At 37.3% G+C, this 71,855-nt stretch overlaps 4 protein-coding genes and 1 long non-coding RNA gene across 17 annotated transcripts; 3 read left to right on the top strand and 2 right to left on the bottom strand.

The window, feature by feature from the left end:
• The first annotated feature begins 22,935 nt into the window (after nt 1-22,935).
• Nucleotides 22,936-26,514, top strand: LOC107764206 (large ribosomal subunit protein uL30z). 4 transcript variants are annotated; one of them, XM_016582746.2, is made up of 6 exons: nt 22,936-23,067; nt 23,505-23,702; nt 24,959-25,059; nt 25,141-25,278; nt 25,968-26,070; nt 26,146-26,514. In XM_016582746.2, exons 2-6 carry the CDS (start codon nt 23,520-23,522, stop codon nt 26,359-26,361), a joined length of 741 nt encoding a protein of 246 aa, XP_016438232.1. In that variant the 5' UTR covers nt 22,936-23,067; nt 23,505-23,519; the 3' UTR covers nt 26,362-26,514. The 4 variants fall into 4 exon arrangements, with proteins under 4 accessions (XP_016438232.1, XP_016438234.1, XP_016438236.1 ...); XM_016582748.2 differs by having other exon boundaries at nt 22,941-23,067; nt 23,509-23,702; XM_016582750.2 differs by having other exon boundaries at nt 22,970-23,121; nt 23,509-23,702.
• Nucleotides 26,515-30,908: 4,394 nt separating this feature from the next.
• Nucleotides 30,909-33,838, bottom strand: LOC107764207 (aquaporin NIP6-1-like). 2 transcript variants are annotated; one of them, XM_016582751.2, is made up of 6 exons: nt 33,628-33,838; nt 33,137-33,363; nt 32,820-33,044; nt 32,544-32,738; nt 31,972-32,033; nt 30,909-31,314 (listed from the first exon to the last, which is right to left on the bottom strand). In XM_016582751.2, exons 1-6 carry the CDS (start codon nt 33,653-33,655, stop codon nt 31,110-31,112), a joined length of 942 nt encoding a protein of 313 aa, XP_016438237.1. In that variant the 5' UTR covers nt 33,656-33,838; the 3' UTR covers nt 30,909-31,109. The 2 variants fall into 2 exon arrangements, with proteins under 2 accessions (XP_016438237.1, XP_016438238.1); XM_016582752.2 differs by having other exon boundaries at nt 33,621-33,835.
• Nucleotides 33,839-38,135: 4,297 nt separating this feature from the next.
• On the top strand, nt 38,136-51,310 carry LOC107818442 (factor of DNA methylation 1-like). 3 transcript variants are annotated; one of them, XM_075251517.1, is made up of 8 exons: nt 38,136-38,318; nt 38,896-38,975; nt 45,757-46,654; nt 47,064-47,245; nt 47,490-47,579; nt 47,804-48,091; nt 48,230-48,448; nt 50,804-51,310. In XM_075251517.1, the coding sequence occupies exons 3-8, from the start codon at nt 45,757-45,759 to the stop codon at nt 51,032-51,034; spliced, it is 1,908 nt and encodes a 635-aa protein (XP_075107618.1). In that variant the 5' UTR covers nt 38,136-38,318; nt 38,896-38,975; the 3' UTR covers nt 51,035-51,310. The 3 variants fall into 3 exon arrangements, with proteins under 3 accessions (XP_075107618.1, XP_075107617.1, XP_016499946.2); XM_075251516.1 differs by lacking the exon at nt 38,896-38,975; XM_016644460.2 differs by lacking the exons at nt 38,136-38,318; nt 38,896-38,975 and adding an exon at nt 45,259-45,409.
• A 2,966-nt stretch (nt 51,311-54,276) lies between these two features.
• On the bottom strand, nt 54,277-55,762 carry LOC107818443 (putative CCR4-associated factor 1 homolog 6). Its single transcript, XM_016644462.2, has 2 exons — nt 55,447-55,762; nt 54,277-55,358 (listed from the first exon to the last, which is right to left on the bottom strand). Exon 2 carries the CDS (start codon nt 55,243-55,245, stop codon nt 54,418-54,420), a length of 828 nt encoding a protein of 275 aa, XP_016499948.1. The 5' UTR covers nt 55,246-55,358; nt 55,447-55,762; the 3' UTR covers nt 54,277-54,417.
• Nucleotides 55,763-60,313: 4,551 nt separating this feature from the next.
• Nucleotides 60,314-64,585, top strand: LOC107818444 (uncharacterized). Of its 7 annotated transcripts, none has more exons than XR_001655414.2 (4): nt 60,314-60,744; nt 60,836-61,398; nt 62,401-62,468; nt 63,050-64,585. It is a non-coding gene; the product is annotated as an uncharacterized LOC107818444 (long non-coding RNA). The 7 variants fall into 7 exon arrangements; XR_001655415.2 differs by having other exon boundaries at nt 60,836-62,468; nt 63,050-63,153; nt 64,018-64,585; XR_001655411.2 differs by having other exon boundaries at nt 60,836-62,468; nt 63,050-63,153; nt 63,351-64,585.
• Nucleotides 64,586-71,855: the final 7,270 nt, after the last annotated feature.

The raw sequence follows: 71,855 nt of genomic DNA, 5'->3' as shown, positions 1-71,855 counted from the left end.
GCATGGAATTTTCCGCGATCGCATAGAGTTAATTCTGGGCAACCTTATTTTGTTCTTCGCGATCACGTGCCTTTGGCCGCCATCGCATAGAAGAAAAGCGTGGGCAGAATGTTTAAGTTCTGAAAATGAGTCCCATTTTCCATTTTTAATGATTTGGAGCTCGGATTGAGGCGATTTTTGGGAGATTTCAGAGAAAACATCGGGGTAAGTATTCTTAACTCAATCTTGGTCAGATTACACGAATCCATCATTGTTTTTATCAGTAAATTGGTGATTTAAGTTGAAATTTTTTGAAAACCCTCTTGGATAGATTTGAGGATTTGAGGGTCGAATTGTTATTGGAATTTAGTCATTTTGGTATGGTTAGGCTCGTAGTTGAATGGGCGTTCATATTTCGTAACTTTCATCGGATTCCAAGATGTGGGCCCCACGGGCAATTTTTGAGTTAGTTTCGAATTTTATTTAAAAATATAGTATTTTCTTATAGAATTAATTCTACAATTTTTGTTGACTGTATCGAATTTATTATGACTAGATACGAGTCAATCGGAGTCGAAAAATCGAGAAAAAGGCCTACTACTTGGTTAAATTGGAGCAAGTCAAGGTAAGTGACTTGTCTAACCTTGTGTGGGGAAAATTTTTCCTAGGATTGGTATTGAAGTGATAAATTGAAATGTGTTTAAAATCGTGTACACGAGGTGACGAGTGTGTACACGGGCTAAATATGAAAGATTATGTCGTTAAATTGTGTAGATCGATGTTGCATATTAATTAAATAATTTTACCTTGTTATATTCTTCATCATTGATTTAAATGTTTATACTTTAAATTTGCTTGACCTTTTCCTGCTAATTATTTTACCTGTTTAATTGAAACTTGGTTTCTTTTATTTTGTACATTATTTGAAGGGTGATTTTCTTTAAATTAAATATTACTAATATGAATTATTTGACATTTTAAATTTGGTATTAAAGCAACGTATTAGAATTTTGAAATATTATTTTGTTGAGTTATTTATTCCCGAATATTTTGTGAGATTTTCGTACTCATTGTGATGGAGCCGTGAGCTCTTTATTGTGGAAAAATATTATTGTTGAATTATTTTGACATGAGCTGTGTGCTCTTTATTATGTAAAAATATTATTGTTGAATTATTTTGACATGAGCCGTGAGCTCTTATTATGAAAAAATATTATTGTTGATTTATTTTGACAAATTGAAATATTTGGGCACTTGAGGTGCAAATTGTGATATATTGTGATATTGATACGCGTGCGGTGAGATAAGGGTGGATTGATATACGTGGCTAGTAGGGGAAACTATTAGAAGTCATGTGGTGTGATAAGGATGGCTAAAACGCGGGATGCTATTTCGAGAAAAATATTTTCTTTAAAATAAATTGTGAAGGCTTCTGTGGTGGTATAAGGAAATGAGATATTGTGAATTTATTTATGATTTGGGACTACGAGGCGGTACCTCGGGAGTGCCCTTGTGGATATTGATTTATGACCGCAGTTGCCTTTGATTATTGTTGTGATTTTCTTCTTAAAGTTGAAAAGAATTCTATTTTGCTTCCACGAGGTATTAATTGCCATTATTTGGTGTAATTAAATGGTGACATACTACTTGATTCATTTTCATTGTCATTTTATCTTATTATATTGTTAAACATTTTACCATGTTATTATTTATTTTCCAGTAGGGCCTGACCTGATCTCGTCACTACTCTACCGAGGTTAGGCTTGCACTTACTGGGTACCGCTGTGGTGTACTCATACTACACTTCTGCACATCTTTTTGTGTAGATCCAGGTACATCTTATCAGACCAGACATCAGTAAACTAGCTGTACGAGGAGACTTCGAGGTATATCTGCCAGCGTCCGCAGACTCCGGAGTCCCCTTCTACCTTACTATGTTGTCTTCCTTATTTGCTTTAGACTTTGATGTATAGAGACATAGAGAATAAATTCTTAGAAGCTTGTAACTTATTTCTACCAGGTTTTGGGAGTTGAAATTGTTTGAATTGTAGTTTACTTATTTCATATATCTATTATTATTCCGCATTGATAGGCTTACCTAGTCTTAGAGACTAGGTGCCATCACGACCTCCTACGGAGGGAATTTGGGGTCGTGAGAATGGAACTGTTAGGAAAATATTCACTTCTTTGATTCCTTATCGTGCTCACTGTTGACTTCAAAGCTCTAAACCATTATCTTTCTATTCTCTCACAGATGGAGAGGACACGCATAACTGGATCCGATGATCAGACACCCGCGCCTCCTGTTGGAGCCGCAAGAGGCCGGGGTCAGGGCAGAGGCCAAGGAAGACCACTCGGTGCAGCCAAAGCACCTGCACGAGCTACTGCACCAGAGCCACCAGTAGCTCCAGTTGAAGAGCAGGCACCTGAGACGCCTGTTACTACTCTTGCACTTCAGGAGACTCTTGCCCAGTTTTTGAGCATGTTTGGCACTCTAGCTCAGGCAGGGTTAATTCCACTTGCTCCTGCCACATCTCATGCCGGGGGAGGAGCACAGACTCCTGCCGCCCGTACTCCAGATCCACGGGCCCAAGTTGACTATGCCCCAGAGGTTATACCAGTGCAGCCAATTGTCCCAGTTCGGCCTGAGATTAGGACATCAGTTTCAGAGGGGGAGCAGCTCAGGCTCGAGAGGTACAAGAAGTACCACCCTCCCACTTTCAGCAGTTTAGCTTCAAAGGATGCTTAGGGTTTTCTGGAGGACATGTTGTGTGCGTGAGTTCTCGACTTCAAGAGTAGCGGGAATGATCATTTGCCACTCATAGAATTTGCTTACAACAACAGCTTCCATGCTAGTATTCAGATGGCACCATTTAAGGCATTATATGGTAGGAGATGTAGATCTCCCATTGGGTGGTTTGATATTGGGGAAGCTGAGTTGATACGACCAGACCTCGTGCATCAAGCTATAGAAAAGGCTAAAATCATTAAGGAGCAGTTGAAAACTGCTCAGATTCGTTAAAAGTCCTATTCAGATGTTCATCGCAGAGACTTAGAGTTCAAAGAAGATGATTAGGTATTCTTGAAGGTTTCTCCCATGAAGGGTATAATGCGGTTCAGAAGGAAAGGGAAATTGAGTCTGATGTATGTCGGGCCGTAAAACATCATTCAGAGGATTGGTTAGGTGGCGTACAAGCTTGAGCTACCACTCGAGATGTCATTAGTGCACCCGGTATTCCATGTGTCTATGTTGAAGAAGGTAGTTGGAGATCCGTCTTGAGACCATTGAGGTTAATAAAGAACTGTCATATGAAGAAATTCCAGTTGCCATTCTTGATAGGCAAGTCCGAAAGTTGAGAAATAAAGAAATTGCATCTGTGAAAGTGCTATGGCAAAACCATCAGGTTGAAGAAGCTACTTGGGAAGCCGAGGAAGAAATGAAGAAAAAGTATCCTTATATATTTGAATATCCATGTATTTATAAAGTTGTGTTCTATGAAAACTCTAAGGGTTACCTTCTATGAACTATGTATCTTTTGTACAGTTGATGTTAAGGGTGCTCTGTTTCTGGTAATATATTGCTCATGAGGCCACATCAGGTCTTGTTAAAGTTTTATATTGCGTCATTGGATTGTATGTATGTTTTGAGGATGTGTTTCTGGGGCTCTCTGACAGGTGGATAGGCGTAGTTACAAAGGAAACTCTGGCGAACTTTTTGAAAATTTAGGGAGTTAGTCGAATTTGGGGCTACTGGTGTGGGGTATGAAAAACTTAGTTGCATAAGGTGCTAATAGTGGACCATGATCCTCATTCGAGGACGAATGATCTTAAGTGAGGGAGGATGTAAGGCCCTGTAAAAGTTTTTCCTAAAATCCGGATTCTATGATGCTGAAGTAGGCGTAGAGGTTAATAATAGTATAATTCGGACTTTTTGGATTGAACAGTGCGCTGAGAAGTTGAAGGAAAATGTTTTCAGAAGTCGGCATTTCTGTGGTCTGTTCTGCGACTACAGAACCACTCTGCAGACCACAGAATAGCCGCAGAGTGGAGCAGTCTTTTGGGCCATTTTTAATGTCATATTTGCGGCCCATTATGCGACCGCATAACCATTTCACGGGCCGTACTCTTATCACATATCCCGCTTTGGGATTTTTCGGAGGGAGGTTCTGCGATGCACTGTGCGACCGCAGAATCGTTCTGCGGTGTATTATGCTATCGCAGAACAGGTCTGCGTGCCGCATAGTGACCACAGTCCTGGTCAGTTCCTTTCCTATTTTGGAACCCAAGTTTCACAGTCATTTCGCGGACCGCATAATCATTATGCGATCGCATATGCGATCGCATATGCGACTGCAGAACCTGTTCCAGAGCTTCTTTTTTGGGATTTTTCAACCCGACCCTATTCCGTTAAAACACATCCCCTAGACCATTTTGAGCTTATTTTTGATACCTTTAGAGTGAGAGAGAGAGAGTCCTAGAGGGAGAAAGTAATCTTCATCAAGTTACTCTTCAATTCTTGCATAAACCTTGAAGATTATCAAGAGAAGCACCCTAGGTTTTCATCCTAAAGGTAAGAATTTATGCCCTAGCTATTAATTTCGAAAATCTTCTAAAAAGGGGGATAATTAGAAAGACAATTCTTGGGTGTGGGGGTTATTGTCTTGCATGCATGTATCCTTGAAGTATGTGGGAAGGTTGTGAGCTAAAAATGGTAGAGAATGGGTTGGAAAATGATGGAATGTTTCACAAAAGGGCCTTAAAAATATTAATGCCCACCTAGTATTTGATAATGTGCTCAAATAAGCTAGAATCATGATAATCTTCCTAATTTTAGTCCAACTTGTTATATTTCTAAAATATATCGAAGTTACTAAGAATTTTAAAACGTTGTAAATTTTAAGGAAGCTCAATTGAGGTATGTTGGCTAAACCCCCTTCTTCTTAGAATCGAATCCCACGGTGTTCATGTAATTGGAGTAAGTCTTTGATCATTGTTGAATTGGATATTCCTAATGTGGTTGTGTTGAAGGATGTATGTTCAATACTTATTCTAAATGTTTCATCATGTCATCTTGTCATTTGAGGAAGTGTTCAAAATGTGGAATATGTGTTAGAAATGTTAAGACTTCATGTCAATATCGAAATAAAGATTGTTATGCCAAATTGTATGAAAAGGCGTCTATGTGCCTAAGATTTCCCAAATTGCTCATATGTGAATTTAATGACTTGAATGGGAAGCCCTATTGTTGTTGACAATGATAATGATATTTGAAAGTGGAAAAGGGAACGGGAACAATGAAATACGGCCAAGTGCCAAGAATGACTTTGTAATCGTAATCACTAGTTCCAGTGAATCGAAAGAATATGAACGAAGTATGATGTGAGATGATTGACTGAAAAGGGTAATGTCTTGGGTGAGACGGCCTAGCCGATCGGGCCGTGAGCGGACGCCATGCCGCACACATGGTGGTGATTGTGCTAAAAATGATAATTGAAATTGTGGTTATGGTTGATGTCTCAAATAGGACGACCTAGCCGATCGGGTCGAGATCGGACTCCGTGTAAGAATACGAAGGTATTGTGAATTGTGGAATATCGGCACTAAAGATCACCCAACCTAATAACATGAAAATTGACTTGAAAACTTATGTGATCCTTATTTGATGTTTTAGTATTGTTTGAAGCCCTTAATGAACTCATGACTGTTTTCCCCTTGTATTATTATTCATTCTATTGAGATGGTGTTTAGCTTTACATACTAGTACTATTCGACAGTACTAACGTCCCTTTTGCCGGCGTGCTGCATCTTTAAATGGATGCAGGTGGTTCCATAGCAGGCAGTATTGATCAGCGATAGCAGTACACCTTTCTCCTAGCAGACCTGGTGAGCCCCACCTCATTCTGGGGTCATGTATCTTTTGTACATTTTGTTATCACGTTTTGAGGTATAGACAGGGCCTTGTTGCTGGCACTATTATAACTCTCTTTTGTATCTCTTAGAGGCTCCGTAGACACTATGTGGGTTGTACATGGGTGCTAGAAAAGTCAAACAGATTATGTTATGTTTTGATCTCTTGTTCCACTTTAGACTATAAAAAGGTGTGTATTTTGAGATATTAAAGATGAAGAAACTAATAGAAAGGTTTTAGTATTATATGTATATGATCTTCCTACTTTTAATTTAATAAAATCAATACTTCTCTTGATCATGGTGAGTTGGGTAGAAAGTGTCTAACAAACTTTCTCGACTGGGTTCACTCGGTTGAGTGCCGGTCGCGCTCCCCGACAGGATATTACTGTCCTTCTTCATACTCCAAATTTTTTACCACCGTTCTTCAAGATTTCTTAGTAAATTGCAAGCTTTTACATATTTTCTACCCAAACCAGCGCACTTGATTTTCTCAACAAAGCTTTTACCTTTTATCTCTCAACCTTTCTTTATATTTTTCAAACTTTTTCCATATAATAATGGCGAAAACTTCCAAAATCGTTCCCCAAAAAGTTGCTTCTTCTTCTTCGCAGCCGACCACCGAAGTCAAGGAGACCACTCCCGATGTGGTCGTCCTCTAAAGAACCATTCCGAGCATGGCTATCGATGAACAAACTCTCGAGCCTCCCTTGAAAATGTTCATCCCCCGAGGGGTGTTCGAGCGCGGATGATTTTAAGGTCGAAAAGCCATCGTCGGTGCAAGGCCGATGTGAGGCGGTATCTAGGTATATTTGCTCCATCACCGAAGAAGTCCCTCCTGCGGTTCGAAAGGACTGCAGCTTGGCAGATAAGGATATAGTAATCACCGAGCCCGAGAAAGCCATTACTACCCATGTGGAGGGGTATCCGAGTATTTATACTTATCTCTTCACACTGGGCCCGGTGGATCCGGTCATTCTAAACTTCTGTAGGAGATATGAAGAATGCCTCGGTCAGATCCACTCGTCGTTATGGAGGATCGTATTCCTCCTTCGATATTTTATGAACAAAATTGACTCCTGTCAGTTCACCATCGATCATTTACTCCGCATGTACTGTCCCCGAATCTTTTGAGGGGGATTGATAAAGCTCGTACGCCGGGCTAGAAAATCCCCATTCTCAAGCATCGATGAGGACCGGGACCGGGGCTGGCATGGACGCTTCATCCGGGTGAGGACCTTAGACTTAATCCCTGACGAATTTAGGTCATTCCCCGAGAAGTAGAATGTATCACGTAAGCACAACTTTCATTTAAATGTCGATTTTACGTTCATCTCCTTTTTCCTTACCAGTCTTTGCGATGGTGCAGTTGTTGCTCGAGTCCCAGATGCCATTCCTCAGCTCAAGGAGTGGATCAATGATTTTTGTTCGCAGATGCCTTATTCGGAGTGCTCATGGCGCGAGCTCTCGAATGGCCATTGGGAAGCTCATTCTTACTATAAGATCTCGGACCCGGATAAGTAACATTATGTTCCCCTTTTAGCATCACATTCTCATTTCCTTTCTGTTCTTTTCACAGGCTTGCCTAAGACCATTGAGCATAGGCCTCCAGTAGGGGATGAGGACTTGTCCGCTGATCCCTCTACCTCGGGACAGCTCGGGGCTGCTGCAAAAGAGAAGAAGAAAAGAAAGGCTCTGAGTTCGCCGAGCTCGGAGAAGTATAAGCCAAGGAGAAGGTTAGCCCGCAAGCCAGAGGAGAGTTCTGGCTCTTGAGCATCCAACTCGGACTAGCTTTATCGGCTCAGGGATGAGTCCAGGGAGGATGATATTCTTGTGGCCCATAAACCGATATCCCCCGAAGAGCGGGTGGCTGTTGAACGGGAGATTCATGAGGCCGATCTCCCTTAGATTAGGGAGTCGATGAGGAAATCGGGGCCCAGACTTCCCGGGATGTCGGCCATGCCCCGAATGAGGCACCCGATGTAATAGATATTTTAGGGTCGCCTTCTTATACCGAGTTCGAATGGTGAAGGATCGATCCAACTAAGGGGCTCAAGGGCGGACGATCCCCTTCGTTCTTTTTTTGAGGGTGTAGACTCGGCCGCTTTGGAAGATTTCACTGGGTTAGGTGACCTGGAGGTGCCGAGGAAGCAGCCGTCTTCAAAAACCGGTGGGCTGAATTCGAGCCCAAAGTTGATTAACCAGTTCCCCGCCCCGAGCATGGATCCTAGCCGTAAGAGGTCAATAATTATCACCGCCCTGGAGGATGCCCGGGTTCTTTCTGCCCCCGTTGGAGTAGCGAACTACCTCCGGTGCCTGATAACCAAAGAAGACCAGGCGAAAATGAGTGAGGTGGATGTGCCATGCTTGTTCAACGAAGCACAGCAGGCACTGAATCGGGTAAGGCATTGTTACTTTCTTCCGTCTTTTGACTTAGTTTTTGATATTTCTCATGTTTTCTCTCTTTTATTGTTTCTGCATGCTTTGGTACTCCATCAAGAAAGTTTCTTCCGGTACCGGGCTGAGGTTAACCAGCTCGAGGCTGAGGCCAGGGAGCTTACCGAGAAGAGCGACACATATAAGCTTTTCAGCAAGCAACACGAGGGTGTCGTCAAGAGTCTTCCGGCATAGTTGGATGCGGCTCAGAAGGAGCATGCCGACTTGATGGAACAGGTAAAAATTTTTGAAGTTAGCAATGACGACTTAGCCATGGTGACTAACGACCAAACCTTGCAGGTCTAGCAGAAGATTGATCGGATCGACCAGCTCCGAGCTGAAATGGACGATGTTCAGGCCTTAGACGATGTCTGGAAGGGTAAAATAGACCAACTGGCTTTAGAGAAGGAGATCGTCTGGGAGCAGCTGGAATCAGTGGAGGTCCAACTCCGAGTGGCGAAAGAGAAGGCTGATACACATGCTCGGCAAATCGAGGACCTCCAAACTTAACTGGGCTCGGCCATTGCTGAATGGGATGCCCTTGGCAAGGAGCTGAAAAAAATAAGGTCCGAGTCGAAAATATCCAGGACTGATGCTGAAGAGATGGTGGCCCAGTACATGGCTGATGTTGAGGCGGCCGAGGCCCGCCTGAAAATTATCGTTGAGTACGTGAAGCGGATGTCTCGAAGGGAGACCCTTAAGGAGATTCATGCCCGAGGGTTCGGCCTTTTGGCTGAGATCAAAGAGGTAGAGGCCAAGAAGTTGGCCGAGCCTGAGGGTGAAGAAGGCTCCGAGGGCTCCGGTGAACCCGAAGATGGAGAAGATCCTGACGGCTCTGATGACGATGCGGGTTCCGGTGGAGATCAGGCATAGGTGCCTTAGGAATTTTTAACTTTATTTTGCATTTTGTATTTTTATTTTGTTGAGGCCGTTTTCGTTGGCCTTTGTAAAGACATTTTAGAATGTGTATATACAAGGTTCTTTTTCCTCTTGGCAATTTTCAAGTCTATCACCTTCAACATTCTTTTTATAGTTGTAAAGATTTCATATGCCTTAGCACAAGATAAAATGCAGTAATAAGTTGTTGTTCGGAGGTTCGAACAAAACTTGTTTTCGATGTAATTTTCGTTCGAAACTTGTGGGAGCTCGATATGACCGGAAGCTTTTCCTAAAAATATTTTTTTATATGTTTACAGACGATAATTTTGTCGAGGGTAACCTTTGAATCAGTTTGGAATTTTGAAGGCCTTATGTTTCGATTACGGGCTTCGAACGTCTCCGAGCCATTTCTAGATTGGACGTCTCTTTTTAAGTTTAGGCACTGCCTAATAAGCTTTGTACCTCCGGGATTCGATAGCCCAAGTTATTCGAGCTTGCCTTGGACGGCAGTCCTCGAGTGGGGGTGGCCGTAGCCTTTTATGTTTAGGCATTGCCTAATAGGCTTTTGTGCCCTCGGGTTTCGATATTCCGAGCCGTCCGAGCTTTCCTTGGACGGTAGTCCCCGAGTGGGGGGTGATCTATTGGATCTGGATAGAGGCGGCCCTTGGGCTCGATACCGTTAAGGAACAAAATATAATAGTCCTAAGGAACAAAATATGTATCTGTAAGGTAAAAACTTTTTTTCATTCCTGTGCGTAGTATACAAGATTGTAAGTATGTATAAGCTTCGTGTTACGGCTTAGGTGATCTACGTTGGAACGGTTCATATGACCCTTTGGCCCTTACAATAAATCCTATTCACCGAGCCCACACTGTTCAAGCACAAAGTTTCCTTCCTTGCTTAAAATCATTACTCGAGAGTGATGGCCCCCAATATTCGAGGTCGATCATTGAGAGGGCCCGGATACTGTTGATACGACCATCAACTCCGGTTCATAACCGACCTTTGATTCTAAGTTAGCACGACCCACTGTTGCCTTTAAAAACCTTGTCGAAAAACCCATTTGGGACAAAATCGGTTCAAGGAAAAAAGAGTGTAACGCGTGCTTTCAGGCCTAACAACTACATCTTCCTTTGGATGTTGCCTGCAAGTGTTAGTCCAATTCATAATATATGTAATAATAAATAAATAAAAAAGAATGAATGGTGTCATACATTAGCAGTAGTATCATTTTAGGTGGGTTATGTTCCAGTTGTTCGGTAGTTGTTCACCATTCCCTGCTTTGAGTTTATGAACCTTTACCGGTAATCTCGATAATTCAATATGGACCTTCCCAATTTGGTCACAGCTTCTCTTCGTTCGGGTTTCGAGTGTTTAGTGTCACATTTCTTAACACCAAGCCCCCGATATTGAAGTGTCGGAGATTGGCTCTCCAGTTGTAATACCTTTCGATTCGTTGTTTCTAGGCGGCCGACCGAACAAAGGCAGCCTCGCGCCTTTCATCCAATAGTTCCAGGCTCGTACTCATGGTCTCACTCTTTGACTCTTCGGTCGTATATCGGAACCTGAAACTCGATTCTCCTACCTTGACTGGTATTAGCTCTTTGGCACCGTAGACCAAAAAAAATGGGGTGGCCCCGGTACTAGACTTTAAAGTCGTACGGTATGCCCACAGGACTTCGGGCAAAATTTTCTTCCATTTTCCTTTGGCATCGGTCAATCTCTTCTTAAGGTTTTGGAGTATGGTCTTGTTTGTAGACTCCGCCTGCCCGTTCCCACTGGGGTGATAGGGTGTTGAAAAGATCCTTTTGATCTTATGGTCCTCAAAAAATTTGCTTACCATATTACCGATGAACTATTTCTCGTTGTCACATATGATCTCGGCCGGTATTCCGAACCAACATATTATGTGGTCCCATATAAAATCAATGACTTCTTTTTCTCTGACTTTATCGAACGCCTGAGATTCAACCCATTTATAAAAATAGTCAGTCATAAATAATATAAATTGAGCCTTACCAGGTGCCCATGGAAGGGGACCGACGATGTACATTCCCCATTTCATGAATGTCCATGGTGACAAGACCGATGCAGTATCTCCTCGGGCTGATGGATCATCGATGCGTGCCTCTGACAACCATCGCATTTTTGTACGAACTCCTTCGCATCTTTCTCCATGTCGATCCACTAAAAGTCGGCTCTGATTATCTTATGAATCAACGATTCGGCCTTTGAGTGGTTCCCGCATGTGCCTTCGTGAACTTCCCTCAAAACGTATTCGGTGTCTCCCGGTCCCAGATATATGGCGAGTGGGACATTGAAAGCTCTTCTCAACATGGTGTTATCCTTAGACAGGCTGAACTTGGCCGCTTTCGTGCGCAAAGCTCTCGATTCTTTAGGATCCGAGGGCAGCTTCCTGATCTTCAGGTAATCTATATACTTGTTTCTCCAGTCTCAAGTTAAGCTTGTCGAGTTTATCTCGGCATGGCCTTCTTCCACTACCGATTTTATGAGTTATACGACCGTTCCCGAGCTGAACTCACCGTCATCAACCGACGACCCCAAGTTAGCTAGAGCATCGGCTTCGTTATTTTGATCTCAGGGTATATGTTGCAGGGTCCACTCCTTGAACCGATATAGTGTTACCTGTAGCTTGTCCAGATATCTTTGCATTCGCTCCTCTTTCACTTCGAACGCCTCATTGACTTGATTCACCACAAGGAGGGAATCACATTTGGCTTCAATCACCTCGGCCCCCAGGCTTTTAACCAGTTCGAGACCTTCAATCATGGCCTCATACTCGGCCTCATTGTTAGTCAATTTCACAGTTCTAATAGATTGCCTAATTACATTACCCATGGGCGGCTTCAACATGATGCTGAGTCCGGACCCTTTTGCGTTCGAAGTACCGTCCGTAAAGAGGGTCCAGATCTCTGAGGAGGTTCTCAAGGTTAACAACAATTCCTTTTCGACTTCAAGTATTAAGGTCGGCGTGAAATCGGCCACGAAGTCTGCCAAAATTTGAGACTTGATTGCGGTTTGGGTCGGTATTCAATATCGTACCCACTAATTTCCACGGCCCATTTGGCAAATCATCCCGAGAGCTCGTGTTTGTGCATTATGTTCCTTAATGAGTAAGTAGTCACGACATATATGGGATGGCATTGAAAATATGGCTTTAACTTCCTGGAGGCGCATAGCAGAGCGAGCGCCAATTTCTCTAAGTGAGGATACCTCATTTCGGCCTCGCCTAGAGTCCTGCTAACATAATATATAGGTAATTGAGTACCTTCTTATTCCCGAACTAAGACTCCACTCACCGCTATCTCAGATACCGCCAAGTATAGGTACAACTGCTCGTCTGTCTTTAGAGTATGAAGTAAAGGTGGCCTCGAAAGGAATCGTTTGAGTTCTTCCAAAGCTTGATGGCACTCCGGAGTCCACGAGAAATCATTCTTCTTCTTCAATAACGAGAAGAACAGATGACTCTTATCGGAGGATCTTGCAATGAATCGACCCAAGGCAGTTATGCGCCCGATTAGTCTTTGAACAGCCTTGACATTGTCCACCATGGTGATGTCTTCTATGGCCTTGATCTTGTCGGAATTGATCTCGATTCCCCGGTTGGACACCATGATTCCAAGGAACTTCCCGGACCCGACTTCGAATATGCATTTCTCCGGGTTCAGCTTCATATTGTCTCTCTTCAGTATGTTGAAGGTTTCCTGCAAATGTTTCAAATGGTCCTCTGCTCGTAGAGACTTAACTAACATGTCGTCAATGTAAACCTCCATTGATTTTCCTATTTGCTCTTCAAACATCTGATTTACTAGGCGTTGGTAAGTGGCACCAGCATTTTTTTAGTCCGAATGGCATTACGTTATAACAATAAGTGCCATATTTAGTAATGAAGGAAGCCTTTCCCTGGTCTCCCGGATCCATCCAGATCTGGTTGTACCCGGAATAGGCGTCGAGAAAGTTGAGTATCTCGTGGTCGACCGTTGCATCGATCATGCGATCGATTTTAGGCAAAAGAAAAGAGTCCTTAGGGCATGCCTTGTTCAAGTCTTTGTAGTCTACACACATTCTTAATTTATTTCCCTTTTTAGGCACTGCCACTACGTTTGCTAACCAGTCCGGGTACTTAACTTCCCAAATAGAACCTATTTTAAAGAGTTCGGATACCTCGTCTTTGATGAAAGCGTGCTTGATTTCGGACTGAGGCCTCCACTTCTGTTTAACCGGGTGAAAATTCAGATCTAAGCTCAACCTGTGAGTAGTTATTTCCGGGGGGATCCCTGTCATGTCAAGATAGGACCAAGCGATACAATCCATGTTAGTTATAAGAAATTCAATGAGTTTTTTCCTGAACTCGGGAGTAAGCCATGTGCCCAGGTATACCTTTCGATCGGGCAGGTGCTCGATCAATATGATTTGCTCCAGCTCCTCAACCGTCGACTTGGTGGAATCGGAATTATCAGGGGCTATGAAAGACCTAGGGATTCCGTAATCGTCCTCCTCGCCCACCCCCTGCTTTTCTGGTTCAGTCGGGGCCGATGTCGGTGATTGCTATTTAGTTTATTCCTTGGTGACCGAACTCGGGTTCTTCGATGTTGAAAGTATAGATATAGAGACCATCTCATCGACCGCGAACATCTGTTTTGCAGCCGGTTGCTTTCCCTAAACTATTTTGATCCCTCCCGGTGTGGGGAATTTCAACGCCTGATGCAGTGTCGAGGGTACTGCCCTCATGTCGTGAATCCAAGGCCTCCCGAACATAGCATTGTATCTCATATCTCCTTCGATCACGTAGAACTTTGCTTTCTAGATGGTTCCGGCAGTGTTTACTGGTAGGGTTATCTCCCCTTTAGTGGTCTCACAGGCCATGTTAAACCCGTTTAAAACTCGGACTGCATGCACAATTTGGTCTTGTAGACTCAGTTGTTCCACAACCCTCGATCTGATGATATTGGCCGAGCTACTTAGAACAATTAGCACACGATTAACTCGAGATTTGTTTATGAATACAGATATTACCAGTGCATTGTTGTGTGGTTGCACGATGCCTTCAACATCCTCACCGTTAAAAGATACAGTTCCCTCCGGTAGATAATCTTGAGTCCGTTTTTCTCTTGTAATGGACACTTTAGTGCGCTTTAACATCGGCCCCTAGGGGACGTCAACCCCACCAATGATCATGTTAATAACGTGCTGAGGTTCCTCTTGCTTGATGTGCTTGTTGGAGTCCCCATTCCAAAAGTGATTTTTGGCTCGATCACTCAGAAACTCTTGAAGGTATCCATTGTTGAATAACCGGGCTACTTCCTCTCTTAGTTGTCGGCAGTCTTCAGTTCTGTGGCAGTGAGTGCCATGATATTTACACATTAGGTTGGGGTCCCTTTGGGCAGGATCGGATTGCAATTGTCGAGGCGACTTAGTATCTTTGATACGTCCGACGGCTGATACGATAGCGGCAACGTCGAAATTGAAGTTGTACTCTGATAACCTTGGTGCTTTCTTAGACCCGATAGGTCTGTCAAAATCGCTTTTGCTCACGAGTCCCCAGTTATTCTGACCTCCGTCGCTCCTTCTTTCACTTCTCACAGTGTTGTGTCTGGACACATTACCTCTTCGATCTCCGTTGTATGGTTGATACCAGTCTCTATTCGATCTTGGTTCTCGATCAATGTCTCTTTTGGCTCTAACAGAGGCCCTGAGTTGATCATCTTCGACCTTGATTTTTGATTGGTACCGGTTATGGATGTTGGCCCAAGTTACTTCCAGGTATTCTATCAGATTTTGCTTCAGCTGCTGTGAAGCCAATGAGTTTCGGGGATTGAGTCCTTGGGTGAAGGCCTGAACGGCCCAATCATCTACGACCAGAAGCAGGTCCATCCGTTCCATTTGAAACCTCGATACGAATTCCCTAAGCATCTCGTTATCTCTTTGCTTTACCTTGAAAAGGTCTGATTTTCTGGTCTCGACCTTGATGGCCCCGCATGTGCGCTTTTACAAAGGCATCTGCAAGCATAGAAAATGAGTCAATAGAATTAGGGAGTAAGTTGTGATACCATATCATAGCTCCTTTCGACAAGGTCTCTCCAAACTTTTTCAGCAGAACGGATTCGATTTCATCATCTTCCAAGTCATTTCCTTTGATGGCGCACGTATAAGAGGTCACATGTTTGTTGGGATTAGTTGTCCCATTATACTTCAAAATTTCGGGCATAAAAAACTTCTTTGGAATCGGCTTCAGAGCTGCGCTCGGAGGGAAAGGCTTTTGGAGAAATTTTTTGGAATTCAGGCCCTTCAGTATCGGTGGTGCTCTCGGGATTTGGTCGACCTTGGAGTTATAGGTCTCCACTTTTTTATCGTTGGCTTCGATTTTCTTTTCTCCCGATTCCATCCATTTTTTCAGTTCCTCAAACATCTTTATTATCTCGGGGTTGGTCCCGGGTTCTGCTTCACCCGGCCTTTCTATGGACGGTTCATTTCATTGGGCGTTTTTCCGGGACGATTCGGGCTTAACTCTATTGGGGGCTCGGCTTTGGTTCTGCAACTAGGCTATCGTTGCCTGTTGAGCCTGTAATATTTCGAAGATCACGCGCAAGTTGATCCCGTCACCTTCGCCGTCGTGTGTACTCTGGGATATCGACTGGGCTCCCCGCGAATGTTGTTTTCGGGGTCAGTAGGCAAGTTTGCTTCAATAGCCACGTGTGAGTTAGCATCGATCGGATCAGCGACTGGGACTTCGTTGGGGTCAGCAGGGGGCACCTCGTTGCTGGGTACCATGTTATTGTTTTTTCCATGGTGGCCAGACTCAACATCCACGTTCAAATGGGCAGATTGGGAGTTCGGCATTTTTAATCTGACCTGAAATTAAAAGCTCAAAGAACAAGTATAAAATAGAGTGTGTTATGAAAATTTATATCAAATTGCCACTATTATCCTTAGCCCCACGGTGGACGCCAAACTGTTTACCTTAAAAAACGGATAACAATTAAATTTGTTAGTGGTTTTAAGGATACATGGATTAATTCAATACAAACGATAAATTGTATTAGTTTAAACAAATAAATAACGTAATAAATTGTCAAACCAATCAAGAGGAGTGATCCCGGACTTAATAACAGCTTAATGAAATGCCTGCCTTCGATCTCGGGCTCACATTACTGATGATTTGATGAACAAAGGTAAGAACTTTGAATAATAGAGAAAATAAAAGTATATTACCTTAATGTGCATGTTACAATGTCCCTAATGAAAAATCAGACCCCCATTTATATTGTATGAGAGTTTTACCCTAAGTACAATTCCATAAAAGGTAAAAATCTTCTGTTTAACTAATCGCCGGGCCTCTGCCGATACGTGCCGAGATTCACACCGTGAGATCCGGCTGGTCACTGATATCACGGTTGTGCTCGATTATCTGGTAATGCTCTCCGAGACCTTTGAGATTTGAACTAAGGGTCATGGTCCCGATACTCCCGAGGGCAGGCGTTTTGCCCGGACCCTGGCTCGAGGGACTCTTTGCTTCGACTCTGGTTCCTTACCGTCACGTCTCTCGCTCCGTTTCGCCCGTATACAATAAACTTTTTGATGCCTTAAAGTGTGAATTAATTAGCAATTATCACCGGCAATATCTTTATAATACAGTCACATAATAGTAATCAATAATGAGAAAGCAGTGGGCCAAACTTTTTCCAAATAAAACAAAGAAGCAAAGCATGGAGTTTGGCCACTTTATAAATTTGGACAAAAGAGACCTACATTTGCAAGTGAAACTGCTTTCATCAATGCAAACAGATAATTGTTCATCAAATTCCATTATTCAAAAAGAGTAGAGTCTCAGATATTAAACACACAAACACAAGTATTGTTGTGCTAATTTTAATTATGAATACTAATAAACAATGCACCATTATGGTCTATGTTTTTTGAAACTTATTAAAAGTACATTTTGCTACAAGCTCCAGGGTGACAAACGGGTGGATCAAGTCGAATATGAGCAGGTCGAAAATTAGTAATGCAAAAAAAGCGGATGAATTATCCGACCCGACCAATATTTTAATACGGATAAAAAACGGGTTAACCAACGGATAATATGGATATGACTTCTTGAATACGATCAATTTTGGGAGAATTCTTAATCTCCCAAACTTGAGGAACCTCAATTTGAGGCTTTACAAATGTAAATGTTACACCCATTGATTATCCATTTTCTAAGTGGATAATATGGTTCTTATCCATATTTGACTCGTTTTTAAAAAGTCGTTAGTCAACCCATTTTTTAATGAATAATATGGGTAGATAATTATTTTCTTTGAATCATTTTGCCACCCCTAGCAACAAGTGAGGCATTCATGTATTTCATACATACAAATATCTGAATTTGGAAAACATTTATGCAACATAAGGAATATCCATGGTTGTCACTAACTTTATCTAATGGAAAGTTATACATTCCACGTACCTCTTTGGGGAAAGGGAAAAAAAGGGAAATGGATGTACATCCTTTTCAAATGTTACCAAAAGAAGCTAATACCCTAAAGTTATTTATTTGATTGATCAAAAGAAGAAAGTAAGTCGATTCTAATTAGTATTTCCAACTCCTCTAGATATAGAAATTAAAAAAGATACAAAATGATGAATAGTACCACATCTTTTAAATTTTTAGAGAAAAAGTAGTATTACATCATTATAAGTCATCACCTTTTCTCCTCGCTCGTAGTTGGTGGTTGCTACAATTTTAAGAAGGATCTTAGAGTACAATTTATATTTTTACACTATCATTATAATTTAAAATGCGATAGTATATTAGTTACCTAATTTTATCATGTATTAACTAATTAATTTTTATTATAAATATTTACTTTAATTATCTTGTACATGATTTGATTGTGTACCATAAAACTTAAATTCAAGAACAATAGTGCCATTTGAGCCCTTTTACCACACCTGCATTCACCTTAAGGCAAGTACTCTTACTATTTGCTTATTTCATGGGGTTTGACATATAGATAATTATGTGCATGCATATTAAAGAATGATAAAGAGGATATGAAATTATGATTTAGCGTGTATTTGATATAACGGAAAATATTTTTTTCTTGGAAAATATTGGTACGCAAATTAAGGAAAACAACTTCTCAAGAGTATTCATAAATTACTTTCGAACCAACAACCTCCCGAACCCACAAATTTCATAAACTTCTGAACTGCTAAACTTTCGAACCCGTAAACTCTATAATTTCTAAACCCGCAAACTTTCAAACACATAAACCTCCGAACTCATAACTTTGGAACTCGTAAAATTTTGAACTTGTAAACTGAAAAATGAAAAAACCAGAACTGAAAATAAAATAAAAAATTGGGGGGGAGGGGGAGGTGAGGGGGTGGATGAGGTGGGTGGTTCAGACAAACGAAAAAACAGAAAATTGAAAATACAAAAAAAATAAAATAAAATTGTGTGTAGGGGTGGGAGGTGGCGTAGAAAAACGAAAAAAAAAAAATTAAAGTTGGAGGGAGTTGGGGTTAGATGTGAAGGCAGATGGAGTTTTTGGAAAATGTTTTTCTAACTTTTTCTAGGGAAGTCAATTTCCTCCAATTTCATGAAAATGTAATATCTAGGAAAATATTTTCCAAACTATTTTGTACAACCAAACAATGAAAAATAAAAAAATATTTTACGTCATACCAAACACCGCCTTAGTATTGTTAGGTATTACTCCACAACTGAGATGACATCAAATGGGATTGTGAAGCTTAGGAATCTATTCACAGTACGGTTGTCAATGTCTAAACATCTTTTTCTTAGGACTCTTTTTATTTTAAGATAATTATTATTGCTTTGTATTTTAGTATATTCAGCTAGAAACTAAAAACTTTTGCTTTCTCGTGTCATACTACACGCAACTATTAATCAATAATTATCCATTTGGCTTGCGATGGCTATTTGGCTTTCACGAGATCAATATACATATTATATGCATACACATCAGAATCTAAACTGTATCAGTTTAATCAAAATGCTATAAAGAAAAACTGCTAAAAAAACAAAACTCATGACAATATAGTTTATACTCGAAAAAAATAACGATTGTAATGGATCGGATTTTAAATCTAATTTAACTGTAAAAACTAGCTTATGAACCAATGATTTCTATAAATATTATAAGAAGGCCCCAAACATATTTTCTCAAGTGATGTGGGACGTGATAATACCAAACCTCTAAATAATTTGAATTATATCTCCTCTATTTACAATTTTGGAGAAGAAATATCTAAAATCAATATATATATTGCTTGGTATGGAAATTGTCTTGATGCAGTTTGGAGAGAAGACAAATGGCCGACAACTAGATTGGAAGCAGATGGAGAAAAAGGGCCCCAAATGCAAAGGAGTTAGTGCTGTCCTAGGCAGAGGCACTGGCCAGATGAAATATCATTAATACATGAAACAACATAACATGATCATATTTAAACGTTAATTCAGTAAATCCTCTTTAGAGATAAGCATCATTTCTCGATGAAACATACATCACTACATTTACTTTGATTGAGGGAAAAGAATAAATCGATTGGTTTTTTTTCTTGGGAATGATCCAAAAGGAGGTTTTAGTAATGAAGATAGCAACATCTTAGTTTTTGTCCAATATAATGCTGAAATGAGAGGATAGAAAAAAGTTTTGGTCTTGGAGGATTCTTAAAGATTTTGTGTGTGGTTAAGGGTTTGTTTTGTCTAATCAAAGTAAAGAATTGGGACCCAAAGTCTCTCAACTCATGTTAGATTTCTTTGTCTGTGTATCCATATATGATATATGTACAATCAAATGTTTTGGGAAAAGAGAACGAAAGAACACATTGAAAAAGAAAGCAGCTTCTTTGCCTTTTTTTCCCCAAATATAAAATCCACATCCTTTTTATTTCACAGAGATATATATCAAGCATTTCATGCAATGATGAGTCTCGCATCAATAATAAAATTGTTATCGAGTTGTAAAATTAGTCTCTTACACTTGCATCAAGATTAGACTGTTAATATTAAATTCTCTTTAGATACGACACTTCCTCGAATCTTGTGTGAACGTAAATGCTTCTTGCACAAAATTATCGTGATATTTCATGTACCATTATCTTTTTAATTATCTTCTCCTTACTTCCGGCTTTTAGTCTACTCCAAAAGCTGCTTTCAGTAAAAATACACATGTCTATTTATAGCGTCATCAACATATCTTCATTCATGGGATACATGAATATGACTGCTTTGACAAAAAGTATACTCCAAACGCTTAATGACTAAATTCATTGGTCTATATTATCGTATAATGAAATATTTGACATTTGAAAATGACCCAAATCTTGGTTACTAATGTATCTATATGACCGGTTTTTACACACACACACGTTTGGGTAAAAAGAAAAGAAAAAAAGTTAGGCATGATTTGGAACTAGTCATTCATTGTCGTGGTATCCCTTTCTTCCAAAGCAAGAATAATTACTTTTTCGAAATGCCCAAGTACATATTTGTTTTTACGAAATGCCCAGTACATATTTGTTTGACTAAAAAATAAAAAAAAATTACTTAGCTATACTATATAAAAAAATTTATTTGCATCAAGTAAAAATATTTTAATTTAATTATAATTTGATATACAATTTATCAATTATATATAAAATAATATATTAAACTCTAATCTTCCCTATTTTCTCTCCCCATCTTCCCCCTTTCTCACACTGTAATTCTATCTTCGTCCTAGTAGTTGCCGATCTAATTTGCTATAGAATCATTGGTGCAGACAACTTGACTTGTTATATATGTTGATTAGTCCTTCCATTATATTTTCTCTTTTTTTTTCCTTTTCTATTTTTTTTTCTATGTTAAACAATAAACTAAAGAATATTAATCAGAAGTGAGCAGATTGAATTGGAAACCATATTAATCCATTAAAACTTCATTAATGGAAACCGTAAAGAAGCTTCGAAGCTTTAAATTTAAAAATTAAATTTTACAAAATTATTATTTGTTTGGATTTGGGTGTTATTGAAAATAATTGTGAATATTTTTTGGAGTTTATATCTCAATTTTGAGAGAATTTGGTAAATATTCGAGTTAGTTTTGATTGAAATTTCAGACCGAAACTCGAAGAAAAATAAGACATAAATAATCTGTATATATATTTTGTATTCGGGTGACAAATGATATACAACTAATATAATTGTATACAACTTGTAGTATATAAGTTATATGTAAAGTGTAGTATTTTGATGGGATTCTATACAAAAAATTTATATACAAGTTTTATATAATTTTTAATTTTTGACCGGATTTTGTACAATAAAAAATTATATTCGAGTTGTATTTAAATTGTAGTTTTTGACCGGAGTTTTATATATATTATAAAAAACTTTAGTTACTTTATGTAAATAGAAAAACCTAGCTAAAATCGGGTATATAAGTCTATAAGATTTTATATATATACACGAAAAATATCCCTAAAAGTCATTAGTGTTCTTATTATGTGGAGAATCTTCGCTAAATATTCCTCAACTAAACCATCAAATGTTGTACTTCCTTCAACTCCGATTTTTGCAATATGATTTGTCAATCTCACTCATTTAACACGTTCTATACAGAAAACACTCATAAATCAGAGACTTTGCGCAAGTATATAATCGGAATAAATGTATGTAATTCCAAGTTCCCAACTATTAGCTGTCGTAAAGTAATTAAATTTTAGTCATTTTTAATATAAAGATAAATCTAAACGAAAATACTGTTCAAAATTCGAAAAATATTCCAGCATAATATATTGGAGTTCCAACATAATATACTGGAGTTCCAGTATAATATACTGGTCCAGCATAATATGCTGGAAGTTCATACACAGGTGCTCCAATCTCCAGTATATTATGCTGGAACTATCCGTGTGTTGGAGTTCCAACATAATATGCTGGAAGTTCATACACAGGTGCTCCAATCTCCAGTATATTATGCCGGAACTATCCGTGTGTTGGAGTTCCAACATTATATGCTGGAAGTTCATACACAGGTGCACCAATCTCCAGTATATTATGCTGTAACTTTCCGTGTTATAGCGAAATAGTGTCTATTTTTCTATGACTTTGCAAACGCTAGCTATTTTACAATTACCAGTCCGAAAACTGGCTAGCCCGTGCTATTTTCACGCCGTTTAACCATAAAATTTTGGGGCTTTTTCCAAACCAGTTTTCAGATATTTGTTTGTTTGCAGATTTGAACTATTTTTTGGCAGACTTTGAAAACAAAATCTTCAAATCCTCGAAGTATTTTACTCACAAAATTTTAATTTTTTTTTAAGTAAAATATATGTCCAAACATAATTTCAACTTTTTAAAACTATTTTTCATCTCATCTTCAAAAACTCATTTTTTCCAAGTTTCAACCATATCCATGTCCAAACGCTAGCTTAATGTCGTCTGACATTATATTTATTTATCACAGAGGATTATTACGTATATTAGTAGTTTAAGTTAAGAAAAAAAGTCTGAGTTGCTAAAGAATATATATATTTGTCCCGCTATTATTTTTTTACAGTAGCTAAACAAGTGTAGTTTTCCCAGTAGCTATGGTAAAGAAAAGCCCAAATTCTCTCCCTTGTCTAGGTGGACTGGGTTTTCACAATGCCCAATTGTTTTGGATGAACAAGAATTTCATGATGGCCCAACTTAATATGGATCCGGCCCGTCAACTTATAATGTTGGTAAAGAGTTGATTTCTTTTTTCGACTGATAATACTCTCCCGAGCCTCGTCCTTACCGGTCCAAAACCCTAAACCTCCGTCACCCTACCTCGTCTTCAAACTTGCTCCTCTCCGGCGAACAAAGTAACCTCTATCTCTGTTTTCTGACTGAGTTTTCTGATAGAATACGCATTATATGTGAGCATTGGCTACTTGTGCTTTGTTGGTTTTACTATTTAATTTTCACTCGTGCTTGTTTCCTGTTTGTAATCAAATGTTATAGACACGTCTGTCAATTTAATCAGAGGACTTGAAATATTTATCGTAATGTTTCAAATTTTGATTTTGTGGAATGAAGTTCATAAAGTTCGATTCATTTTCCAATCATTCTATTCAGACCTATGATTTCAGTGTGACCATCTTTTTTTCAACTTCTACCATTTGTTATGATTTAAAGCATTTGAGATTAACTATATTCAGCTCCTAAATTGAGTTAAAGTCAGTGTTTGAGAAGTTGGATAGTCCAATATATCCAATAAATGACACGGTTTGTCTAACTTTGCTCATTGTTTGTCTAAGAGATAGAATAGCTAACAATGGCTGAGGAGGTGCCACAGCCTTTAAACTATATACCAGAAGTGATTCTAAAGAAGAGGAAGAACAATGAAGAGTGGGCAATCAGAAGAAAAGTCCAGCTAGGGCAGAAAGTCAAGAGACTTAAATCTGATAATTTTGTTATCAAGAAGCCTGAGCAGTTTATTCGAGAGTATAGGGATAAGGTATTTATATCTATGAATTGATTGTTTAAATTGCATCTTTTGTTTAGAATTTTAGCCTTTTCCCTTTATCTTATGCGGGCTGTAAGACTTGTATTTGCACATGTCCCATCTTGTTTTTCTTTTTTACTTTTATTTGTTTGTGACATATTGCATTTATTTCATGAAGCAATTGTTCAATCTTTCCAGATTTTCTCTTGGCTTCAGCATTTTATTTTCGTTTTGAGTCTCTTTACCAGTTATAGAATCTATAATCAGGAATTTTGTGGTGCAGTGGCAGTGACGTTTGTTAATGATTGATATATTTATGGTCTGATATTTACTTTGGTTCACTTATCTCTTAGCTTGATGGCCCTAAACAAAATGATCTCCAATTTCCTTTATACTCATTTGCTAGTAACCTGCATCTTTTTGTCCTTCCTGGATATGAAAGTCTTTCTTTTTGGGTCAAAATTCCTGGATGTGAAAGTCATTGTGGCCAAAAAACATCTCAGTAGCATTCTCTAGGGTCTCTAAAAATTTAGACTTGCAACCAATAGCCATAACACAGAAATAGTGATGTTCTAACTCCCGAGAAAGGAACAAGACAGTATAGTGCAATAATTAGAAGTAAGAGGGTAAAAGACCTTCTGAAGCAGTACGGACAACAATGTGTTAAGGAGAGATAACAATTTTAAATTTTCAAATTTAGGGGGCCCAGGACTGCAACTATTTATTTTGGGTGGCACCAACGCTCTGGAACTAGTTCTGGCCTATACAATCACAAGATAATATTGTTTTTGTTTCCTGGGAGTTAACAGGAAGTGTTATATTATCATTTGAATATTTTAAACTACGCTAATATGCAAGGTTAGCTACCGAATTTCCAGGTTTTGTTTCAGAAGATAACAGACTGTAGTTCTCCCTGTCTGTGCCTGAACTGAAAGCTAGTGGAACCTACTCTTGATAGTGAATAATGACAATCAAAATGGAATTGGCATGGTATATTGATTTGCCTATTGAGCCTAAGATGCCCATTACCCTTGCATCCTGTGGCTCTGGTATATTTGCTTAATGTTAGATTGCCTTTGGAAGTTGTCATGTTTGTCTTCCTTTTCACGTCACTTGCTCTTTCTTCTGCTACAGCCATTAATAGAGCTCGCCTACAGTTGGCTTTTTATCTACCTTTTCTGAGCCATCAACTTGCAGTAATCTGATTTATAAATTGTGGTATATTGTTTGTCCAACATTCTTCTCAACCGAGCTGTTGTTTATGTTAGGAGATGGACCTTGTCCAAATGAAACAAAGGGGTAAGAAAAGATCCAGGCGAGCATTGGTCACGTCTGATTCCAATCTCCTTTATGTCATACGCATTGGAGGGTGGGTTCCTGGTTTTCCAATCATACTTTTATCTTCTTGGCTACAGTAACCTGGATCCTAAGATTTTGTGATACACTTCAGGAAAAGTGATATGCACCCAAGAACACGAAAGCTTTTGTACTCTTTGAGGCTGCGGAAAATCTTCAGTGGTGTCTTTGTGAAGGCAGATGCAAGAATACTGGAAATTCTGCTAAAGGTGGAGCCTTATGTCACATATGGGTAGGTTGAACTAACCTTTTTACTAGTTTGCTACACAACATTTAATGAACTCGCATTACTGGATATCCCCAAAGTACTCAACCTCAAATTAGTGAATAGGCATTATGCTTGCTAGAGAGGGGGGTGACTGCACTTTTTTATTTTACTGGTTCTTAGAGCTGCCAAAGGGACCTTAATTTGAATATTTAATTGGTCTTGGACTTTCTCATTTTTATTTTCTCCTATTAAGGAGAGCAATATTCTTGTAATGCCAAAATCTGTGTTTGCTTTGTCTTTGATAGTTAAATTACTGTATGTCAAAAAGAGGAAAATGAGACCCTTAATTAAGTCTATATAATCCCGTGGTATAAATCATACAACCATTTCCGTTCCACCAGTTTGAAGACGATGACACTTAAAGACAGTTTTAGCATGTACCGTATGATGACACCAGGAGCTTAATTTTTAAAAAAAATTATGGGACACCAGGATAACGTAGGTCTACTTTTACAGCTAATGGTCTATCTCTACTTAGAAACATGCCTGATCTTGGTAGAACATTAAATTGCAGTTATTTATTCCTTAAGCAGGAAATTTTAAGTTTTTAACCGTGTAAAACGAAACTGCTTTAGCAGTTCTATGTATTTCTCTTCTGTCATAGACTACGAGGCTGTAGAATATTTCTAATGGTTTTGTTCATGTTTTTGAAGATATCCAAATCTCAAGAGCATCAAGGATCTGATTTACAAGAAAGGTGCTGGAAAAATTGACAACGAGAGAGTGCCTTTAACCAGCAACGAAGTTGTTGAACAGGTACCATGAATTGCTTCTTTTCTCTTTTATAATAGTTTCTGGGCGGCCTGTGTAGTAACTATTTATTGTTTCCAGGCATTGGGTCAATATGGTATTATATGCTTAGAAGACCTTGTGAATGAGATTGCCAATGTTGGTCCCCATTTTAAAGAAGTCACTAGTTTTTTGTGTCCCTTTGCTCTCAACAAACCAGAAAAGGCATTGCAGGGTAAGAAAAAACGATTTGTGGACGGGGGTGATTCAGGCAATCGTGAGGGCCAAATCAATGAGTTGATCAGCAAGATGAATTAGCATATTCAAGGGGTCTATTTGTTGGGTGTATTATTGTTGTGATAACGTCATTGGATAATTTAGCACTTATAACTTTCTCGTATGATGACAGAAGAATTGTAGCTATGATGCCAAAAATGATATTCTATATTTTTCTCCGTCCATTGATCTCAATAGCCTTCCCGTGGGTTGTTTCTTATTTTGTGCCTTGAAGCCGAAGCCATTTAATTTGTAGTCCGACCTTTTTGTGTTTGCCAATTTTTTCTGTCCTCACTTATCACTAGATTCTTTACAACGGCTGAGAGGTTCTGGACTGATCCTGTAGTAGAGAAAATGTGAAATAAGAACAAACGGGGTACGGCTAACAACCAGAATTATAGCCTGGCCAAGCTTTTTCCATCCTAGAAGCATTTTTTTTTTTATGTTTTCTTTTTTCAAAGTTACTTGTTTGGCCAAGTTTTTGAAAAAGCTTTTGAGGAGAGGCGGAAGCAGTTTTGGAAAAAAAAAAAAAGTAGCTTATTTTCAAATGCACTTTTGAAAAAAATTCACTTAAAAGCAGCTTTTAAAAGCTTGGTCAAATACTTAATTGCTACTTAGAAATGTTTTTCAAATTAATTAGTCAAACACAAACTGTTTTTCACTAAAAGTAATTTTGAGAAAAACTTTTTCTCAAAATAAGCTTAATTTTGCGGCTTGGCCAAACGGGCTAACAACAACAACATACCCACCATGGGGTCTGACTTCTGAGAAGTGTAGTGTGTACAGAGACCTTACCGCTACCCTGTGAGATAGAAAAACTATTTCAAATAGATTCGGGCTATTAGATGTATAGTACGTACTGGTGAAATACCGATCTCCATTTCCATAGTGATGGTCAGGTCCATTAATTACGTAGAAAAGAAAGTTTTTACTATGAATATTTATTCTACCTTTTAACATAGATCGATAGTCAATTTGAATCCAAGTGATTCATTTTTGTGGCAAGATTGAAAAAGTATGATAGACAGAAAGAAACATAGATCGATAGTCAATTTGAATCCAAGTGATTCATTTTTGGGCAAGATTGAAAAAGAATGATAGACAGAAAGAAAATTAATGTACAGTAGTACTACTATTTTAACTGAAGATCCAATGACGTGACTCTTCTAAACCTTCCTTCTCCATTTTGTTGGCGCAATTGCTTACAAATTCCTTGAAAGGTCGTCCCCCAATCACATTCTTTTCTATAAATTATTTTTTTTTAAAGAATGGAGGACGGAGATGATTGGATAGCTCGTGATAAGTTTTACCACGTCCTTTTCTGCTTCTTCATTGCTATCATTACCTCCTTTCTCGCGGAAAAAGCTCGTTACCCTTTCATCCGCCGCCGGAGCATCTGGGTCGGATCCATTGTCTCACTTGCTGCCGGTGCCGCTAAGGAGGTGGCCGACGAATTAGGTTATTTCAGGTCAGCAGGCGCATCTACCAAGGACGCTGTCGCCGACGTCTTTGGTACTCTTACCGCTGCTCTCGCTCTTTCTCTCTACAAATCATCCTTCTTTCACCGCAGCCCTGATCAATCTGTTCAAGCTAAGGCACTCCAGATGGTTTAGTCGGTTACTTGGTTTTAATGGAATTATCTGATTCGGTACTTTGTTTAACCTCTATCATCATATCATATAAAGTTCAATTTCTTTTAGGAAAACACGAGTATTTTAATCAACTATTGCAGAAAACAATGTTGAATTATTAACCTATTTACTCATGAAAGGACTCATACAGAGTAGATTAATAAATGGGTCGCAGCCGTAAACTTACCACTAGGGCAAGCCTTTGTAGGTATTACGCGGATTGCTTTTGTTTTTCTGTCTTAGGAACTTTGTACATTACTCTTGGGAGCAGCTCTTATGCTAACAAACATACCTGCATTTAAATTACCATCACAATTGGATACATTTCACTGCAATTCCTCTGTCTTCCCTTGTGGATTTTTTGAGATTAACCATTTGACAATTTATCCATGAAATTGCATATGCATATCACCCTTTGGTAAAATAGTTATTGTTATTATGCTTATTAGGACTTCTGTGTCTTGTTTCTGCCTGCTTTTTGGTCCTCAGTTAAATAGCCAAATCCACTAATGAAAGCAGATTTTGGCCTTATCTATTTCTGTCTATTTTTATGGTACCTCTTCTAAAAGATGGTTGAATTTGCTTTTCACTTGGATTTCACCTTGAAGGGACATAACAAGGAAATCATCTTTTTATTTGGGGTGACCAAGATAAATGTCATTGAAATTGAAAGTTATTGAATATGTGAAGAGCTTAGTGGAATAAGATTGGGCATGTTTGTTTGTTGGACTCCACTTATAATCAGTTTTGTCGTTGCTGCATATCACCTTGTTAAATTCAGTAATTTCAGAGATCTCTAAGGTAGATGGTACACACTATCATGTTTAGAAAAAAAATTAGTGGTGTTGGTGAAAATTTTAAAAGCTGAATTATGCCAGCAGTGTGCAAACATAAGTATAACAGTTTGTCAGTTTCATATCAGGTTGAGCTCAATACAGTAGCAACAACTGTTGGATTTTGCATCTGTTACTGCTATTGTTTTCTAGAATAATTAGTTGTTTAGTTTTAGGAGAAGTCTGCTAGAAGATTCAGAAATTTTAATTATAGTAAGAGTTTAGTAATTTAGTTGTAGGAGGAGTCTACTACTTTATTTATTTGGCTATTTAAAAGCCCTATGATTAATAAAATTTTAGAGATAGTTTTTCAATCCTATTTTCAACCTTCTTGCTGCTTGCATATTTTTTCTAAAATCCATAACAGTGGTATCAGAGCCTCCATTGATCTTGACGGATCTCTGAATTCGCTGAAAAACAACCAATTTCAACCACTTTTAAACCATACGCATTTTTACCCATACTGATTTTTAACCAAATTTTTAACAATGGCAAGCAGCGGTCTCTCTTTGAATACCCCACAAATTTTCACTGGTGAAAACTATCAGACTTGGTCAGTGAAGATGAAATCTTATCTTGAAGCTTATGATCTATGGGAAGTTGTAATGGAAGACAAACTTATACAACCACTTCCTGCAAATCCTACCCTTGCCCAAATCAAAGCTCATTCAGATGAGAAAACCAAAAAATACAAAGCTAAAACTATAATTCAAAATTCAGTTGCAGATTCAATCTTCTCTAAAATCATTGCATGTGAGATAACAAAAGAGGCTTGGGAAACACTCAAACAAGAGTATTAAGGAAGTGAACGAGGCAGACAAAATCAGATTTTAAATTTGAAAAGAGATTTTGAATCTCTTAGAATGCAAGATGATGAGACCATCGCTAAGTATTCTGACCGAATTTCTTTAATTGTCAATAAAATCAGGTTACTTGGCGAGGATTTCAAAGATGACAAGATAGTTGAAAAAATTCTTGTGACATTTCCCGAGAGATTTGAATCCAAAATTTCCTCTCTGGAAGAGTCTAAAGATCTCTCTACCATCTATGTTGCAGAATTAATAAGTGTTCTTCAAGCACAAGAGCAAAGAAGAGCCTTCAGACAAGACAAAGTTACTGAGGGTATTTTTTATGTGAAACACCAAAAAGAAAAAGTCAATTATCCTTATTGCAAAAAGAAAACACACTTAGAGTTGGTGGAGACCTGATGCGTTATGTGGAAATTGCAAACAAAAAGGTCATGTTACAAAAGTGTGCAAGTTCAAAGATGCTCATGCACAAGCACTAATAGCAGAAGAAAGAATTGAGGATGACCTTCTTTAGACTGCAGCAACAGAAGCAAGGAGGAGTGTTGGATTTTACATCTGTTACTGCTACTGTTTTCTAGAATAATTAGTTATTTAGTTTTAGAAAGAGTCTGCTAGAAGATTCAGAATTTTAATTATAGTAAGAGTTTAGTAATTTAGTTGTAGGATGAGTCTACTACTTTATTTATTTGACTATTTAAAGCCTTATGATTAATAAAATTTTAGAGACAGCTTTTCAATCATATTTTCAACCTCTTGCTACTTGCATATTTTTTCTAAAATATATAATAACAACAACAAACCCAGTGTAATCTCACAAGTGGGTTTTGGGAGGGTAGTGTGTATGCAGACCTTAGCTATATTCGTTATGCAGCGTTCTAATAGCAACAAGGACAATTTTAATACGATAATAAGCTGGATTCCCCTATGCCAATATGGCAGTGCTTTATGGATGAACAATAGTTCCTTTTTCTGATAGGCTTATAATGAACATCACTTTCCGCAATTCTCTATCTGTTTGGGTGCAATTTAGCCGGCTTTCTAACTATTCACTTTGGATGGAATTAGCTGCTCAGTGAATAGTATAGGAGACAGAGCATGAAATAAGACTAGTTTCTTAGCTAAACTTCATGCTCCTTCAGAATTTCAGACAGATGTAGAAAAACAAAAAGAAGTCCTACTTTCTGTGGCACTAGTTCTATGAATGGAAACACATGTTACACAGAAGTCTCTTCTACAATCCAGTAAAAACCTCACTAATAGTACACATTGCATAAGTTTCCTAATATGGTTTCCTTCCTTCCATCTCTCGGTCATTGTATCTTGCTAAAAATCTGTTCTTTGATAAATTATATCTTGCTAAAATCTGTACATATGGAGAGAGAGTGGACAGATTTGTTTTATTCGATCCACCCTTGCCTTGCAGATGCAAAATGGTACAAGAAGTTTCTACATTGATAAAACTGCACACTGTCTACTAAAGTATGTGACTATCATGATCTAATGGTATTACTGATGAATCACCTTCTGAAACTATGTTCCAGTGAAGGCTTCCCATGATTGTTGTCATCTTCATTTGGCAGTTTGACTGCAGAGTAAACACCTGCCCCAGCGAGAGCGCCAAGAATCGGAGCAGTCAGATAGATCCAAATGGCTTTATAGTTTCCTGCTGCTACTGCTGGTCCCAGCGTTCTCACTGGATTCATTGAAGCCCCAGTTGTCTCCCTAGAACACAAGAAATGTAAATTATGAGGAAGGCCGTTAAATAGGCTATTAATTTGTTTCACGAGCTATGTCCATTGTATACTGCTGCTTTCGTCTCATTTTATGTCACGTCATGTGGTTGAACTGAAAGTATAACTACTAGTTTTAACTCATATATTAATTACAGTATATAGGTGGGGGTGTAAAAAATATCTTAATTTGAAAAGATATTTGAGTGAGAATAAACCACATCAAACTTTAATTTGATTAGTGAACTTTCAATATTTGAGAAAGCTGTCATCGACTATTTTATCAGAAAATGGTGTTAAACATTTGGATATAAGTCAAGTACGAAAAGGTATTAAAACATAAGCAGGGATGGAGGGATTATTTTATTCACGAAAGCTGTCAACTTTGTGTTCTAAAGTAATTTCCAAAGCTTCAATTTAGTCGGACAAAGAATTCAGACACGTTAGATAGTACATCTGTACATGATTTTCGTTCAGCTTTTTGCATCAGCATGAAAAGCACTCAATGGAAATAAAGGCTACTAGATCAAGTTGTACTACAAGATCTGTCAAAACTATTAAAGGAGCAGCAAAACCTTAACTAACATTCTAAGATGCACAAATGAACACCACGTGGCTAAAAGCTTAAACAGCAAGAATTGCAGATTACCCAGCTATTAGAATGTTGAGCATGACGGTGGCTCCTACTGCTATTCCTGCAAGCTCTCCCACCTGTAGTTTGCCAAGAAAAGATGACCTCTAAGTTAGGTAACTCAAAATAAATTCATTTGGCCTATTGCTAGTTTACTGCCAGTACTACCATTTAATAAAATGATTGTTTATAGTTTGTACACAGGGATTTGAGTTGGCAGTTGTCAAGTTTTACTACAGTTAATATATGCAAAAAGGGGCAAACTGGTGCACTAAGCTCTTGTTATGCGTGTGGTTCAGAAAAAGGATGAACCATAAGGGTCTATTATACGCCGTCTTATCTTGTATTTCTGCAAGAAGTTGTTTTTACAGTTCGAATCCGTAATCTCTTGATCACATGAGAGCAACTTTACCACTTTACCAGTTGCTATAAGACTTTCCTCCGCCATTAATTTATGCAAGTGAATGTAAAAACAAACCACAACGTATTTAATAAGGGTCTAGACCGAAATTATTATGGAGATCTGTGATGGTTGTCCAATTGACAAGTAGGCAAAGTAGGAGGAGAGAGACCAGATAATAAATGCTTACAGCTCTAGTGTCGGTGGCCACGGCAGTGACAACAAACATGAGGTTAAAGCTGATGATGAACTCCAAAGCAAAAGCTTGAAGGTAACTACCAGACGGAACAGTGACTCCACCACCCATTATTGGGTGCAAAACTACCTTGAGTGTAAATGCAGCACAGAATGATGCTATAATTTGTGCTCCAATGTACACAGGAACCTGTCAAAAACAAGATTAACGCACTTAACATGTATAAACAAGAGCCAGAAATTAAGTGGTTAACGAGTGTTTAGTCTCTACATTTTTCCAGGGGAAATGCTTGAGAGCAGCAAAAGCAATGGTCACAGCTGGGTTGAGATGAGCTCCAGAGATGTGGCCTGTTGACAGAATGACAATCATTACAGCTAGACCAGTGGAGGCTGCCAATCCAATTAAGGTTTCAGAGCCTTGTGTCTTCTGGTTCACAATCGCTGTGGCTGTCCCTGCAAAAATTAGTATCATAGTACCTATGAACTCTGCTCCCACCTGATTAAAAAACACATACAATAAACAAGTAAGTTTTTCTTGATATATAGTAGTATCATTTGCATTTGCATTTGCTCATTCTGTTTTCTCACCTTTCTGGCTAGTGAGACAGGAGGAGGAGGTAACGCGCATGAAACAGGTGGCAAGCTTCCTTCTTCTGAAGCCCATGCTTCTACACTGAAGCATTTTAAGCTCTTGAGAAGGGAGTTTCTGCCATTGCTGTTTCTTTCATGTTTGAAACCACCAAAAAGAGGAGCACCAGGAGTTCCTGGAGTTGCTGGTGTTGAAGGGGATGAGACTCCATCTTCAGGGTCCATACCTATAGCTCAAAGATAAAAACTATTAGTATTATAGGAAAAAGAATTAATGAACAGCTAGATAAACTTGAGTTCACTCTCCTGTGTCCTTATGACAGTATGACTCCAATGAATACTATTTATAGTACTGATTAATTGCATCAGCCAATTAAGAATGTTTGACTTGGGAGAATCCCAAGAGTGATTAAAAAGTTAGTGGATGGAATTGAAGGATTGAAAAAGGAAAGTGGGATTCGGAAGTGGAAAGTGGGACACAAACCGAAAACCTTTGCATTTGGAATTTAAATGAAGCATTGAACTCTAGACATCAGTCATGTGGTTCTTGTCCCGGTCCACTAGATCTTGTTATTTAACACAAGATCCTTCACCATTACAATCATGGAGCTGACCATTTTGCACCAGGTATTTTGGTTTTCCATGCCACCATCTTTGCTTCCCAAATGAATTAAATAAAAATGAGGGAAAGAATCACGGTAGGTGAATGAATTGCTTGGAAGTGGGCAATAATCAATTTATAATCCCTTTAATTTCCTTTAATAAAGTTGCCATTATTTGGATTATTGTCATGATTGCTAGGAGAAAAGAATAAGAAAAACCAACCCTTAATCAACCCTACCCCACATCAAATGTAGCTAAGTACGTGGCTTGTTCTACCACCTTCCTTTAGACTTTCATTTTACTTGTATATTTGTATAACAAGAGATGAGGACATGTTACTTAATTTTTTTCTTCCACTCCATCAGCGTACAAGTTATAATTCTAGGATTCATTAAAAATTCTAAGTGCTTCACTTAGCATTCCATATTTACAGTTCTCTGCATTTCATGACCTTTAATTTTAAGATAATTTATGCGTTAAATTGTCTTTTTACTTTTCTCTTTACCTTCTCAAGGTAAGGACGAATTCTGTGTATATACTAATTTTTTCAAATTCCACCTAAGATTAATATTATACTGTGTATGTTGTAATTTACTGTAATTAATGATGTTACTTGGAGGTTTCAAATTTGCCGATGACAACTTATAAGGTGAGTGGAAGGCATCCACGCACATGCAGGGTTTCATACTAAATATATTGCTTTTAGTAAAAATATTAACTGGAAACCAATACTAAAAGTACATAGGGAATCTTTTTTAATGAATGTCAAAGCTTTTCGCAATCAATAACGACGTAGGCCTACTGTGATCGATTGTAATACCGTTTGTCCTTTTTTCTCTCGTTTCTTCTCCTTCTCTTATTTTTCTTTTTCCTTCGATTTTGGTGGCTCTCACTTCACTTTTCATTGCATCCACCATTTAAAGCGTGACCAAATGCAATCAAAAGGGATTTCCGCGCATTATTAATTTAATTTCCAAACATAATCATTAAGCAAAAGAAGATCAAGAAGGATCCATGATCTATTAAATCAATGGTGATATTCGCACTTATAAATTAGTAGTTGATTACATACTGCTTTATGGCGTGTTTTCTTTCTTTTTGAAAATTAGAGTAAGTTCTTTATTGTGCCTCATAATGTATCTCCAAAAGCAGCAGCATTAATTGCCAATTTGCCACTGTCGAATATATTGTAGGTGGTAATTGGTAAATGTGGATGGACTCATATACGGCTAGAAATAGAAATTACAGGAATGGCGAAGAGCCAGATGAGAAAAGAAATTAAAAGATGAGTGAAAAACATTGAAAAGAATGGTTACTGATTGAAGAAGGGGTGAGAACAAATGCTTTTGTTTCATATCATCAATATGCATGTAACTCTCTAAACCTTGATATGTTCTTTTTCAAACTTAAAAGCAATAATGGCAACAATAGAATTTTTCTTCCAAGGGTCATTTCAGTGGCAAAAAGTTGCGAATTGGTACGGTATAGAATTTAGAGGTAGGAAATAGATCATAGACCTCCTTATTTTCTTCAGATATATATTGGTGGAATCTCCATGTCTTCCACTTTGGCTTTCTTATTGTACATGAAGCAGAAATGAAAACGTACAAAAGTAGAATTGAAAACGTACAAATTCTTTAAAGTTAAATATTCAGCTCATGCTTTAAAAAAATGACAAGGTACGGGTAATAGTTCTTCCAAATATTTCCTTTAAGTTAAAAGATTTTGGAACACTTCATACTTTAAGAGTCAGGAGCTCGAATGTTAGCCACAGATTTGATCGAACCAAATAGTTTTAGTCTAAATCCGTTAAATATATATAAAAATTAATTTAGAATTCAATTACTAACACATATCCTATCCTAGAATGTAAAACTTATAAAATTCAAATCTTTGGTTCCACCTCTAATTCTTTGGCTTTTTAAAGTACTGATGTTCGTCTAATCGTCGGAGGCTTCAAATTTGCTGATGACAACTAAAGGTGGGTGGAAGCATCCATATGAATGGCTTTGCACTAATTAATATGATTGCTTTTAGTAAAACATTAACTCGAAAACAATATTTAACGTACATAATGCAGGGAATCTTTGTTATGAATACTATTAAGTAAAGCTTTTCTGAATCAACAACTTAGTCACACCGAGGAAGTACTATAATACGGTTTGTCTTTTATTCCTTCTTTTCTTTATCATTATTTCTTCTCTTTTTTGTTTCAATTGTTGTGGTTCTCATTTCCCATTGCATCCCCCATTTAAAAGAGTGACAACTGCAATAGAAAAGAAAGCATTGGCATAATTCAATTTCCAGACATAATCATTAAACAAAAGAAGATCAGAATAATTGACACTCATATTAATTCTGATAATTAGCAATTAGTTGATCATTGCAATTTTTTATTTTTATTTTTGAAGTTTAAGGAATGTGTCATTTCTTTTGCTTCGTTTGGTAAAAAGAAACTCCATACTCTTTTTTCAGAATATATCTCCAAAAGCATAAGCTTTATTGCCACTCTCAAATAGTATAAGTCACTAAGGGGTCGTTTGGGTTGAAAACAAATTAAATTATGATGGGATTAATTATATTGGTTTTGATTATGTTGGGATTAGGTAGTCTGGTATTATTTCTTATTGACTGTTTGATATGTTATATTAATTCTGAGATTGTCAATGTTAAAGCTTTATCCTGGGATTACTATTTCACCCTCTGGTAGGTATAAAAATTCTCGTACTATTTTTAATCCTGAGATAACTTATCCCAGCATTAATAACCAAACAAGGGATAAAGTGGTATTAAATTTTTATTTCAAGATTTTTTTTGCTTATTCATCGTACCAAACGAAAGGTGTGCACGGCTAGTAATAGAATATTACAACATGGAGAAGATACAAACAAGAAGAGCAAAATTGAAAAGACACTGAAAAGATTTTCAGGAGTAAAGAACAAATGCTCGTGCTTTAGATATGAATGGTTCCTCTAGCTCTTTGCTTCATTGCTTTTCAGAATCACACGCTAAGATGTGCAACAAAACAAATTCCTTTCAACGGTGTCATTTCAAAGGCACAGGGTTCCAATTAGTGCTTATTGTCTGCAACAAATGGGTGTAGAAGTTTTAGAGGTAGGAAATAGAGTATTAGACCTGCTTTTTTCACATGGAAGAATCTTAGTTACTTGAAACAAGTTGAATTAGAGTAGCAATTATATATTCTCTTGAATTATATTTCTTTCTTTTTGTTCAATATCCATCTCCTATTCGGAGTAGAGAATAACATTTTCTTTCTGTTTTTCTTAATCGGATTACGGAATAGTCCTGATTGGAGAATTCGAACCCGAATGAATAGTTATGATGAGATGAGTACCCACTCTAGCTAAGAATTTTGTTAAAATTATAAGGCAAAAAATAAAATTAATCGATCGACTGAAATTAATTGCATTCATTATCATTTGTCTAACAGTGTACTAAAATGTGTATATTATAGGTATATAATATACATATATACAAATAGACGAGCCATAAGCTATTATTTTTAGCAACGGTTATTCATTATCATAAGCTATTATTTTTAGCAGCGGTTAAAAATATGTATATTTTTCGAAATTATATACGAGTCATTTTTGCTATTTTACGTAGCTAGTAATCACGTATAAATAGAGAGCTCCTTCGAAAGAAAAACTTAGGCATACAAGGCATGTAACAAATAAGAGTAATAGATATTATTCCCTAAATGAAATATAAATAGAATAATTGAAATACATAATTGTATATCACCACTTTTCAATAATCTATTGAACTATTTAAACAATAGACAACTCCATTATTCTTTTTCGAGTGAAGTGACACAGATAAAAGGAGCATCAAATTCTAGCTATGAACATAGACTAAAAATTAGAGGCTAGTAGGAGCTAGTTGAGTATGCTATTTTACGATAAGGACATAACGTCGTTCCAAAACGTTAGGCTCAAGCTTGTCTTGTTACACTTTTAATTCTTGCTTCTTCTATCCAGATTTGAAAGTTGTTCTCCATCATCATAATGAGAAAGACGAAAAGGACAAACACAATACTGAAAGTATAAACACTAGGGGAGAAATTCACCAGGTAGCTCCTCTTAGAGGATGATATTTAAGAATTAGCCAATACGACATGAATTTTAATTTTTAATTTAATTTTTCAGGAAATAAATGTCCTGAAATTAAAAATAAGTACTGGCTAATTCTTAAATAGTAGTCCTAAGTATGACTGTTTGTGCACAGCTCCCTTATTCAGCTCCACGGTAAACTCCAACTAACAAGCCCATGATATTTATTGGGCTTCTTTAGGAAAGCCCAATATTCCAATGACGTAGGAAAGCCCAACATTTCCTTTTTCCAGTCAGTGCCTGGGGAAAATGACAGCTGTCCTTACAGCTCAAGGCAGTTTCTTCGTGAAGCGCGCCACTGAGGACTGAGCAGAAAAAGTACACTCTCCCCTCCCCCTGCCGGCTTGCTACCACTTTAGGTTATTTGTTTCTACTATACAAAAAGTGGAAAGAGAGCGTCGATCATCGCCTGCATTTTGTTGTTACAGCTCACACATTTCGTAGAGGTATTAAAATGCAGAAAATTGCTTTTTCTTTCTCCACTTTGTTGTTGTGGCGTATTTTTTTTTATTTGTTTTTTGCGTTGAACCATGTTATTTTTGTTGTCTACAAGCTTTTTCTGCCTTTGTTAGTTGTTCTTAGTTCTGAGGAGTGGGAGGTTTAGGTTTCGCAGCATTAGCGACTGGTTTAAGAATTTGAGTTTAGAGGAGCAGCTGTAACTTGGCTGTTATACTACCGCTCTTACGAGTCGTTCGTTGCAATTTTGTATCCAAGTAACTCGGTAAAGTCTGACCAGTTATCTTGGTATATGTGAAATGTTATTTTGCTTTCAAAGTTTTTTTGTGTTTGAAACTATGGATTTCAACAAACAAAAAAAAAAAAGAAGCTCTGGATTTCCTTGCGCTGTATTTTAGAATGTAACCACCTCTTAGCTATAAAACTTTTTGTTCATTCACGATACTCGAATGTTAGTAATCTATAGTAGGGTAGAGACTTAAACCTGAGAACTAATTTGTCAGTGTAAGATTGTAGGCCTATGGGCTCTGAGTCAATAATAATAAATCTTCTCCTTACTATCTGCAGTTTGAAGTATTCTAAATCAAGTGCACAAAAAACTTATCCCCTCTCAAAGAGGCGTATGGTCATCTTTAGTTCATGCGGAGGTTTGCACATAATTATTTCGAATTCAGAATTTTATCACAGCCCGTTTGATTACTGGGTTCGAAATATATTTTTGTACTTATTTATTGGATTTTTTAACACATATACAAGGTCTGAACCAAAGTTCGGATGAACTCATAGAATGATAATTAGATCTGCCTCTGAGTTCATACGTCAATTAAGATTATGCGTTAGTTTGTCTAGTAACCATGAACACCACCTTTAGTATTTTGACAAGATTATACACTTCTGATAAAACTTTTATTTTATTTTGAGATATATTTTCCAAATGGATCTTTAATCTACTTGTTTTACTTCCTTGTTATCTTCCTATTCTGCCTCATCAAAGTGCAAATTGAACGGTTTTCGTTGACATCATGGCTAGAATTGAAGTTCTTCACTAGTCTGGCAATGTTCGCAGCAGGCACTGGAGGTTCTTCACTAGTGAATTTCTGCATACCAAGTGTGGTAAGCCAGAAGAACACCCTTTGCTGCCATCCTTTGAAGTTGGCTCCGTAAAATTTCCCCGGTTTCTCTGCCGGTGGAACAGCAGTCCGGCTTGACGAGGCTATCGTCGTTGCCGCAATAGTCGCAGAAGAATTTCCGTTATCAATTGCCCTTTCTCACTGTAAACAACAGAAGAGTTCAATTAATGACAAAATCAGAACAGTAAACAATACTGTTATTAACAAAAACAGTATGTATAATAAATAAAACCGAAGTTTATATATACTGTTTCACAGAAAAACGATGAAGTTTTTATGTTCTTCAAATCGTTTTACGAATTTCAATACTCTGATGAAGTTTTTTATATCTTCAAATCAGAATAGTAAAATTCAGAAGGAGTAGAAAACCACACAGGTTTTAATCTCAACAAACAAAATACAGAATATAAAAAAAAAAAAATCCTTAAGAATGTTATAAATTCTGTATTGCTGTAATAAACAATTAAACTTTCTGAAAAAACAAAACAGAAAGTTAGTAATACTTGTTTAACGAAATAGATTCGGAAAAACAAAAAACAGTATAGGAATAAATCGAGCCCACTGAATACACAGTGTGTCCTTAAGGAAATTATTCCCCTCAAGTACCCGAGGTGCTGGAATATATCCTCCCAGGATAGAACGATTTAACTCACCAGTGTATTGGTACCAAAAACTCTGATGAACTGCGAACCACTCAATGGTCGTAAAACACACTGGAAAATATTGTGCAGAAGAAGAAGAAGCTCAGAAAATTTCGTAAGGAAAGATTCTGGGATTCAAACTCTATTTATAGAGTTGCTGGCAATGTTTCTGAAAAGGTTTGCAACCTTTCAGAAACAACCATGGCTGTTGGAAAAAGGGTGTTTGAAATATTGCGGGAAAAATATATTTAAAATAATCCGGGAAATAAAACGGGCCTGACCGAACCGGGTCACGGGTCATGGGTTATTCCGGATTGAATTTTTCGTTAATTATTTAATTAATTAATTAATTAAATAATTGAAAGGAATTTTGTCCAAAAAGATTAATCAATCAATCGATCTTTGACCGAATCCGAATCCGAATCCGAAGCCGAAGCCAAAGCCGTAGCCGAAGCCGAGCCGAGCGACGACGACGACGGCGCGAGGCTTGCCTTTTTCTTAACTCTTTAAGAGCTAGAAGAAGAGCAATTATATATATACCCATCAAAAGCCTTTTCTTCCTCCGATATGGGACAATGTCCCTTTCCCAAGGGAAACTCAAATATTTCATTTTCCCTCCATTTCTCATTCACCCTCTTTAAGCTACACAAGCTTAAAATCCCAACAATCCCCTACATGAATGGGGAATGGCTATAAAATAAAGGAATGCACGGACGCGTGTGTGTTTTACATGCAAGAATTAATTGCATCTGGATAAGTAGGTTTCCCTTTGAACTTTCCGTAGTGAACTTATATCGGATATACTCGGTCAATCGGTAGATTTGATATCTTTGAACCGTCGAGCTTTGTTATATACCTAGACAACATAAGTCACACAATCAATCCTTAACCATCTATGGTTCTCACGGTTGTGTTCGTTTCAGCCATGAACACCGCCTGGTTTTATGAGTGCTTAGAGAATGGGCCTTTACTTTCATTCCCTTGAAGCGGCTTACACTTCACACTCACATAGGTGATTTCTAAACGTGTAATCCTATAGACACACTATCTGGTCATATCCTGCCAGACTTAGCAAATCATTAAAAAATCTTTAAGCTTTGTTGACTCATCAAAAAGCCTTAATGCTTTACCTTGATTTCTGAACATTGTCTTCATCACGAGAATGGGTTGAGTTATTTGACAATGTTGAACCGTCATTCATAACTTTGTTTGATCTCTTTGAACCTAGCTCGTGGGATCTCCAGTCTGCTAGGTAGAGTTACCGTCATGATGACTTGTCCTAGACCTTAACCCCATTCCCTTTGATGATCTTTCAACTGCCTCTCTAGATAGGCCTTTTGTAGGTGGATCCGACACGTTATCTCTTGACTTTATGTAGTCAATTGTGATAACACCACTAGAGAGTAGTTGTCTAACGGTATTGTGTCTCCGTCGTATATGACGAGATTTTCCGTTATACATAACGCTCCCTGCCCTGCCTATTGCCGCTTGACTATCACAATGTATACAAATAGGTGTCAAAGGTTTGGGCCAAAATGGAATATCTTCCAAGAAATTTCGGAGCCATTCAGCTTCTTCACCGGCCTTATCTAAAGTTATGAATTCAGATTCCATTGTAGAACGGGCGATGCACGTTTGTTTGGATGATTTTCAAGACACTGCTCCACCCCCAATTGTGAAAACATATCCACTCGTGGATTTAACTTCAGATGATCCAGTGATCCAATTTGCATCACTATATCCCTCGATCACGGAGGGATATTTGTTATAATGCAAAGCGTAATTTTGGGTATGTTTGAGATACCCCAAAACTCGTTTCATTGCCATCCAATGTATGTGATTGGGATTACTTGTAAATCGACTCAGTTTACTAATAGCACATGCTATATCTGGTCGTGTACAATTCATGATATACATCAAACTTCCCAATACTCTTGCATAATCCAATTGTGAGTCACTTTCACCTTCATTCTTTTGAAGTGCATAACTCACGTCAATTGGAGTCTTGGCAATTTTGAAATCCAAATACTTGAACTTGTCAAGTACCTTTTCAATGTAGTGAGACTGTGATAATGCTAGACCTTGTGGAGTCTTGTGAATTCTGATTCCTAAGATCACATCAGCAACTCCTAAGTCTTTCATATCGAATTTGCTAGCCAACATGCGCTTAGTAGCATTTATATCTGCCATGTTTTTGCTCATTATCAACATGTCATCAACATATAAACAAACAATGACTTCATGACCTGGAGTGTTTTTAATGTAAACACATTTGTCGCACTCGTTGATTTTAAACCCACTTGCCAACATTGTTTGGTCAAATTTGGCATGCCATTGTTTGGGTGTTTGTTTAAGTCCATAAAGTGACTTAACAAGTTTGCACACTTTTTTTTCTTTACCAGTTACCACAAAACCCTCAGATTGTTCCATGTAAATCTCATCCTCTAATTCTCCATTTAAGAAAGCTGTTTTAACATCCATTTGATGGATTTCAAGACCATACACGGCCGCTAGTGCCACTAACACCCTAATAGATGTTATCCTCGTTACTGGCGAGTAAGTGTCAAAGTAATCAAGGCCTTCCTTTTGTCTATAACCTTTGACAACAAGTCTTGCCTTATATTTGTCAATAGTGCCATCAGCTTTCACTTTCCGTTTAAAGATCCATTTCGAACCTAAAGGCTTATTTCCTGGAGGAAGATCTACCAATTCCCATGTATGGTTATCCAAAATTAATTGAATCTCACTATTGACTGTCTCTTTCCAAAACGCTGAATCAGAAGATGACATAGCTGCTTTAAAAGTTTGAGGCTCATTTTCAAGCAAGAATGTCACAAAATCTGGTCCAAAGGAAGTAGATGTTCTTTGATGTTTGCTTCGCCTTGGATCTTCTATACTTGGAGTATTTTCCTTTGGTTCTTCCCGAGGTCGTTTAGGTCTTTCACTTAACGACTCACATTCAGTTTTATACGGATAGATACTTTCAAATTCAGCATTATCTGATTCCATTACCGTATTAACGTGAATTTCGGGATTATCGGATTTTTGAACCAAAAACCGACATGCTTTACTGTTTGTAGCATATCCAATGAAAACGCAATCAACAGTTTTTGGTCCGATTTTAACCCTTTTAGGTAAAGGAACTTGTACCTTTGCTAGGCACCCCCACACTTTGAAATATTTCAAGTTGGGTTTTCTTCCTTTCCATTTTTCATATGGAATAGATTGCGTTTTGCTGTGGGGTACTCTGTTGAGTATTCGGTTAGCTGTAAGGATAGCTTCGCCCCACAAACTCTGTGGTAATCCGGAACTTATTAATAAAGAATTCATCATTTCCTTTAATGTCCGATTTTTCCTTTCCGCAATTCCATTGGATTGAGGTGTGTAAGGTGCAGTAGTTTGATGGATAATTCCATATTCCGAACATATTTTTGCAAATGGAAATTCATATTCTCCACCCCTATCACTTCTAATCATTTTGATCTTTTTATTCAATTGATTCTCCACTTCATTCTTGTATTGCTTAAATGCTTCAATTGCTTCATCCTTACTATTAAGCAAATAAACATAACAATATCGAGTGCAGTCGTCAATAAAAGTAATAAAATACTTTTTCCCACCTCGAGATGGTGTCGACTTCATATCACAAATGTCAGTATGAATTAAGTCTAAAGGATTTGAATTCCTTTCAATAGACTTATAAGGATGTTTTACAAACTTAGACTCAACACATATTTGACATTTTGATTTATTACACTCGAATTTAGGCAACACTTCTAAATTAATTAACTTCCGCAAGGTTTTGTAATTGACATGTCCTAAACGAATATGCCATAAATCATTTGACTCCAATAAATAAGAAGAAGCTGCAATTTTATTCATACTGTCAACAACCATTACATTTAGTTTGAAGAGGCCCTCTGTGAGGTAGCCCTTTCCAACATACATTTCATTCTTGCTTACAACAACTTTATCAGAAACAAATACACATTTGAATCCGTTCTTAACAAGCAAAGAAGTAGAAACTAAATTCTTCCTAATAGTAGGAACATGAAGAACGTTGTTGAGCGTTAACACCTTGCCGGAAGTCATCTTCAGGAATATCTTCCCATAACCTTCAATCTTGGCTGTTGCAGTATTTCCCATGGAAAGCTCTTCTTCTGGACCAGCAATTAAACTTTCTGAAAAAACAAAACAGAAAGTTAGTAATACTTGTTTAACAAAATAGATTCGGAAAAACAAAAAACAGTATAGGAATAAATCGAGCCCACTGAATACACAGTGTGTTCTTAAGGAAATTATTCCCCTCAAGTACCCGAGGTGCTGGAATATATCCTCCCAGGATAAAACGATTTAACTCACCAGTGTATTGGTACCAAAAACTCTGATGAACTGCGAACCACTCAATGGTCGTAAAACACACTGGAAAATATTGTGCAGAAGAAGAAGTAGCTCAGAAAATTTCGTAAGGAAAGATTCTGGGATTCAAACTCTATTTATAGAGTTGTTGGCAATGTTTCTGAAAAGGTTTGCAACCTGTTTGAAATATTGCATTTAAAATAATCCGGGAAAGACCAAACCGGGTCACGGGTCATGGGTTAATTAATTAAATAATTGAAAGGAATTTTGTCCAAAAAGATTAATCAATCAATCTCCGAATCTGTAGCCGTAGCCGAGCGAGCGACGACGACGGCGCGAGGCTTGCCTTTTTCTTAACTCTTTAAGAGCTAGAAGAAAGAGCAATTATATATATACCCATCAAAAGCCTTTTCTTCCTCCGATATGGGACAATGTCACTTTCCCAAGGGAAACTCAAATATTTCATTTTCCCTCCATTTCCCATTCACCCTCTTTAAGCTACACAAGCTTAAAATCCCAACATTGAGTTATATTGATCGCTATATAAAATAGTTGATCATCCTTTAAAATAATTCTGACTACTATTTGGAATTTTAAATTAGAGTATTTGGAAATAGTGCATTTTAATCGTTCTGAGATAGAACAATTCAGAACTTGGCTTTAAATTTCCTCTGAATATTCTTCTATTAGAAAAATGACAGGTTTTGCATGAAACATCCTAATCTCTTCGTCTGATATTTTTCTTCAGTCTAAAATCAATTATTAAATGGTATGTCTGGTGGATTGAGGCGAAAATATGCTGTGCCAGTCAAAATACCCTTTTATTCTCCAAGTAGTATCTATTTATCAATAAAATAATATTCTCCGAGTAGTATGTACTGTATATAATTTTAGTGGTGTCTGTCAGTGTTGTTTCATTAAAGTTACTGATTTCTCTCGTTATGTTGATCGGTAACACTTCTATTTTTGTACTTTGTTCCAGTCTGCCGTAGGTCACTTGTAACATCTTCAGCTATGATTCAAGTCCTCTAAGCTGCTTGTTCCGCAGTTTCTATATATTAACTGATTTATACATGATATCTGTACCATATTGAGCTATGATTCAAGTCCTCTTTGTTGCTTGCTCCACAGTCTCTGCATATTAACTGATTTTCACGTGCGGCATAGAATATTTTTAACATCTTCAGCTATGATTCAATTCCTCTAAGTTGCTTGTTTAAGATTTAACTTGATTCCCCTTGATATTTGCTTATATTATGTACATTTTAGAATTGACTCTTCTTTTATATCAAATCCAGATGAGCAGCAGCTCAGATGAAGAGGTAGAGTTGAGTGACTCTGAGATTTATGAGTTCAAAGAGAAGCCTTATGAAGAATTACGAACTGAAAAGCTGAGAGTGAAGGGTCCAAATGGGTCCCTTAGATGTCCCTTCTGTGCAGGGAAGAAAAAACAAGACTACAAGTACAAGGACCTTCTTCAACATGCTACAGGGGTTGGTAAAGGTTCTGCTAACCGAAGGGCTAAGCAGAAGGCAAACCATTTGGCTCTTGCAAAGTATCTGCAAACAGACCTAGTAAATGAGGTTGAGCCAATACCTGCACGTGCTGTGACACCAGAACGTTCAGAACCTGAAAAAACTGAACTGTTCTGTTGGCCTTGGACTGGGGTTGTCGTTAATATATCAAAGGAAGCAGCAAATGGCAGATCTCTAGACGATAAGGAGTACTGGTTGAGAAAGTTTTCCATCTATATACCTTCGGAAGCCAAGTTTTTCTATGATAACCAAGCTAGGGTTTCCGAAGCTATTGTGAGGTTCAATAGTGATTGGACTGGTTTTAAGGGTGCAATGGAGTTCGAGATGTCCTTCGAAACCTCTCACTGCAGCAAACGAGAATGGAAAGCCGATAGAAGTTGCCCTGGTCCAAATATTTATGGATGGGTTGCTCGAGAAGATGATTATATAGCAGAAGGGGCTGTAGGAGAATACCTGCGAGAGAAGGGGAAGTTGAAGAAGATATCTGACCTAATTAATGAAGAAACACATGATAAAAAGAAGGTTGTAGCAAATCTAGCCAATGAAATTGACATGAAAAATGAAAATCTGGATGAGCTACAGACAAGATTCAATTTGAATACGCTATCTCTTAGTCAGATGCTTGAGGAGAAAGACATGCTACACCATGCTTTCTTTGAAGGTTTTCAGTTGCAAGCCTCTTCTGTTTTTATTATTTTTTTCTGATCTGCAGATAATGTATGAAATTTATGTTTCTTATCCCTGCCATCAGATGTTGTCCATTAGATAGGTGAGAATATCTAGACTTGACATTATAAAGTGCCAGTTCTGGTGCATCTTCTCTAAAATTGATCTGTTTCATTTGTTACTTGGACGAAGGGGGTTAACTGGAGTTTATCTCTTGAAAATTGTTTTAGTTAACATATCTCTAACTCTAAGCATCTTACATTTTCTTCGAAAACTTGTAAGGTGATTATAGATACTCGATTTGACAAAGTTCACAAGTTAAAGAGAGGCCCCTTTTGTTGGGAATTCATCGGGTAATAGAAGTGCCACGAGTTTTATAGTATAATTAAAGTCTACTTCTGCAGAATCAAGGAAGATGCAACGCCTTGCACGTGAGCATGTACAGAAGGTCCTGCTAGAGCAGGAAATGTTAAGTGTAGAGTTGGAGAGCAAGAAGAAGAAGCTTGATGCTTGGAGCAGAGAACTGAATAAACGTGAAGCCTTAACTGAGCGAGAAAAGCAAAAGCTTGATGATGAGAAGAAACAGGTATTGAATTCCAGCATGAGTCAAAGTTATATATTAATATTTCTCTTTTAGTCCAGCGATGGGTTTATATTCTTTCAGCAGTCTCGCATGTACTATATTATATGGGGTAGAATGGAACTCTCTAGCTGCTGGTCCTCTAAAGCCAACTCTTTCGAACTAATGCTCAATACTTTCCAGTCAGTTCTGTTGGACTTTCACTTGTAGGCTGCACTATAATGTGTTGAATTTTATTTTGTTGATTCAGAATGATGAGAGAAATTCAGCACTTCAAATGGCTTCTGTGGAACAAAGAAAAGCTGATGAGAATGTCTTAAGACTGGTCGAAGAACAAAAGGTGTGTCATTCATAATCACATCTCTCCCACTCTGTCTGTCATGTCTTTGTCGAAGAACAAAAGGTGTGTCATTCATAATCACATCTCTCCCACTCTGTCTGTCATGTCTTTGCATATATATATTTCTGCATATGCTTCTTCCAAAACCTGCAAGTTGGGATTTCTGCTATTGTCGTTAGCACAAAGTAAATAGAGCTTTACTCATGTTGATATTAAATATCCAGAGGGAGAAGGAGAAAGCCTTGAGAAAGATACTTGAGCTAGAAAGGGAAATAGATGCCAGGCAAAAACTGGAAATGGAAATAGCAGAACTTAAAGGAAAACTAGAGGTTATGAAGCACCTTGGAAGCAATGATGATGCAGCTGTACAAAATAAGATTAAGGAGATGAACGAGGAGCTGAAACAGAAAATGGAGGAGATGGATGATATGGAGTCCCTGAATCAGACTCTCCTTGCAAAGGAGCGCCAAAGTAATGATGAGTTGCAAGATGCACGGCACGCCTTAATTGATGTATGATATTCGGTATCAATTGCAGTAAGATTTTCAATTTTTTTATGAAGTCACAACCTTATGACATGTTGGAGTTTCATGTTGTAAGAATGTATAACTTGTGAGATGCTGAGCTTTTTGAAATAATACTCTCTTTAGGGATTGAAAGAGATGTTGACCAGTGGACGCTCCCAAATTGGGATAAAAAGAATGGGGGAAATTGATGCAAAGGCCTTTCAGAATGCATTGAAGCAGAGGTTACCAAGTGCGGAAGCTGACATCAAGGCATTGGAACTGTGTTCCCTGTGGCAGGAAAAACTAAAAGCCCAAGACTGGCATCCCTTTAAAACTGTTATGGTTGATGAGTCGCGTGTGGAGGTTTGTTCTTTGATTTCGTTTTTTCGTTTTATCTCTTTTTCTGCTAATTTAGTTCCTTTCAGTTAGGGGTCATTTGGTATGATGGATAAGTAAAATTATCGTGGTATAAAAATTTAGTACCGCCTTATCTCTTGTTTAGTTATTAATCCAGGGATAAATTATACCTGGATTAAAAAAAGTATCGGATAACTTATACTTGCTAGCGGGTGGAATCTCAGAATAGGTTATCCCTGGATAAAATAGTAAAATTGATAATCTCAACATTAATACAACATACCTAACAATCAATAAAAAATAATATCAGGATAACTAATTCCAGTATAATTAATCCTAGCATAACTTGTCTTCAAACCAAATGACGCCTAAGTATTCATTGAAGTGAAATCTATAGATTTTTTTTGTGTACTTAGTCGTTTGGTTGCCGGTTAGAGTTATGTAGGTATTAGTTATACATATATTAGTTATGCAGGTATTAGTTATGCAGGAATAAGTAATGCAGGGATTAGTTATGCATGTATTAGTTATGCAAGGTTGAGTTATGTTGGGATTAGTTATGCATGGATTAGTTATGCGGGGATTAGTTATGCGGTAGTTATATAAGGATTAGTAATATAAATGTAATGTGAGTGTTATTTATTATTAGCTTACCTTATTTTATTAAAATTGTTAGTATAGTTTAAATATATATTTTTAAACAAAAAAATACAAGTTTGAATAAAGGGCATTCTTGTCATTTTGTGTTTTAATACAAGTATTACTAATACGTGTATAAGTTATTCCACTTTCTACCCTGCATAAATAATACATAGATTCACTCATAACTTATACTTGTATTAGTTATGCGGAAAAGAAAAATATGAACCAAACATTATATTAGCAATGCTACGTGGAAAAGAGGAAAAATCAAACAAACATTGTATAACTTATGCTAGCTTCTATGTGGAGATTATTTTTTCCCCTTCTTTTAACGAAACAATGTATAAAGTTATCCTAGTTTTAATACATGGATAACTCCTCTCTAACCGGCTACCAAACGAGCCCTTAAGAGTTATGTATGGCATCTAAAGGTTTGAGGTTAAGGACTGAGGACTTCTCTTGTCTTAGTTAGCTTCCAAGGTCATCCATTTTTTTTTTTAAATTCTTTTCCTTTGTGTCTGGTCAAAGCGGAAGAACTTCATTAAAGGCAAAGTGCTCTAGTACTCTTAAAGTTTAGTTAGAAAAGTAATTTTACCCTTAGCTATTTATGAGTGAAGATGACCTTTATAGCTTTCATACTTTATATTCCTTTACATATCTCTAATAGAGAATGTTTCTAAAGGCATCTTAGTCACTTAAGGATGCATTTTTTCAACATGAATTCAAAGAACAACGAAGTCTCCTTTTATGTTTGGTAAACCACAGCCCGCAAACCCCTCTGCCCAAGGACCATAGTGAATCTTTCCTTACATTTTTCCCCTCTGTGACGTGAAACCCAACCCTAACCTCATGGTTGGAGATGGAGGTTCTTTGTCACTAGACCAGCCCTACTTAGGATAAAATATAAAGGTCTTTATTCCCTTCATTTAACAATCAACTCTATTTTTTAGTTTTCTTCTCCCCATACGTACTCCCAAGTTTTTACTGAAACGAAAACCCAAGTACTTTAATTGTATAATGAAGATCTTATATCTACTGCTGCTGCTGCTGCATTTTTTGTTCAAAGAATATTTTGGAAAGAATAACGTTAATTATACTTTGAAGTTTTCTCGTCTCAAATTAGCTAAGTGGCCTTTTACAAATTCAAATTAGCAATCCCCAATCCATTTTTTTACGACAGTGACATTTACATTAAATTTTTCTTCTCCTCATACTCGCAAGATTTTACTAAAACGAAAACCCCAAATACTTTAATTGTATAATGAAGATCTTATATCTACTGCTGCTGCTGCATTTTTTGTTCAAAGAATATTTTGGAGAGAATAACGTTAAGATTTATACTTTGAAGTTTTCTCGTCTCAAATTAGCTAAATGGCCCTTCACAAATTCAAATTAGCAATCTCCAATCCGATTTTTTACGACAATGACATTTGAAATAATCTACTAGAAGTGTTAGGATCACAATGTTTGAATAGTTTAAGGTCATCTTCACTGCTTAAAATAATTGAAGGGTTAAATTGCTTACCTAATTGAAGTTTGCTACTCACTTGATCTCTTTTTAGAAGGATTTTTTATACTAGCAGACAAAATAAACATTGCACTTTTGTCCCCAAATTCTACTATCCACTCTGCTTTAGATTAATCAAAAAGCAAAAGAGACAGAAGCCTATCATGTCATGTTGAAGGCTTGGAGTGTGACCATTTTTGCTGCAAATGCAGAGAGTGATAGATGAGAATGATGAAGCATTAGAAAAACTGAAGGAGGAATGGGGGGATGAAATCTACAATGCGGTGACTACAGCTCTGAAGGAGATAGAGGAATACAATCCTAGTGGTAGGTACATAATTAATGAGCTATGGAATTTCAAGGAAGGAAGGAAGGCCACGCTGAAGGAAGTTACCAGCTATATTTTCAAGCAATTGAAGACACATAAGCGCAAGAGACCATGATTGCTTGGTGCCTTTCTGTCTTCTTCTCCTCTCTGGACTCTGATTGTCAAATGGAATCCTGTTTACAAGTACACTTGCTCTTTGTTAGGCGTGCTGAATAGTAGATATTACATGGTGAATGTATATATGCACTTTTAGAATTCAGATTTTTTTGCAAGATAGTTGTCATCTCTTGCTGCAGTAAGTCCAGTTAGCCCTTATATTTTTTACTCTTTGGAGTTTATCCTTTCTGGGATTTGACTGGTTACAGTTGAAAATATGATTATCTTACTCTGATATGCCACTGAGAAATGGTACTTTAAAAGTTCAATTGTCTTTTGTAGTAATTTTTATTTGAAACTGTGTTTGCGACCAGATTTTGTGCCCGTTGGCTTTTCTCCTTTGAGACAATACGTTGAAGTATGCGATACCAAGCATTACATTGGGTATGTTGTTGTATGTGATACCAAGCATATAGAGATATAACAGCTTTCCATGCGGCCTACAGTATAACGTGTTTATGGACGGATTAATGTGCAAAACCCAAGAAAATTGTATCATTTTGCAATACTGTCCATGGGACATGGCCTCCTTTCATAGGCCATGTCAATAATATCAACAGAGAAAGAAAAAATCGGGAGAAAATATTTCCTATAGACCAAGGTATGCACCATAGTCCAAGAAATTTCCTCAATGCAATTAATCAGAAATCCCAAGTAAGTCCGAAGGTCAATCCTCTCAACTCTTTGCCGAATACCTCTGTAAACTATCTTTCACTTTGGCTTATGCAAGTGTGATGAGAGCATTAGCATGTTGATTCAAGGATCCTGTTGTCTATGCATAAATAACAAACATCAGCAAGGATTAGGGGCTAGAAGAACAGCACAAGAAGATGTATGCAACCAGCAGCAATCGTCCATGTGATTCGGCTTCTTTTAACCCAGACTACATCCAACTATCCAAGGTATAAAATCCGGTGACGAAAACAACACATCCATTCAAGGAAAGCCTGTCAGAGAATTCTTCAATAGAATCGGACAAGCGTTAACTTACATATGTTCAGCATTGAACATGCTCGTTACTAAGAAATCATCACTAGTCACAGTTACAAGGACAAACAAAGCACCGCCAACCTTAGGAGGCTAGCGGAATCCTTAAATGTGATAACACGATGTTCATTGTTCTTAATTATGAAGTAAGATCAAAAAGATAAATGTAACGAAGGTTCTGACGGTCAGAGTGCATGCTCTGTCTGATATAACTAATAAGATTACCAATGAACATATCAGCAAATATGTCATAACCAAACAAGCCAACAAGATCCCGCCCCTCAAACCATTAGGAAGTCTGTTGTTCAGCACTCACCTACATTGACGTATGACGCAATCAGAAGCCTCTGTCTCCATGTTATCTAACAAGAGGACTCAGTCTCTGACACCAACTAAAGACTTGAGCTCTGGGATTGGGGGGAGGGGTGGTTTGTTTCCAAAAAGTTCCTATCCTCAGGAGCACCATATGCACAAAGTTATGTCATGACTACATAAAAGTTTAAGAAGTATTCACTTTCAACACCTCCTTTCCTACAACTTCATATTTGCTTAGAGATCGAATCTGTCAAAGCTAATTCGTTTGTTAACAAAGCATAATACCTACATGGAAAGATTTGAGATATTTGGTCGCCTTGCCTCAAACCCTTGTAAGTATCTATTTCCACTACACCCCAATAAGTTCTTTAACAGTGAATCAGCTCCTAACACTATATCATAAAAGGTACTAATAAGCAGTTGCCTTCTGTTAATCAACCCAAGTTAGAGCATACCGAAGTAACTTTCAATCATGAGATTTCCAGTTTACAAAAACTTGAATAACAAGTTTCCGCAGAAGCAGATCAACAATATATGCCAGCAAGTGTCTCGCATCTTCTTTTGATTCACAAGATTAAGACCTGCAAGTGACATGAATTGCTAGCAAACTGTAAAACCAGTTTTCTACCATTAAGCTTCTTCATATTCCACATAATGCAGCAACAGAAATTAAGTGATGTCCTTTTTTCGTTGATAGCAAAGTTAATGGATCTCCTTTCTACCTCCTCTTCTCCTCTTTTACCTTTACTCTAATTTTTCCCAAACTCAAAGTACCAATTCAAAACTCCAATAACCAAATTCACTTGCAGCGTTTAAACCCACAGAGTACAAGAATATCAGAATCGCCTGGTCATTCAACAGCACGAATCAGCAGCTCTAAAAACTTCCGCAATCTGAAGTAACTGTGAATTAACATTATTAAATAATCACAGTAGACAATTAAATGTTAAACCGAGAGTCTTCCCATAATATAATTATGTAAGAAATTCAAGGACAACGAAACTACCAAAGCTCAGAGACAAGTTCCCTCCTCCCAACAGAAAATCACTCCACAAGCACTACAAGGAAAAAGGAAAACCAACTATCCATGCATGGCAGTAAATCAGAAAACAGAAATCCTGATGCTGATGCAACATGCCAGCCAAGCTATCCTCCATAGGACATATACGGGACAAGTAAATTGCAGTATTGACAGGTAGAAGGTGCTGAAAAATGGGGTGATAAGATCGCACAAGAACAAAAGGAATAGTTCTAAACTGCAACTAACTCCACTTAAGAAAAGGGAAGGGGTTGCCCACAGACTCCTGATCTCTCGTTTCTTTCTTGGTTAAAATTGGGAAAAATCTTATGGAGTCTGCATGGCTATAAATAATTCCCAAAAATAGTAACTGAACAAAAGCCTCTTACTGGTTGTAAATCATGTGATAATTTGTATTCAGTTAGAGGAAGACCTTGATTAAGGATAATCATTTGACAGTCATTGACAAACTTAATCATTACCACCTTACCCAGAACCTTTTTTTAATAAATAATTAAAGATTTAATATATTTTATGCACTAAGCCATTGCATCAGGCATAATTACAGGTTGTGCAAACCCTCTATTGTGCCCATGCACTCACCCAGCACCATTTGTTTTCAACTCCAACCAATATGTCACAACAGCACAAAAGTAGTTCTCAATGTACAACATTATCTCCTTGCATATGCTCGCTTTCCCATAGCTCAACAAAAAGCAGAGGGGAAAAATCAGAACGAACCTGGAAACTACTAGCTAATGCCCACATATGCAAGTGTCAAAATTATATCTTTCTTATACCTGGAGCAAGACAATGAGCATTCGCACAGGAATGACACCATTGACAAATCTAAACATGAAGGATGGAAGAAAAAAGATGTATTAAGCCAAAATAAGGTGGATATCATAAATAACCACAAACCTTTTTACCAAAAGTATACATTGGAAGTGTGGCATCATACAGCACACACAAGTAATACATATCTATCTTTTTTTCATATTTTAATTTTTAATTTTTTTTCTTCAATGGGTATTGTTCTGCCCATTCTCAACACCTAGACCATACAAGACACCTGCATACTTCTCCAGTGAACCACTGAAGAAGTTTTCTTTCAACTTCCTAAAGGTACAAGCTGTGAGCAAGCTATCTGAACCTGCTTGATGACAAACACCAACCCTCTCAACCTCCAAGAGCTCCGCGAGTTTGTTCAATCCACCATGAAGGCTATTACAGAACTTCATCAAGTGCTTGATGTCGAAAATGACAGGAAAGTACACATTCATCAAGGTAAAGAAATCCGCCTGTGGATCAGGCAAATCCTGGCAAGTCAACAGCTTCAACAGGTACCCGAAATCATAGCCACTATGAAAAGTAACCCAATACACATTATCATTCAGCACAATCCCTGACGACATCAAAAGCTCCCCAAAGCGCTTGGCATCAATACCCTTTTCAATGTTCTTGGTAAAATCAATGCCACTCTGGCGCAACAACTCAATCGAATCATTGGCGAAAACATCCTCGTTAGGGTTGAATTCGCGGAAATTGAATTGCCAAATGCAGTACTTGTCGGTCCCACACTTGGGTAAGTTGCCCTTTTCATCCGAAAATGTCAGCCCTAACTGAATCAATTTCAACATATCCACGTTATCCTTTAGGGTTTGGTAATGATAATCGTAACTATTCTTAAAATTCCCGACCGGCCGGATTACGACACCGGGAAACTCCGTATCCATTGCGATGTATGGAAATTCATCGACAACTTCGCGGATTAACGCGAATTCCTCCTCCAGATTGTCAATCCAAACCTCTCGGATGTGAATCGAATCGGTTTTCGGCAAAATCGACATTTTCGCCGAAGATTTTACTTTCAGTCAAATGATAAAATTACCCTCACAATTCCGACCATACAATCGCCGGAATAAAAACGGATCTCTTTGAAACTCTCAAATCAAAATCAGATCTGCAAAAAGAAAGTGAAAATTAACTAAATTAGCCCAACGCGAACAAAAAATTTCACATAAAAATCGATTTTTAAAAATAATATTTACCTTTCAATAAATAAAGATTCAAACTTTCAACCATGAATCGATGATTTGAAATGAATGCAACAACAACGCCGAAATATATACAAATAAATATATGTGTGTGGAGAGAGAGCGATTTGTAAGATTAGGGTTTGAACAGGAACAATATGAGGCGGCGAAGAGGAATAAGAATATGAAATTTTAGGGCAAAACGGAAGTGCTTTTTTTGTATTTTTTTTCTTTTTTTGTTTTTTGTTTTGTTTTTCTTATTCTAGAGTCTAGAGGGAGAAAAAGAGATGGAGCCTTGGGGCGAACGAGAATGGGACCCTCCCTTCTTGTCCACTTCCTCACTACTCCAAAAACAAACAAATATATAAATGTTTTAAGAACTAAATTTTTGGATTTTTCTATATTGGAATATTCTGTGGGAATAAACAATTGGAGGAACTTTGTTTGTTACGGTAATAATAATAATAATAATAATAATAATAATAATAATAATAGGGGGACAACTTGTAGGTTGGCTGCATTTATGGTTCCCTTTTTTTTTTCCTCGTACATATATATTTTTTAAGGGTTTTTGGTTTTTGTTTTTCTATTTTTTTATTTTTTTTTATTAGTATTAGCACCCGCGTGGATACGTGGACACTAATCATGTCAACCATTTGAGTTACCTGAATTATATATAAATAATCTTAAAATTTACACCTTCTCGATAAATATTAGATAATCATTGGATATTAATTAAGAAACACTACATGAAATTAACAATTTCTCAAATCTCCTAGTTATAATTCTATTTTTTCTTTTTGATAACATTCTCGTCGGTGTCGTTGGATCCTAAAAATTGTCAGGAAGCAAAATAATAACTCATAGTTATGGTAAAATAATTAAAGGTTGAGAATATGAAGGACTCTTTGGATATGACTTGACTCAAATAAATACTACTTGAACTCTTATTTGGTGTGTTGATATCTATTAATGAATATTTCTATTTTAAAATTTTAATTTTTAAAATTTATTTTTTAATAATAATTATTTTTATATTTTTAATTCAAAACTCATTTTAGTCGATTATCTAAAAATATAAAAAATTCTTTAGCCGGTGAATGTTTTTTTCAATATGACTCCATTTTGATATTTGACATTAACTATGTTAAGTATATGAGTTATTTGAATTATATGTAAATAACCTTAAAATTTAAACCTTTTGGATAATTATAAATAATCGTTAGATATTATTTAAGAAACACTACATGAAGAAAGACTAATATTTTCTCAATTCTCGCAGTGATAATTTTATTTTTACACCATTCTCATTAGTGTTATTGGAACCTAAAAATATCTATAAAGTAAATAATAACTCGTATTTATGACAAAGCACAAAGGTTGACACAATATGAACGATCCTTTGGTTACGACATGACTCTTTTACTACGACTTAGAACTCTTATTTGGTATGTTGTTATCTTTCAAAAAATATTTCTATTTTGAAATATCAATTTCTAAAACTTTATATATTTTTTAATAATGATCATCTTTATAATGATGCAAGTGAAGATATTATCCTTAATTTAAAATTCACTTTAATCGGCTGTCTAGAAATTTAAATGATTCTTTAGCCGAAAAAAAAAATTATTTCAATATGCTCCATTTTGAGTTTATCGATATCTCTAGCCACGGATTTTGAAATTTGAATACCCTACATATACAGATTTTTTATTCTTTGAATCATTAAATGTTAAATTAGTTGATTGTTATTATATAACATTGCATATATTGTCTTAAAATTGCCAAGTAGTTTTTTCTCGGCACTATACTTGGCTTAACCTCAATGCAAACTACTTAAATTGCATTTAAATTCAAATTCAAATTCAAATATCATATAAGTTTGTTAGTAATAGTGATTTTTAAAAACGACACACAATGTAAATTAAAAAGATATTCTAAGATATCCTTATCTTATAATCTATATATTTAAGTTGAAAAAAATATTTGAAATAGATGAGATCAACTTCCAATTTTTTTATACTCAACAAAGATGAAACATAAGAAGAAATTCGTTGTCATCTCTTATTTTTGGTTTTTAGATTTTTCATACATTTTTTATATATTTATTTTCTTTTATCTTATTTTTTATGTCTTTCTTTCTTCTTCTTTTTTTTTTAATGAAAAAAATAATTTAATTCGCTAAAAATGATAAGTTTTAATAGAAATTGTCTACATAAGAACTTTATTTATATTTTTAGTCTTTGGTTGAAATTCTTTAATATTTTTCTTTTGGCTTTATCTAATCAACCTAAATATGTGCTCAACCAACCACTTAAATTAAAAAATTGAAGGATGTGTAATTTATATATAATTCATATATAATACAGTCAAATCTCTCAATAACAGTATATTTATATAATAACACTTCACTATAAGAGCCAAGCTTTTTCGGAACTAATTTTTATGTTATGTTATAATATATGTTCTCTATAACACCACTTCGCTATAACATCCAAAAATATTCGGAACAAACGACGTTGTTATAGAGGGTTTTGACTGTATATATATAATCACGTGTTATCGATATATCATCTATCTATATTAGCTACAAAAATTAAACAATAAATTTGGCCGGATATTTATGTAAATATTTCATAAGATTTTGATTTCTTGATTTTATCCATGATATGACTTCTATTATAATAATTTTAAAAACTATCTATTAAAATTCAAAAATATTTTATCTTTTTATTTTTAAAATTACAGTATATTTTAAAAAATAATCCCATTTCGAAATAATTTGTTTACATTTAAAAAAAAACACGTCATACCAATTTTGTTTTAAATATACTATTTGTTACACTTGAAAATCGCTATAGAAATTATCAATTAGAAACCAATATCCCTCTTGTTTAATTCGGGAGAAAAAAACCTTTCACATAATCTAATGATTCAAAACTAATATTCTTCAACAAAACAAATATTATATCCTTGCAATATTGGCTTTATTGCAGCTAAATGAAAAGGTTTCAGCTTATACCCTTAAATTCCTAGAAGGTGCTAAATTGAATTTAATGACATCAATTGTATAGCCAAAGTTTTGTTATTTGTTTGATATCCATTTATACAAATTGACTCTTGAAACAAATATTCTTCAAAAAGACAAAAAATAACTTTTTTTGAATATTGACTGATATTTGTGATGTTTTTTTCTCCGGCATGTAGATTTACCTCATTATATACGTAAATAAACTTTTATTAGATTTTTAAACTCCTTTTTGTTCTCTGGATAAATATAGATGTGTACTCTATATATTACATTTATTTTAAAAGAATTTCGTTTTATTCAAATCTAGCTATAATGTTTTAAAAAACTATAATTATAAGGTTTTAAATGTGAAAGAGTTTTATATTTATATGGAGTAATTTCTTTTGCTTTTTTACCAGAGGAGAAATAGTATTTAAATAATTAAAAAGATAACAAAAGTTCCTAACATGATTGCATATGCTCATTAGCCGAATTAAGTATGATAACATAATAACAAAAGATAATTTTCTTTTTTATTTTAATTCAAATTTAAAAACTTTATCTATAAATACAAATATATATATATATATATATATATATATATATATATATATATATATATATATATATATATATATATATATATATATGTATGTATTTGACTAACATAGTCAAATATAGAATAAAGTTATCATATACTATTGACATTTATTAGCTTGTCACTTGGCTTAACCATAATTGTCAGTTGGCTTAACCTCAATATCAATTATATATATGGGTCTCGCTAATATGTTATCATTGTACCCACTTTTCTTTCCTTAGATATCATTAGGCGGCAACCTAACAGCACATTAGTAGGAGGGGCTTTATTGTCTTTTTGTCCAAAAAAATTAAGTTTTCCCCAATTCATTCCATAATTAGTAAAAACGATAAAATAGATGCAACCAAAAGATAATGTGCAATTGCTCTTCTCAAAAACATTCTGGACGATCTAGCTAATAACTTGACGTTGGGGGTTTATGGAAATTGAAAACACTTAATTTACTATTGAAAAGAATGAAAGAATTCGACTCATCCCAGATATTTGTCTTGAAATATTCTCTTCATCTCTGCTTAAATATTTTCAAATTGAAACTATAAGTTAAGCTTTAGAAATTGAAGACGACATTCTTATATTGAGGATGTAGATGATTTTCCCTGTCGCATTAACCAACTTGGCATTTATTAGTTTGCCATTTGATTTAATGATAACTATATATGGTAACTTTATTCCTTTAATATATATATATAAATATATTTTTTTGGGGTTTTGAGGGATGAAGAGTATGAAATGTGGTTTTACGTAGGAGGAAGAGAAAAGGGTGAAATGTGGGCATTTACTAAAAATAAACACACATTCTAATAATAACCACACGTCTTAAACGCTGTAGTAGAAAAAGAAAATAAACTCTTTTAATTTTACCTAAAAAATAATTGGAAATATTATTACATATCTTAAACGTTGTGTATACAATTTTATTTGCACTTTTAAGCACCCACAAATTTTTTGGCTATAAAAGCTTTAGAATGCTTAAGAAGACTAGTCAATTTGTAAAGCTAATTATAGAAGGGGATTTTCGTGAAAACGTCTTTCTTCCAATAAAGTAGTGTGCTCTTGTTCTTCCTCTTTATACGTCATAATGACGAACCAAAATTTATAATCCAAAAGTCATTAAACAGAAAGATTAAAAAATAGTAAAAGAAAGGTTACAATTAAGGGTGTGCCCTAACGATTAATGAATTGAGTGAGAATTATGAAATATCGGATTCAAATAATAATTTTTTCTCAATTTTATCCAAAATACAAATAGGAGATGACACAAGTTAACATTTGTACTATTTAGAAAGCGAGAGTTAGGGGCCTCTTCGTCGTCCTGGGTTTATTTTAGGAATTCGCCATTCTGCTTCGGGGTTATTTTTAGCTTTTGATCAACACGTGTTGACAACTACAGTTTTCAGTCGACCAACCTCTCTCTCTCCTCTTTGTCTCTTTCGTCTTTTTCATCGAGGATTTGACAAATAAACCCTAATAGGCAGACGAATGGGCAAAGCGCCTGCTTTATCGTCCTTTTGTTCTTCATCTTACTATTTATTGGCTTTGCTGCAAACAGCATATATGGGCTTTGAGCTATTCATTAAATATAATATTTAGCGGCTTAGGTGAATTCTATGGTTTCGAAAACGGATTTGACTGTTTGAAGGAATGAATCGCTCATTGTCGTCTCCAGATAGTGATTACTTTGAAGATATTGATCCTACCATTGGTAAGTTTCGCCTCACTTGCAGTAAAAATCTTTTATAAGTATCAAATCTCGAACATTAACATGTAATAATCCAATAATACAACGCTTCTAGGTGTGATTAGGCCTAAAACAATATTGCATCTATTAAAGCAAGAAGGAAAATCAAGGGGCGCTGCTACAAATCAAGTACGCAAGGCAATTTCACTTGCTCAGAAAATCATCGTGTTGGACCGATGAACTTTTACCATCTGCATCAGGCTAGCAAAGGCTGTTAAAATTGGTTCATTTCGGATGGCTTAGGTTCGGGTTAAAAAAAATTCTCGGTTCCTTTGCGAGGTTTGCTAGAAATTTTATATTTCCACATGTTTGTTTCAAATTCATTTGAATATCATCACAAAGCAATGCCTTGTTCAAGTAAAAATTTCACCACAAAAGAATGGACCAAGTTTGGAGGATTGTGCTTGCTGGATCAATCTTGAGGGGACATCGTCAAATGTCGCTTTGCAGACATTGCTCCATCTTATATGCTCCTACAATGATCATGAAAATGGTAAACTTGTTGTCAATAATATGGATGATGAGGTTGAGCAGGTTTCAATGGAATGAGTCTTGTGTTGAATCAATGATCACAAGGAAACTAAGTTACGATCTTGCTGGATTCTTTTTTTTTTCCAGGTGTGAAATGAAGCATTAAGATGACTGCATTAGAAAATCTGACATTTCCAGCAGTCTATTTATTTTCAATTTATAGTCACCTCTTATAGAGTTTGATAATCATTTCACAGAATACCAATAGAGATTATACTCGGTAACCTGTGGTTAAAGTTTTGGCTTAAATTCATGTCAAAAGATGGTGGTATGGTGGAAAACGCTTTTTTGATGATCAGTTTACTGCTAGCACGAGGACAACATTATCCTGCTCTATTACATGTGCAAATAGATGGATCATAACCCTTTCTTAGGGTGTATGCTTGATGGATACATAGGAATATAATGAGAAACAGAACAATGGCTATACATGGTTAGTGGTTACCAAGAAAATGCCACATTTAAGATCAAGTTGTAAATGTGGGGAGTAATTGTCCTACTAAAGCAAAAGGGCCCTCGGGGTACCAACTATGGTCCAATGGGCGATTATTGAAGCTTCAGGCCATAGTGTTATCACACCTGAATTTTTTTTGATGATGTGAACCAAAACTCTTGAGACTAAAAAAGATGCTGCAGGAAGCAAAGGAGACATTGAAGAAGATGCTTCAGGAAGCAAAGGAGACATTGCAGTGCCTAAGCAAAGGAGACACGCTTTAGGCATTGAATTTATTTATTCGTAGTGTAAATAAATAAGTTGTGTAATCTAGATGCGCTAAAAATGCATAGTTTAGCATATAGAAATTATCTGTTATCCTGATTACTCCGGGGAAACTTGAAAGCTTGCCTCTCCTCTGCATATGTCGATTAGGTGGTGTATGTATTGTCCCACTATGAGTTCATTGTGTGAAATTCACTTTAAAGCTACTGCATAGTCTTGCTTGCCTATCTGAAAGTCTTGCCTTATGTATGGTGCAACCAATTATTTTTGTTTATGCGAATCAATGTTTTTTCCCTTTTTTTTCTTTCTAATAAAGCAAAAGTATACAAAGTGATGCTAAGTAGGGCTGAGATTTTACTCTATTTCTGCAGCTAACTCCAACATTAATGGAAGAGAATTGACCTGAAGGTGATTTAAAAGAGATCTAGACATAACTTGGGTAAGATTTCCTGCTCTTTTCTTTCCCGCCCGGTGTCTGTGAAACTCCATGCCTCCCCAAGACAGTGAATTCCTTGAAATTTGTTATTAGCATTCAAGGAGAGCAAACTTAGCTTCTCTCTTTAATCTTGTGTATTTCTTTAGGCTTAAAATTTGTTTTAAGCTAAGCTATGTACAATGAGAATCTGGGATTCTTCTGCTTCACAGAAACTTATTTTCTAATAGCTTAAAGTTTGGGACTTTTAGTTGTTAGTTTCCATGGGAGTAAGCTCAACCTTCTTTCTTTATTTCTTTTATCCTTTTTTTAGTCATCGTTGTAGAATAAATATAATGATTATGCTATATTTTTATGGTCGGTTGTTATTGATGATCATTGTTGGCCATTTGTTTTTTAATTCAGTGACAATATATCTTTTGTGTGCTCCGCATCTATGAAAAAACATATCATATTGATGAAGATCACCCAATCCCAATGCCTTCATGTTATGGTTGCGAATAATACTCTTACTTTATGGAGAAACTTTTTGAACATGTAGGCATTTTCTTGTGGCGTGACTGACTCGGGATTGGGTTATTTTGCAGAACATGATTCAGGTGGACAATTAAATATATAATATTGTGGAAATGTAGCCATTGGGATGACTTACATCAAATTGTAAAATATTAAATCATACTCAAAACCTAAGGTAGAGAATCCATTTAAATTTTGAGTCAAATGGTTATTGGAGAGTCACTTTCATCCCTGTATTGTGCAAATATATACTTGACTAGATCAACCTGTCTAGATAAATTTTTTTACTATGTCTAACCGTTGCTTGGGTTATTGATGGTGACTGCTTCCGACCACCAAAAACCATCTCTGAACCGACATGTAACTTTACAGAACTTATACTTAAAGATCCATTGGGACAAAAGAGGAGTCCAGAAAAAATTTATCAAAGCGCTTTGAGATCGGTGGCGGAAACAACGGGGGAGTAGGTAATCATGGAGCCAATTACAGGAGTTTTACCAGGATGATCTAAACTAAGAGAAAATTTAAGTCATCTAATGATGCCTTACATCTCATTGTGTACCTGTTTCTGTTGTAAAGATCCTATTGTCCCATGCTCTTGCAAATATGTAGATAATATGTCCATTTGTTGTGAAATGGACCGTGAACATTAACTCCATGCAGAAATAGTCTGTTACAAGTAAACTTCCCTTAGGCTTATTGAACTATTAACATGGCATAAAAATATTTCCTTCCTGTAGTCTCCAAATGAAGTCTTCTTTGTGTGTGTAATTTTTTTTTATATGTTTGGCTGTTTTCAAGGCTCCTGGAGAGTTGAAGTGCAACATATTTCAGATAAGAGTGTCATAATGAGTGAAATTTCAGACACAAGGAGTAATCTCTTGTTTGTGTTAATTGAAATATGTTATTATGATTTTCTAAATGAGCTTGTCAGCATAGCATTGACCTATACATTCTCCTGCTTCACTGGCAATTACCACAAAGTAGACCAGCTGCTATTTGTTAATGTTATCTGTATCCATTTACTTTTATCTTACAGGGCTCATTTGAGTTGATATTTCTCTCACTGCAACCAATTTAAATGGTGGTATCGATTTTCTCTTGTACGGCGTATACGGTTAAAATCGGGCCCACCCGATTTTACTGTTTGACCGAGACCGGGACTTTGCATCAAAGGATGACTCCGAAGTGGATCGAATCGAGGCACGAAGACAAGGTACCAAGATCGAGGCTGACAACAATCGAGACCAAACGAGACAGACATCGAGCAATACCGATGATAGCATAATAATGGAAAAGCGAGATATCCTCGACTGGTCGAAGATCATGGCGGAAATTTCGGAACGGATCGAATCAAGAACAGTTGTTTAGTTAATCATGGGATTTCCTTCTGTAATTAGAATTGTACCATATATAGAATTCTTCTACTATATAAAGGGAGAGTTCTAACCATTTGTAGAAACGACCGAGACAAAAAACAATATAATTTTCTTTCTCGCTCATACTCTTGTTCTTCAGCTTATTGTATTTTTATTGTCCTTGTATCAACCAGTTCGAGGGTACTTCAACTCAAGGGTTGAGTTCTATTCAAACACTGGTTTGATTTACTTTATTGCACAATTCTATCATTAATTTATATATATATTTCAATTTGTATTAAGTGAAATCACGTATCTTTAAATCCACATAAGTTTAATTGTTATTCAATTTTAAGGGTAAACAGTTTGGCGCCCGTCGTGGGGCTAAGGATAATAGTGATTGCTAAATACTGATTTCAATAACACACACAACTTTACGCTTGTTCTTGTAAGTATTTTTGTTTTCAGGAAAAAAACATGTCAAACTCACAAACAACACCCGCACATGGTGACAACGGTTTCAGATTTCACGGGGAGAACGACAATATAGCCGCCCTAGGAATCGAGGTGCCTCAGGCTGATCTCGAGGGAGTACCAATTGCAAACCCCATCGACGTCAGTTCACATGTCGCCCTAAATACAAATTTGGGCGCTGATCCCGAAGGTAGCGTACGCAGGAAAGGTCGATATGGTGGTCGAGGTATGCAGGGCGGAGGAGATGGTGGAGTCAGCCTCCAATTGATATTTGAAATGTTATAGGCTCAACAAACCGTTATAGCGCAACTACAAAGCGCCGAGTGGGGTAGAACCAGAAGTCGTCCACAGGACCGAGCAAGTGTCGGAAAGGTCGAATGCCAATGAATCGGGGACTGACCTCGTCATTATGAAAATGCTCGAGGAGCTCACTAAACGAATTGAAACGGGAGAAAATAAAATCGAGGCAAATGACAAGAAAGTAGAGACATATAACTCCCGGGTTGACCAAATACCGGGGGCGCCACCAATTTTAAAGGGTACGGACTCGAAGAAGTTTGTGCAGAAGTCGTTCCCCCCAAGTGCGGCTCCGAAGCCCATTTCGAAGAAATTTCGCATGCCGGAAATCCCCAAGTACAATGGGACCACTGGTCCAAATGAGCATGTCACCTCCTATACATGTGCGATAAAAGGAAATGATTTAGAAGATGATGAGATCGAATCGGTTCTACTAAAGAAATTTGGAGAAGCTCTATCGAAGGGGGAAATGATATGGTAACACAATCTGCCACCTAATTCCATCGATTCCTTCGCCATGCTTGCAAACTTTTTCGTAAAGGCACACGCCGGAGCAATAAAGGTTGTGACTAGGAAGTCGAACCTCTTCAAGGTAAAGCAGAAAGATAACGAAATGTTGAAGGATTTCGTATTTCGGTTCCAGATGGAATGCATGGAACTACTACCAGTCACAGACGATTGGACTATTCAAGCTTTTACTCAAGGTTTGAACGATTGGAGTTCGGTGGCCTCACGACAGCTAAAGCAGAATTTAATTGAATACCCAGCGGTAACTTGGGCCGATGTACATAATCGATACCAGTCGAAGATCATGGTCGAGCATGATCAATTAGGGACCCTTTCCGGTTCCGCTTATCCGGTCAGGCCCGTTGGAAGAACTCAGAGAGATATCGACAGAGAACCTCGGTCGAACAGAGATCGATATCAACCATACAATACAGATCGTAGAAACAGAGCTCTCGAGGGCTCATGAGCAAAAACGGTTTCGATAAATGTGCCGATCCCACAGAGGCACCACGATTATCAGAATACAACTTCAACATCGACACATCAGGTATTGTGTCAGCCACTGGGAGAATCAAAGATACTAGATGGCCCAGGCCCATACAGACCGATCCACCCCAAAGGAACCCCAATCAAATATGTAAATACCATGGTACGCATGGTCATAGAACCGAAGACTGCAGACAACTAAGGGAGGAGGTGGACCGTCTATTCAATGAGGGTCACCTTCGAGAGTTCTTGAGCGACCGAGCTAAAAATCGTTTTAGAGACATGGATGCAAACAGGAAAAACGAGCAGGAAGAACCACAACATGTGATTCACATGATCGTTGGTGGGATCGATATTCCACAAGGGCCCGTTTTCAAACGTACTAAGGTATCGATCACCAGGGAAAAATGAACTCGAGACTATGTGCCAGAAGGCACTTTATCATTCAACGATAAGGAAGCAGAAGGGATCTCACAACCCCACAATGATGCATTGGTAATCTCTATCCTTGTGAATAAAATTCAGGTTAAACGTGTTTTAATTGATCCAGGAAGCTCGACCAATATTATTCGATCGAGGGTTGTGGAGCAAGTCGGCCTACAAGATCAGATCGTGCCGGCAACACGAGTTCTCAATGGTTTCAACATGGCAAGCGAAACGACTAAACGAGAAATCATTTTACCAGTAAATATAGCTGGAACTATCCAAGAAACTAAGTTTCATGTGATCGAAGGCGATATAAGATATAGTGCCCTGTTCGGAAGACCCTGGATTCACAATATGAGGGTAGTCCCTTCAACACTTCACCAAATGCTGAAGTTCCCAACATCGGATGAAATAAAAACAGTGTACGGGGAACAACACGCTGCCAAAGAGATGTTTGCGGTCGACGAAGTGATACCGATATCGGCACTTTCGTCAACAAAAGGATCAGAGTCCAAAGGAAAACAAGAAGCTAAATAGCAACCACAGCTGCCAGCCTCAACTCAATCGGAGAAGTAGGGAACAGACGATGACGATGACCATTGGATCCCTCGATCCTTCATAATCCCAGAGGATTCTGACACCACCAAATCAACGGTCAAGGAGCTGGAGCAGATCGTACTGATCGGGCATCTACCCGACCGAAAGGTATACGTGGGAACGGGGTTACCCCCGAGCTCAGGGAAAAACTCATTAATTTTTTTATCAATAATATGGATTCTTTTGCTTGGTCCCATTTAGATATGACAGGGATCCCACCGGAAATCGCTACACATCGACTGAGCTTGGACCCGAAGTTCTGCCCGGTAAAACAAAAGAGAAGACCCTAGTCCGAGGTAAAACATGCATTTATCAAGGACAAGGTAACCAAACTTCTCAAAATAGGATCCATTCGGGAGGTAAAGTATCCCGAATGGTTAGCAAACGTAGTCGTAGTCCCTAAAAACGGAAATAAACTTAGGATGTGCGTAGATTATAAAGATTTAAACAAAGCATGTCCTAAAGACTCTTTTCCTCTACCGAATATCGATCGTATGATCGATGCCACGGCCGGCCACGAGATCCTTAGTTTTCTCAATGCATACTCCGGGTACAATCAAATACAAATGAACCCGGAGGATCAGGAAAAGACTTCGTTCATCACTAAGTATGACACCTATTGTTATAATGTAATGCCGTTTGGACTAAAAAATGCTGGTGCCACCTATTAACGCTTAGTAAATCAAATGTTCGAAGAACAAATTGGTAAGTCAATGGAAGTTTATATTGACGATATGCTAGTTAAGTCCCTGCGAGCAGAGGACCATTTGACACATTTGCAGGAGACCTTCGATATACTAAGGAAATACAATATGAAACTCAAACCGGAGAAGTGTGCATTCGGGGTCGGTTCGGGCAAGTTCCTCGGCTTTATGGTATCAAATCGGGGTATCGAAATCAACCCGATAATATCAAGGCGATCGAAGACATCACAATCGTGGATAATGTTAAGGCCGTACAAAGATTAACGGGGCGCATAGCCGCCGTAGGCTAATTCATCTCAAAGTCTTCAGATAGAAGTCACAAGTACTTCTCACTGCTCAAAAAGAAGAACAACTTTGCATGGACCCCGGAATGCCAACAAGCATTGGAAGAGTTAAAGCGGTACCTCTCGAGCCCGCCACTGCTTCATACTCCGAAAGCAGACGAGCAACTCTACTTGTACTTAGTAGTCTCGGAAATTGCGGTAAGTGGAGTCCTAGTTTGAGAAGAGCAAGGTACGCAATTTCCTGTTTACTATGTTAGTCGAGCTCTAGGCGAGGCCGAGACCCGGTACCCACACTTAGAAAAATTGGCGCTTGCCCTAATAAGCACCTATAGGAAATTAAAATCATATTTTCAATGTCACCCAATTTGTGTGGTGACCACTTATCCTCTTCGCAATATTTTGCATAAGCCCGAACTCTGGGGCCGATTGGCCAAATGGGCCGTCGAAATCAGTGGGTATGATATCGAGTATCAACCCCGAACGATCATCAAGTCTCAAATCTTAGCAGACTTCGTGGCCGACTTTACGCCAACTCTCGTACCTAAGGTCAAAAAAGAACTATTATTAAAATCGGGTACAACATCGGGGTGTGGACCCTATTCACAGACGGTGCTTCGAACATGAGGGGATCCGGGCTAGGCATCGTTTTGAAGTCGCCCACAAGTAATACAATTAGACAGTCTATCAAAACTTTCAAGTTGACTAACAACGAGGCTGAGTATGAGGCCATGATTGCAGGTCTCGAGTTAGCTAAGAGTTTGGGAGCAGAGGCCATCGAAGCCAAATGTGACTCTTTACTTGTGGTAAACCAAGTTAACGGAACCTTCGAGGTTCGAGATGATCGAATGCAGAGATACTTGGATAAATTACAGGTGACACTACATCGGTTTCAAGAATGGACCCTACGACATGTACCTCGAGAGCAAAACAGCGAAGCCGATGCTCTTGCAAATTTGGGGTCGCCGGTCGAAGACGACGAAATTAGCGCGGGGACTATCGTGCAACTTTCGTGGTCAGTGATCGAAGAAGGCCATGCCTAAATAAACTCCACAAGTCCAACCTGGGATTGGAGGAATAAATATATCGAGTACCTAAAGAATGGAAAACTTCCATCGGATCCTAAGGAATCGAGGACTCTACTTACGAAGGCTGCACGATTCACATTGGCGAAGATGGAATACTATATAGAAGGATGTTCGATGGACCATTGGCAATATATTTGGGTCCTGGAGACACCGACTACGTCCTACGGGAAATTCACGAGGGAACTTGCAGAAATCATTCCGGTGCCGAATCATTGGTTCACAAATTCATCGGAGCAGGGTACTACTAGGCCAATATGGAAAAAGATACGAAGGAATTTGTTCGAAAGTGCGACAAGTGTCAAAGATATGCGCCGATGATCCACCAACCCGGAGAGCATCTCCATTCGGTCCTATCCCCATGGTCGTTCATGAAATGGGGAATGGGTATCGTCGACCCTCTACCATCGGCCCCAGGTAAAGCTAAATTTATTTTATTTATGACTAACTATTTCTCTAAATGGGTTGAAGCACAGGCCTTCGAAAAAGTCAGGGAAAAAGAAGTTATCGACTTCATCTGGGACCACATTATATGTCGATTCGGAATGCCTGCCGAGATCGTATGCGACAATGGAAAGCAATTCATCGGCAACAAAGTAACAAAGTTTCTTGAAGACCACAAAATCAAAAGGATCTTGTCAACGCCATATCACCCAGTAGGAACAGACATGCAGAATCAACGAACAAAACCATCATTCAAAATCTAAATAAAAGGTTTAACAACGCTAAGGAAAAATGGAGAGAAATATTGCCCGAGGTCCTTTGGGCGTATCGAACAACGTCAAAATCGAGTACGGGGTCAACACTGTTCTCTTTAGTATATGGCACCGAAGCTCTAATCCTGGTCGAAGTCAGGGAACCTAGCGTCAGGTTTCGATATGCAATGGAAGAATCGAATCACAAGGCTATGAATACAAGTCTCGAATTGCTAGATGAAAAACGTGACAGCGCCCTCGTTCGAATGGCCCCACAGAAGCAACATATCGAAAGGTACTGTCACGCCCCAAACTCAGGGAGCGCGACCGGCGCTCAACCGAGAGAACCTGGCCGAGCAAGCCTATTAGACTTACTTCTACCCCAACTCATCCATGAATAAAGAGGAGATGTACTCCATTAATCAATCACTGAAAAGATTTTATTAACAACTTCCTTTTCATTCCCATTAGTAGCTTCATTCATAATTTCCAAAACATTACGAGTTTATAGGATTAATGAAAAACATAATTTCCAAATACCAATATTTCTAGTTTAATTCCCAAACAACCATAACCCACAACCTGTCTACGGAGCCTCTAAATACAATAGAAGAGTAATAATGGAAATGTCGGCAACAAGGCCCCGACTATACCTTAATATACTGTACATGAGAAACAAAAGATGCATGACCCCGAAATAAAGTGGGGCTCACCAAATCAGCTGAAAAGAGTGTACTGCTATCACTGATCAATGACGCCTGCTGAAGAACCACCTGCATCAATTAAAGATGCAGCGCCCCCGGTAAAAAGGGACGTTAGTACTGTCGAATAGCACTAGTATATATGGCTAAAAATCCTCTTTCAAAATAGAATGCCCATATAAGAAAAGGCAACACATAGAAACAGCAAGTCACAATCAACAATATCCAAACGTCCAGTTAAAACATAATAATTTTCAAAATACAAACTTCATATATAATTTTGGTTGGGAGATCATTAGCACCGATATACCACCGTCTTTGTTAGCACGGAGTCCGATCACGCCCGATCGGCTAGGCCATCTCCCCACGAACAATGTGGTTTGACATGTGATGCGAAAGAAAGTTGTTACCAAGAGTAGTACCACCATATGCGCAATATGGCGTCTGATCTCCACCCGATCAGCTAGGCCGCCTTCCCACATATGCCGTGCGGGTTGACTTTTCCAATCCACAAAGGTTCCAGTTTCATCCCAATTAAGGGGAATAATATCACAATCCACCCCTACACCGGCACGTGTAGTTTCAGGTGTGGGCCTTATGACCCACCCTTCCTCGGTATTGCTAATGATGCTCCCAAAAATAGTTTTGATTTGATTTGCAAACTGAAATATCATAAATACAATTGTACTCACCTCAACATCTTTCACATTTTATGAATTCTCATTAGTATTTCCAGTCATTCACAACGATAATATTTTCTTGGCTCATTAGGCCATTCACAAGATTCTTTATTCCTGGCACAATGGCCGTATTTCATATTCCACACTTTCACCTCTTTCAATTTCAAAGATCACCATCAAGTATCAGCATATAGGATATTTTAAAAATCATATACTTCAAATTCATTTGAAATGGAAACTTCAAACACAAATGGTTTCTTCCCAAAGAATGAATCATACCAACCAACAATAGAAATACACATGAAAAATCATAAACAGTCAATACACCATTTACTCTTGCAATACTCTCCCCCAGAAATGACAATGTACAATTTCAACACATGAGTATATAGAACTCGAATCACACTGGATATATTTATAAATCAAAGCATTGGTTAAAGCAACCACTAATGGGCATGAATTTAGTACAAAAGCTTTTAGACAATTCTATCTTTCATTGAAACACGACTCAAAGCCATAACCTTTTAATATGTAATCCATACTTTAAAACTTACAGAAACATTATGGAATTCAATTCCAAGAGAGA

This window comes from Nicotiana tabacum, chromosome 4 (assembly GCF_000715075.1).
Source record: "Nicotiana tabacum cultivar K326 chromosome 4, ASM71507v2, whole genome shotgun sequence".
Classification (NCBI taxonomy): Eukaryota; Viridiplantae; Streptophyta; class Magnoliopsida; order Solanales; family Solanaceae; genus Nicotiana; species Nicotiana tabacum.
Note: the sequence above shows the minus strand (reverse complement) of the source record. Positions and strands in the feature narration are given on the sequence as shown.

Coding starts and splice junctions, on each gene's coding strand:
- LOC107764206 (XM_016582746.2), top strand. CDS start 23,520: ATGGCTGAGGAGGTGCCACAGCCTTTAAACTATATACCAGAAGTGATT. Junction 25,060..25,140: donor TATGTCATACGCATTGGAGG/GTGGGTTCCTGG, acceptor GATACACTTCAG/GAAAAGTGATATGCACCCAA. Junction 26,071..26,145: donor GCAACGAAGTTGTTGAACAG/GTACCATGAATT, acceptor TATTGTTTCCAG/GCATTGGGTCAATATGGTAT.
- LOC107764207 (XM_016582751.2), bottom strand. CDS start 33,655: ATGCTTCATTTAAATTCCAAATGCAAAG. Junction 32,034..32,543: donor TGGCCACCGACACTAGAGCT/GTAAGCATTTAT, acceptor GGCAAACTACAG/GTGGGAGAGCTTGCAGGAAT. Junction 31,315..31,971: donor CTCAACATTCTAATAGCTGG/GTAATCTGCAAT, acceptor CTTGTGTTCTAG/GGAGACAACTGGGGCTTCAA.
- LOC107818442 (XM_075251516.1), top strand. CDS start 45,757: ATGAGCAGCAGCTCAGATGAAGAGGTAGAGTTGAGTGACTCTGAGATT. Junction 47,246..47,489: donor TTGATGATGAGAAGAAACAG/GTATTGAATTCC, acceptor TTGTTGATTCAG/AATGATGAGAGAAATTCAGC. Junction 48,092..48,229: donor CACGGCACGCCTTAATTGAT/GTATGATATTCG, acceptor TACTCTCTTTAG/GGATTGAAAGAGATGTTGAC.
- LOC107818443 (XM_016644462.2), bottom strand. CDS start 55,245: ATGTCGATTTTGCCGAAAACCGATTCGATTCACATCCGAGAGGTTTGG.